This window comes from Ascaphus truei, chromosome 6 (genome assembly GCF_040206685.1).
Source record: "Ascaphus truei isolate aAscTru1 chromosome 6, aAscTru1.hap1, whole genome shotgun sequence".
NCBI lineage: Eukaryota > Metazoa > Chordata > Amphibia > Anura > Ascaphidae > Ascaphus > Ascaphus truei.
In genome coordinates, this window is record NC_134488.1 from 123,958,346 (window position 1) to 124,030,434 (window position 72,089).

Sequence of the window (72,089 nt, forward strand, 5' to 3'; positions counted from 1 at the left end):
AAGGCGCTGAAAGTACTGGCTGCCACAATGCAAGTGGATGGAAGAATGGTCTCCTGCTGTTCCACCCTGCTATCCTCTACCAGGAACTGTCGAGACAACGCGTCGGCTTTAATGTTCTTAGAGCCTGGGATATATGAAATGAGGAAGTTGAAGCGTGTAAAGAATAAGGACCATCTTGCCTGGCGAGACCCGAGTCGCCGTGCTCCCTCAATGTACAGTAGGTTCTTATGGTCTGTTAATATAGTGACAGGTGTCTCCGTACCCTCCAGTAGATGTCTCCACTCCTCCAAGGCCAGTTTGATCGCGAGGAGCTCCCGGTTACCCACGTCATAATTCCTTTGAGCGGAGGAATTTTTTTTAGAAAAATACGCACAGGGGTGAAGTGGAGCTTGAGGATTCTTTCTCTGGGAGAGTATAGCACCTGCTCCTATATCGGAGGCGTCTACCTCTAAGGAAAATGGTAATGAAGGATCTGGGTGTACCAAGATGGGTGCTGAGGCGAATGCCGTCTTTATCCTCTCGAAGGCCTGGAGAGCTTCGTTAGACCAATTAGTAGGGTCAGCTCCTTTCTGAGTGAGCGCCGTGATGGGTGCTACTACCGATGAGAATCCTTGAATGAACCTCCGGTAATAGTTGGCGAAGCCGAGGAACCTTTAGATAGCGTTGAGGGAGAGAGGACAGGGCCATTCGAGTACAGCTTTGACCTTGCTGGGGTCCATAGCGAGTCCAGTGTCCGATATAATATAGCCGAGAAATGAGGTAGATCTTTGGTGGAAATGGCATTTCTCAAGCTTAGCAAATAAGTGGTTCTCTCTTAAGCGCTGCAAGACTTGTTTGACGTGAGTAGTATGTTCCGGCATGGATCTGGAAAAAATTAATATATCATCCAGGTATACAATCACATGACGGTCCAGAAGGTCTCTAAAGATGTCATTAACAAAGTCTTGGAAGACCGCAGGGGCATTGCATAACCCAAACGGCATAACTCGGTACTCGTAATGCCCGTCGCGAGTATTGGATGCTGTCTTCCATTCGTCTCCTTGTCTGATTCTGACCAGATTATAGGCGCCTCTGAGATCCAGCTTGGTGAAGATCTTAGCTCCTTGGAGTTTGTCAAACAATTCTGTTATTAACGGAAGGGGGTAGCGGTTCTTTATGGTAAGTTTGTTGAGACTGCGATAGTCTATGCAGGGTCTGAGGGTTCCGTCCTTTTACTTGACGAAGAAAAAACCCGCCCCCGCAGGTGATGAGGATTTACGAATTAACCCCCTCTGAAGATTCTCCTGGATATATAGTCTCATAGCCTGAGTCTCAGGTATGGACAATGGGTATGATCCTCCTCTCGGGGGCATGGTACCGGGTAGAAGATCGATTGGGCAATCGTACGCACGATGTGGCGGAAGTTCCTCTGCCTGGCGTTTGTCAAAGACGTCGTGAAACTCTTCATATATCTCCGGTAGCTGTATCCTGTCAGGATCCGTGAGTTCCAGACCTGCCACCGATTTAGGAGTAGCTATGCAATGTTCCAAGCAATAGGAACTCCAACGTAGAGGCGTGGACTCTGTCCAGTCGACGACTGGATTGTGGATCCGGAGCCATGGGAGTCCTAGAATAACGTCCGTGGAGGGAGTGTGGATAATATCCAGTGTTAAGGTCTCGGAGTGAGCGTCACCGGTCGAGATCTTAAGGGGCACAGTTTGCAAGGAAATGAATGCAGGCTGCATGGGTCATCCGTCGATGGCTTCAAGGGCTACCGGTCGATCTTTGGGTACCAACGGTATCTTATTCTTGATTGCGAAATCTTGGTCAACGAAGTTTCCCCCTGACCCCGAATCCAGAAAGGCCCGTGTCTGTACTGTGAAGGTCTCACCGGATATGGAGATGGGTAGGTAAATCCTAGTAGAGGGTTGAGGAGGGAGAAAGGTTGCAGTGCCCAGCGTGATCCTCCTTATACTCACTGGGCTTTGGCGTTTCCCGGTTTAATGGGACAGTTGAACACCAGGTGTCCGTTATTGCCACAGTAGAGGCACAAGCCCGCTCGTCTTCTCCGTTGCCTCTCAACAGGTGAAAGAGTAGTCCCTCCTAGCTGCATGGGTTCGTCTAGGATGGGAGTTGTGGAGAGGAGAGGGCCTATGGTGGAAAAAGAGGAAGATTGTATACCTCGAGGTTGTTTTTTTTTTTCCATCTTTCTCTCTTGTAGACGCTGATCCATGCGGATGCATAGGTCTATCAGACTCTCCAATCCAGCAGGGCGATCAAGAGATGCCAGTTCGTCCTTCAGACGTTCGGACAGACCCTGCCAGAAGGCTGCAGATAGGGCCTCATCGTTCCAGCCGGTCTCCGTCGCCACCGTCCGAAAAATCCAGGGCATAGCGAGCCACAGTCCGGTCTCCCTGGGAAATATTAAGCAGAGTAGATGCGGCGGTAACCTTACGCCCTGGGGTGTCAAACACCCTTCTGAACTCGACGATGAAGAGGGCGAGATTAGAAGTCAGATCGGGGCGTTGCTCCCAGATAGGGGATGCCCAGGCTAGAGCGGCATCCGTCAGCAAGGAGAGTATGTATGCGACTTTTGATCGTGAGGAAGGGAAGTGCGAGGGAAGTAACTCAAACTGTATGGAGCACTGGTTCAGGAACCCTCGGCAACCGTTGGGGTTCCCAGCATACCGGTTGGGCGTAGGTAATCTTGGCTCAGTGGTATGTGTCGTGAGTGCGGGAATGGTTGCAAGTGGCGCGGCGTTGATGTAGATATGGTCAGGCGTCTAACTTGCTCGGTAAGGGTATCTACGTCTTGTTTGAGTTGGGTGACTAGTTGTTCCTTAAGCGTGAATGATCCGGTAAGTTGCCGGAAGCATTCCTCATGTGTGTCTAGGAGTCGGGCCACCTCAGCGGCGTCCATGTTTGTTGGGCTGAGCATATTGTCACGCTGCGCTCACCACAAACAGGACGGAAGACCGCGGGGCTGAGGTGGGGATAGAAAGGCACCGACCCACAACCACGCAGTCCTGTCCGGAATGCGTAGTCCAAGTAGTACCGCGTCGTAGGGTTGGAGAGGTCAGGGTAGTCAGGGTACTTGCCGCGATCCGGGATTGGAGAGTAGAGGATAGTAGATTTCCGTAGCCAAGGTCTAGGGTAATAGAAGGTAGAATGGTCGAGAGCGAAGCCGGGTTCAAAGTGCTGGAGAAGGTAGGAGTCCAAAGAACAGCCAGGTTCAAGTATCAGGAAACAGACAGGTCAGGCCAATCAAAGTTCAAGCAACACAAAACAGCAGCGGTGAGCACAATGCATAAACAGGAGTTTATGCTCAGCAAGGAATGCCAGACAGGAGCAGGTATATATGCAGGGAGGATCCAATTACATTGCAAGGGTGTGATCCGGTCCTCCAATGGTGTCCGAGCAGCAGTAATTAGAAACAGCCTGCAGGTCATGCTTTCCTGGTGATTGCCTTGGTTGCCGAGAAACCCGCGCGCGTGCGCGATGCGCGTCGCGGAGCGCTGACGTCACGCGGGTGTACGGCCGAGTTCCCTCCCAGGGGAGGTGCTGGCAGCTTCTCACTGAGCGTGCGTGTACTGCCCTAGCCGTGCGTGTGCGCATAGGAACGCCGTGTGACGCGTCAGCGGGGCGGTCCGTGACCGGAGTAGCTGCGGATGTGACAAGTACAGGGTAAGAAATGATGTTGTTTTAAAAGCTGGATTAGATGTGTTTTAAATTATTTTGTGTATGCTGCTATGCTTTATTGTGAGTTTAAAGTATTTTAAAATTAGATAGATGTACAGTAGAGGCAACGTTTATTCTAACATTTGCCGTAAACTAGCCGGGTTACATTCTGGGTATGTGCTGGGTATGTTCTGGGCTAGTTTGAGGCACGTTTAAGGCATTTCTGCATTGACTAACGACCCATAGGATTTACACAGCAGGGATCCCTGGCAGTCCAATTCAGTTTGAATGGGACTGCCAGGGACCCCCACTGTTAATCTGATAGGCCATTAATCAATGCAGAAATGCTGGGGCTAGTTTAAGGAAAGTTTAAGGCATGTATTCAGAATGTACCTGGGTGTTTCCTGGGTTTTTTGGGGAATTGCCACTGGTTTTTGTTCGAATAAGAGTTGCCTCTACTGTATTCCTTGGTATTGTATTGTGTGTTTGAGGAAGGTCAGGGATAGGCTTGGTTTGTAAAGGTTGTATTTTTGTCGGTACTTATATTTTTTCAAAGGCTTAATTGTTCTGCTCTAGGTGTGAATTTGTTAATGGTTTTATTGTTCGGGATCTAGTGTGAATTGTTTAGGGATGTAAATAATGATTGCTAATTGATTTTTGTTTACTTGGTTGATTAATTTGCAGAATGTATATGGTGCATAGATATTTAGGCATCATTTATATTGGAATGTAAGTTGTTTAAATGGCTTTTCAGAGGTTTAGTGATGATTTAGATTGAGAGATCAGTTATGAATATTAAAGGAAATTGATTTTAATTTAGTGTGTATGTATGGAGAAGTGTTTGGTTGTAGGACAGTGCTTTTGATAACCCTTCTACATTTATTTGTATATTGGTTCATCGTGTGTATATATATACTGTGTATATATATATATATATATATATATATATATATATATATATATATATATATATATACTGTGTATATATATATATATATATATATATATATATATATATATATATATTTCTCTGTGTATATATATACAGTATATATATATATATATATATATATATATATATATATATATATATATATATATATATATATATATATATATATATATATATATATATATATTAGTTGCATGATGAAGCCACTGTACAAATTCATGGGTGAGGGTGGGTATCGGGCCTGTGTGGCTTAACCCCTTAATCACCTTTGCGGTTATTATCTGATAAGGTGTTTAAGGGGTTAATTGATATCTGAATGTAATTGCAATGTATTGGCTTTTGATTTTTGTTTACTTGGTTGATTCATTTGCAGAATGTATATGGTGCAAAGATTTTATGCATCATATATATTGGAATGTGAGGTTTTTCATTGGTTTGTGATGATATACTGTAGATTGTGAGATCAGTTAGGATTTTTAAAGGAAATTGATTTTAATGTAGTGTCTGTATGGAGAAGTGTTTGGTTGTAGGGCAGTATGCTTTTGATAACCCTTCTACATTTATTTGTACTGTATATTGGTTTATCATGGGTGTGTATATAACGTGTGTATATATATATATATATATACTGTATATCTCTCTCTCTCTCTCTCTCTCTCTCTCTCTCTCTTTCTTTCTGTCTCTCTGTATATATATATATATACAGTATATATATATATATATATATATATAGTTGCATGATGAAGCCACAGTACAAATTCATGGGTGAAGGGTGGGTATCGGTCCTGTGTGGCTTAACCCCTTAATTACCTTTGCGGTTATTATCTGATAAGGTGTTTAAGGGGTTAATTGATATCTGAATGTAATTGCAATGTATTGGCTTTGTATTTGCTATGTATGTTGTGGACAAGACAAGGATTTTGCTGGCAACGGACACTTCGTATTGATGAGGTCAGTAGTACTTTATTTATTTGTATATGCTAGTTAATGTTTTTAATAATGGGCAATTAATCTATTATCCATATCTGGATAATAGTTATTTTGCACATTATTGTACTGTAGGTGTTGGGGGGGAGGGTGTATGTATTGAATGTATAGGCCAGGTTTATTTTTTTTACATTCAGGGTTTGATTCCGTGGTTTTGCGTGGGGCCTATGGAGACCACCTCCGGGTATTCTCGGGTATCCCAAGGGTATCAGGCTGGTGGTTCCACGGGTGACACATGCGGGGATGATGATGTGTGGTCCCACTTCTGTGGGGGCACCGCGGACCCGTAGTCTGCGGGGATGACGATGTGTGGTCCCACTTCTGTGGGGGCACCGCCGACCCGTAGGTGCGGGGATGATGATGTGTGGTCCCACTTCTGTGGGGGCACCGCGGACCCGTAGTGAGCACCCGTGAGTTCCCCAGACCCCCGAGGGAACCACCCGAGGCCCCGCAGACACCTGTGGGTTTGACCCGGGGCTCCCAGACATCCTTGGGCCTACCGTGGGGACCCAATTGTGGCCCACGGTGCCCAAGGAGACCACCTGGGTGCCATGATGCTGGCAGGATCCACCAGCAGGCCTCCAGAACCTGTGTAAAATGGGCTGCTGGTAAACTGTAGGTCTGTCCAGGTGCCCTGCCAGCCCACCGGGGACTAGCGTGGGGCTGCATTATGAACCCTGTATGTAAAAGGATAAATCTTGTATTTATGGGGGGGCACAGGGGGTGGGTAATGTATTTAATAAATATAATGCTGTTTATTGTGGGTCATTGTACTGTTTTTATTGTGGGTACTGGGGGTGGGGTGTTTCCCCAACGGTATGTGGGTAGGCCTCCCTTGTGGGTACTGACTGGGTGGTTAGGCCTCACGGGGGGGGGGGTTAGTGTGGGAGGGTATGTAGGCATCCCGATTGGTGGGTGAGGGTGGGTTAACCCCTTCATGACTGTAGCGGTTAATAACCGCTATGGTGATTAAGGGGTTAGGGGACATTACTTTGGATGTTTTAATTTTTGTCTCTGTTTTGCAGAAGCAGAGGGGCCATGGCCAGGATGGGGGGGGGGGGTAACGGTATGTGGGTAGGGGGTGAGGGTGGTTAGACCTCACAGTATGCACATTGGGTCCCCCCCCCTCCCCACATTTACATACACTGCACTGACAGCAATGCAGGGAGGGAGATTTACTGTAACAGAAACATCTCTCTGCCTTCAGTGTAATCTGTTTAAAGACCCCTCCCCCCTAATGTATGTTTCTGTTAAATATCTCTGCCTTCAGTGTAATCTGTTTAACAGAAACATTAGGGGGGAGGGGGCTTTAAACAGATTACACTGAAGGCAGGGAGATACAGGGGATGTACTGTATTGTTCATCATGTATGTTGTTTATTGCAATGCTGTGTATAATGTATAAGGTTTTTTACAATTAGATAGATGTAATCCTTGGTATTGTAAGGGTTAGCTTTGGTTTTAAATTGTGTTTTCAGGTTGGTACTTACAGTATATATTGATTTTTGTTTACTTGATTGGTTAAAATTGTTGACTTGTTTGGAAGTGTTTGTATTTACTGGTACAGTAGCTTGCAATTATATTGTTAACATTCATTTGCAGAATGTATATGGTGCATAGATTTTATGCATCATTTATACAGTGTAAATGCAATGTACTGTGTGGATTGGAATGTTATGTTTTATATTGTAAGATCAGTTAGGATTATTAAATGGACTATTATTATTGTCTGTATGGAGAAGCGTTATTTGTAGGACAGTATGATTTTGATAACCATTCTACATGTATTTGTATATTGGTTCATCATGTGTGTGTATATACTGTGTGTATATATATACTGTATATATCTATATCTATATATATATATGCAAATATAACTGTATGCTCATCTGCATGTCTTAGGCAGGTCTGCAACCCCGTTTATATATATATATATATATATATATATATATATATATATATATATATGTATACAGTATATATATACACAGTATATACTGTATATGTATAGGGATTGTTATTATATATATACTGTATATATATATACAGTATATATATATATACAGTATATATTTGTTTCTCTTCATGTATTTATTTATTTATTTAGATTTATTTATTAATTGTGGGGCTGCTGTGCGTGAATTTATTTATTGGGGGTAGCGGGGGTGAGGGGGGTGTTTGGCCCTTGGTATGAGTTTAGGACTTGCAGCAGCAGCACAATTAATAAATAAATCTAAATAAATAAATAAATAAATGAATTTAAATAAATACATTTAAAATACATTTTTATTGATAGTGTAGATGTGCAGAGGGTCTCCGGAGCTGAACCGCGTTGGTTTCAGGTCTGGGGACCCCCTGCTCCCCGAGATACAGGCCCCTTTAGGGGGTGCCGGTATCCCTCTGCTCTGCTTGGTTTACAGGCCGCGATCACGTGATCGGGCCCTTTAAACCAAGCAGAGGGATACCAGCACCTCATAAAGGGGGCTGTATCTCGGGGAGCAGGGGGTCCCCAGACCTGAAACCAACGCGGTTCAGCTCCGGAGACCCCCTGCACATCTACACTATCAATAAAAATGTATTTCAAATGTATTTATTGTCATTTATTTATTTATTTATTTATTTAGATTTATTTATTTATTTTTTGGCGGCTGCTGTGTGTGAGTTTTTTTTTATTGTGGGTAGCGGGGGTGGGTGAATGGGGTATTAGCCCCAACGGTGCTTGTTTAGGGCTTGCGGGGGGGTAGCGGGAGGGCTTAACCCCTTCATGACCGTAGCGGTATTAACTGCTACGGTCGTGAAGGGGTTAAGCGCACCCGCAACCCCCCCGCAAGTCCTAAACTCACACCAAGGGCCAAATACCCCCCTCACCCATCCCCGCTACCCACAATAAAGCGGGCACGGTGGGTTAACCCCTTCATTGCCTTAGCGGCTATCCGCTATAGTAATGAAGCAGCATTTCTGTATTTTTAATAATATTGAGCAGAGCAGGGGGGGTCCCTGAGCATTAATTTCTGGCTCAGGGAACCCCCTGCTCACTGCTCAATATTATTAAAATACAGAAATGCTGCTTCTTTACCATAGCGCATAGCCGCTAAGGTAAAGAACGAGTGTTTATTTATATATGTGTTTTATTTATACTGTACATGTGCAGAGGGTCTCTGGAGCAGAACCGCACTGGTTTCAGGTCTGGGGACACCCTGCTCCCCGAGATACAGGCCCCTTTAGGGGGTGCCGGTATCCCTCTGCTCTGCTTGGTTTACAGGCCGCGATCACGTGATCGGGACCTTTAAACCAAGCAGAGGGATACCGGCACCTCATAAAGGGGGCTGTATCTCGGGGAGCAGGGGGTCCCCCGACCTGAAACCAGTGCGGTTCAGCTCCAGAGACCCCCTGCACATCTACACTATCAATAAAAATGTATTTAAAATAATTTTTAATGTGCCGATGTTTGCGCAGAGAGAGAGCAGCGGATCTCTCTCTGCTGCAAACACATCTCGCCCCCGCCGCCCATACAGTAGTATCATTTATGTATGTGCATATACAGTACTGTATGTGTACAGTACTGTATGTTAGGGGTTATAGGGGTTGATGTTATACAGTATATATATATAATATATATATATATATATATATATATATATATATATATATATATATATATATACTGTGTATATACAGTACTGTATATATATACTGCATTACAATTCATGAATTTATGCCATCTGGTGGACACGCGAAGCATTGCAGCCTATTAAATCCTGATCATTATCATTTAACAGATCAGGCCCCCGTCAGCCAGGCATGAACCGTGGCTGGGAAGGCAAACGCAACGGGGCTTGTCAGAGGTGAGGAGCGGCGCATTTCAGGTATCTGCCAGGTACAAACTGGGCATTTGCTCGAATAAAGTGTGTCGCAGCTGTATGTATTTAATGTATTTATTGTTCTTCATGTATTTAAAATGGGCACATTCACTATTATCCATTTGTGGATAATAGTAATTGTGCCCATTACTATACTGTATGTGCATTTATGTGTATGTTAGGGGGTATAGGGGTTGTTGGGGTAATATATATATATATATATTTATTTAGTGTGAGGCTGTTGTGCGTGTTTTCTGTGTATTGTGGGTAGCGGGGGTGGGTGAAGGGGGCATTTGGCCCCAACGGTGGTTTGCTTAGGGCTTACGGGTGGGTAGCGGGAGGGCTTAACCCCTTCATGACCGTTGCTGTATTAACCGCTACGGTCATGAAGGGGTTAAGTGCGCCCGCAACCCCCCGCAAGCCCTAAACAAACAACAAGGGCCAAATACTCCCTTCACCCACCCCTGCTACCCACAATAAACCTAACACGGTGGCTTAACCCCTTCATTGCCTTAACGGTTAGCCGCTAAGTTAATGAAGTGAGCTTTAAATGCATTTTTCCTGCCTCGGATGCATGCCGGGGGGCTCTTGTGCTGGTATTAATGGTATCAGCTCCGGAGACCCCCCGGCATCAATCCCAGCCAGGAAAAAAGCCTGAATTTTTTCTAAGTGCCGATCCGCCACTCATCCGCAGCCTCACACCATCAACTTGTGGCGTGCTTGATTCGGCAAAAAAACGCCATTCTAGAGTGGAGAATAGCGGCGCAAAGCTACTCGCCACTACTAGAATTGAGCGTGGCGGAAAAAATGCCTAGTTGAGGCGAAAAGTATCTTTTCGCCTCGCCGATAGTGGAAAAAAAAACCGACAAACACATTGGCGGTTTTTTTTGCTTCTCGCCATTTTTTTGCCCTTTACTGATTTGGGGCAGACATTTTTGGCGTGAAACGGGCGAGAAGTGCCTTTCCGCCGCTTACTGCATGACCCCCTGAATCGCTCAAAAAAAATTGGGCATAAAAAAAGTCACTGAGGCAGCGGTGATAAGCCACTTATCACCGCTTTTCGCCATGTTCATAAACTCGCGCTCTAGAATTGTGATTTTATCACAAAATCCTCACGCCAGAGAAGTTGGTGTAAATGTGTTGGAAACCTGCAGAGAAGCGGCGAGATGGGACTTAGAATTTTTTTTTTTTCCCCCTGCATAGGATTGATGCCGGGAATCTCTGGAGCTGATATCCATTAATATTAGCACTAGAGACACCTGGCAGGAACCCTATGCAATAAAAATGCATTTACAGTAAACTTCATTACCATAGCGGATAGCCTCAGGGACACCCTACTTCCCGAGATACAGGCCCCGTTATGGTGTGCCAGTATCTCCTATGCATTTAAATGTCACATGACCATGAGAATAAAATGCATAGGAGATACCGGCACCCCATAACGGGGACTGTATCTCATCTAAACTATTATCAAAATTAAAATTTATACCCATGCATTTCGGGCGAGATTTGCACAGGGAGAGACGTCTCTCTCAGAGCAGTTCTCTCTGCAGCAGATACAACTCGCCGGGTAAGGCCATTTCAGAGGGTCATTCACCAGATCACTGGCTAATCGCCCGGTTTGTGAATTTTGCTATGACAGGTAATGAAGGCTTTCTGAATACCGTGATACCAACGCTCATAAAAACGGTGATTTAAATGGTCCGGTGATTTTTTTTATGAACCTTTAGAGCATGAGGCCCTTAGATCCGGTGACGGTGACATCAGGCTACGGTCGCTGTAAAAATCAAATTGAAATGACTTCCAGCGATTGCGACGAAGCCGTCGCTCCATCACACCGTCGCATCGTGCTTACTATAAGCGCACCTGATGGTGGCAAAGCATTTGTTTTGCCGCGAAGTAGCGACGCTGTTGCCGTCGCCGGCACTATAAGCGCAGCCTTAAGCTATGGCCCCAGTGGTCACGGCTGCACGCACGCAGGAGCGTTTGATGGCGTATGCACCGATATGATGGGGGGAAGGCGTGGCCATGATGTCAAAGCACGGCACAAAGCAGCATTGCCATTTGTCTACACTACTTGCACTCCCATTGGTCTACACTATCTGCCCTTCCATTGGGTGCCCGTCGACTATGTGATCGCGTCGCGGCAAGGAAAGGCTTAATTTTTGTCTTCCTTGCCAGCAGATGCATTATCGCGCTTTGTGCACACACACACACAGTCACTGGGACCTGCCCCATAGAGGGCTCTGGTGTGTTGCATGCGCGCGCAGCAGCGGCCAATGGGGACCTGGTCTTACTAGGTGCAGCTCTAGCGGTGTGAGCTAAACCAGCTGCTTGTTAGCGGTGCTCACTGTCTACTAACAGCATACCTCCAAGGGATCAATAAGTAAGTATAAATATAGGATAAAGTATCTGTTGTCTAAATTTAGCATAGTTTGAACTTGATGGACGTATGTCTTTTTTCAACCTCATCTACTATGTAACTATGTAACTATATCTCTTTTGTTGATTGCAAACTTGAAATGACATCAAGCACAAAGTAATAATATATACTGAGGGCTGTGAGTTACTGAGGCGAGGTGACATTAAATAAAACAGGTTTTCTGATACACAAAAATGAAAAACAAGGTGAAGCACAGCACATTCAGCAGATCCAGAGATAAAGTAACATAACAAAGTGAGCTGGTGACTTGAGTTAGTACATCTAATCTTATAAAGGATAAAGACAGTGGGCCATATTTACTAAGCAGTGTTGTGCCATAAGGCACCGTCATTTCTAGAATACATTGCAGCCTATTAAAATAAATGATTGACTGTAAGGTGTCTTCCTGTGCCAGATGGTGTCTCATGGCAGAAGGATCTGTCGTTGTTTGCAAATGCACACAGATAAGTGCAAACACGGGTACTTGGATAATGAGTAGTTTATTGCCTTACAGCATAGACTATGATCATAAGTGAAAGTCAAATCACAGACTCTGCTACGGGAGCTCCCAAGCAGGCTTTATATAAACTTTTCATATTCATAGTCTAACATTGGTTAATAGGCAGATTATGATGACGTGACGCATACATTCGGTGATTACGTAGGCTATTCCCTATTCTAAGCCTATCATTTTAAAGGTTGTTAAACATTAGTAACAACTGCTTAAAAACAACTTAGTACAACAACAAAGTACGTCAGGGTACATCAAAATGACAACAACAAAGTACGTCAGGGTACATCTTATTGCTGTACTTCTGTGCAACAATAGAATGTCTTATTCTTATTTGTATCAGTATAGTTCTTGGCATTGAGCCATAAGCACAGAGTGAAATCTACTGTCAGCGAAACTCATCCTTTTAAACAAACAAACAAACAAACAAACACATTCTTTCACACAGAACTGGTCATGACAGACAAAATGGTTTTTGAACACTGCCAACAACCTCATCTCCAGAGACCCCCCAGTCCATTTCATCAATATGTCATCCATTTCAGAAATATGTTAATTTCAACAATATTAGATCAACAGTCTCCTCTTTTATACTTTTCTAATTCTTCAGTGAGAATTGTATAACTCTGTTCTTGGAAAGCATGGTATCCATCCCTGGTAGAGGGTATTTCCTTGGAGTCTCACCCACTCCTTATCCATTCACAATTGCTTTTCTCTCTCCTGACAAGTATTTATTTGTCGTTGGATCACATCAGGATGATATTGTTGCACAAGAGGGGTTTCTGTCTGTTCTTCATATATCTTGGAGGGGCATGGAGGGAAAGGCTTGAGCAGCCAACTTGGTGATCAATCCTTTAAAGCAAGAGATAACAATGAATATGGCAAAACACATACATATACAATCAGTCCTTGCACCAGTTTCGCTCCCAGTGACAAAAACCATGTGCCTAGTCCCAAGTCCTAGCTAGATGTTATTTGCAAAGAGTCTTCCAATTTTGAAACACTTTGTTTGTTTTCTAGTATATCATGGGTAATATTAGCCGAATTGTCAGGAACATAGGGGCAACACTCTTCTCTCACCACAGCACAAACACCTCCTTGGGCTGCCAATTAATAATCTAGAGCCATTCTATTTTGTAAGGCCATAGATCAAATAGTCAACATTTCAGTATTGATTCCTACCAAGACATCCTCTGTATCATTAGCCAATTCCTCCACTAATCAAGTAAGTGCTCGTATCCTTCACCAATTATCATACACCCCAATGGCAAGTATTTATATAAAAAATTGACAACTGCATCAAAATTCCCGATTATCTCCTTAAAAGATAATCCATCTTTGTAATTTAGCAACTGCCGGGAATGATGAAAATAATTTAAAGGATTTTCTTTGGATATTCTGAAAGAAGTTACTAAAAAGGCTAGATAACAAGAACCCCACCAATCTTTAGGTAAACTTCAACTGCTTTAGAAATGCAAATATATGTCTTTTCCCATGCCATAGTTGAAGAATTTGTCACACCTACATCACCTAGCTTGATACAATTCTTCTCCTAAAGTTATATTAGTTTTTACAGTACTAGAACCTGCCTTCCCTGGATTAGGACTAAAATCTCCTGATCTAGTGTAAAACCCTTGTAATTGTCCAGTAGTATTGAAAGCATTGTATCACAATACATGTACATGGTGTAGTTGCAGTTAGATGTGCCTACATATGTCATAGGCAAGTCTGAGTACCTTGACTTGGGTAATCTGGACAAACAGAGTGAACCCTTCACATGTTTCACGGCCAAATATTTCTTTGCCTCTTTATTGGTGAATGTACGGAAATCGTCAACAGAATTAGTGTAATCATCACACATTCTATCTCTATGATCTTTCGGTTGATTTGAATGTGTATGCATCTTCTGAATAGGTGTACGGCACTATATTGAGAGGTGTCTGTACTTTATTTTGTGTTACTGCAATTATATTGCTTAACATTTCTGCCTGCTCAATCTTTTAATTTATATATATATTGCTGAGCGCATTAGGGCCTGACATAGCCTTTAATATTTATAGATATGGGTATATATCTCACCCCTCCTGCAGCCCCTAAAAATATATGTACACAGATGTAACAAGATGTAATATTAATGCTGTGTGCCACCCTATGTGCTATATCTAGCAACACATTTATCTCTTCTGCTATCCCCAGCTGTCCTAACACTCATAGGTATATAAGAATCTGGAACCCTTTCATTTTCGTGATTCTTTCTTTTAGTTACCAGATACAAATAATAATAATAAGAATAATACAAATAACCACTAATAATAATCCAACCAGGATCCACTGATCTGTTTAGTAGTTTCCAATCAGAGTCCTGAGCCAGGTGTGAGTATCTGAAATGTTAAACATAGAAAAAATTTGAAAAATTTATGGTTAATACAGTATACAACAATTCAGCAATAGTATGAAGATTTAAAGTGCTTATTCTTTTGATTCTTAAAAAAATACTTGTCTCTTAGTTCTTTATAAAAAAACTTGTGGAAATGGGTCCTTTACAATGAGTCACATGGACCCACGAGGTGAGCTCCACAATCTTGACACCTGTATTTGTTGTAAGCAATACTTGGTTCGGGCCCTTCCACCTGCATACCGTCTAGTACGTCAGTACATTTTCAGCCCGTTGTATTTGCCACCTATCCCAGAGCTCTTATGCGGTATTTGTAAACTCTGCATTATCATTATTAACTCTATTTAGCCCAATCCCATGTACATTATCCCCGTTCATGATGGACTTCTACCTTCCGATTCGCCTATATATATATATGTTTTAATCCCCTCGTGTGTACTTCCTTTGAACTGCTGTTTCCTACATGCAGTAACTCTGTGATCGGAATAGCGTGCTGGTTAGTCTGCATTAAACATTATGTGACGTTCTGATTGGCCACGGGTTGCCACGGTAACCCGTGACGTTATAAATACACGCTCCCAACATCAGCTGTTCATCACTCGCCCCTGAAGAATCTCTGTGTAGGAGGGAAACGCGTAGGGCGTTTGGCGTGGTGACGTCATCAGGGAGGGATCAGTGAGAGTTTGGTATCGTTGGTACATTGTATCTCTGTCTCTGCTACAGACTCGGTTTTATTTGCGTTCGTGTCTTGGTATAGCAGTTGTCTTTCACTCTGTGGTTAATGCGTGTGCCTGTCTCAGTGCTACTCTGTATTTATATCAGCAGGTTTAATATTATGTACGCTATGCATTAAGCCATACCAATACCGATTCGTATCATTACTGCTGACATATTGGGGGCATCTCTGCACTAACACACCATTATTGGGTGCCAAAAGCTCTCGAGTACAGTTCTGCACAGTAGAATATATTACTGCTGGATGCTGATTGCCCCGTATTGTACATAGTTCTATGAGCACTGATTATATTTGGACGGCATGTCCGCACACCACAGCTTCATTTGTATGCTGCTTATATCTCTTTAGCAGAGTGTTCAGTCATAGCTATTTCCAGGCTTTTACATTTTCTATCAGCTATACGTGTGATTTACTTGTGTGCTGTGTATGTCAACGTCATTAGGCGTAGAGTCAATCCACGTACCACCAAATTGTTATTGTGTTGCACCTACAGTGTCAATATTATAACTTAACAGTTTAAGTAATAGCCATCAACACACTGTTAGGTGCTATATTCCACAATACAGGTTGGTTTGATCGGTATGCTACGCCTCACGCCGCACAACACATGTATATTGTTATAGTGATTTGAGTCTTGATTAGCAGCTGTTATTCAGAGATCCTGTGTTCTAAATTCATAGGCTGTATTTGGTGTTAATTAGCTTTTCTGAATTATTTCAGACACATGCAAAAGCGGTATACACCTCTAGCCCAACACCACCTCCCTATCCCCCTCCCTGTATTAGTAAATTGTGTGTTTATTATTAATATTCTGTATGTAGAATTTATTTTAATAGGACAATTATTAAACGTTAAGTTTTAAACGCCCAGGAGTGCGTTTGATAAATGAGCTTCTAGGTGGTGGACGGAGGCACTAATATGCTTTTGCCTTCCAACTTTTTTGAGTATTAATTAATAAAATAGTTTCAGAACCTGTCACACTTCTGGGCGTATAGCCAGCTATTTGTCTGGGCTTTCTGCCAAATGTCCTTGGACAACACAGATAAAGACTTTTCAGTATTCCAAATATTAATTGCTGGTTTCTAACATATACTTTTACATATTTAGCAGCTCAGATTAAAAAAAATGGAGCTTCTCCCACAGCCCAATGCAGGCTAAAATTTCCATGGCATCCCAAAAATAAAAACAATGGGACATTGTCAAGAGGCACCCTTAACATATAATTTAAACAATATGATTGTGAGCTTTTACCAGCATCTTAAAAAATTCCCAAACATATCCTAATCAGATCAAATAAAATTGAAATGTATTTACTGGTTACAACAAACAAAAAACACAACACAGACACAAAACAAACAAGGAAACACATATTTCTCACCTATTCTAAAAAATAAGAAAACAAAACAGTTTGCTCCTCCAAACTAAGGTTGTGTATCTTATATTTTAGATTGGCAAAATTTACATAATGCCTTTTTCCCAGCTAGTGCTTGTAACAAAATTAAAAATCCTATTTCAATGGTCTCTCTCTGGTCTCTCTCTGTCACCATTGTTCTGATAACGGTCATTCTGGTTATTTCTCTGGTTATCTCTCCAAGGAGCTTTGCAATTCCTGGCAAAATATTCTGATTTTCTACAATTATAACATTTACGTCCTTTTGTCTTGGTCCCTATTATTGAATCTATTCTGAGAATAGAACACATGTTTTTTAGCATCTGTAACTTGTGAATAAAACACTGTATGAGCTTGTACTAATTTAACACTTTAATTTGTTAACTTGTCTTCCTGATTTTTTTCCTTTGATTCCTTACAGCGCTTCATGTGTTCTGCAACAGTCACAACTTCAGCAAGGGTCTTATGTTCCCATCCAATACATATAGTCTTGTACTTGTGTCCTTATGTCTGTATGTAAACCTTTCATAAAAGCAGCCACTACACGTGGTTTTGTGCTTGTTTCTTCTCCTTTCATTCTTCCAAACGTCTTGATCATTTTCAATAATCTATCAGCAAATTCACTACCTGTTTCTTCCTTATTTTGTTTGTTGGAATTATTTCTTGAACATTTTATGTAACTATCCCAGTCAATTCTGGAATCCTAGTTTTGGTTATTCTTTACCGGACTTTTTGGTCTGCATGATCATTATGCAATATAATTCATTCAGTACTTTTTCTTCATTATATGGGGGGATAAAATATCCTTTATGGAGTCAATATGGTATTATATCTGGAACATGTTATGTAATTATTCCTGAGAATCTTGGGTATTACTACACTTTGACGGACTTTAGACTCTACATGAATTATATCTAATACAACTGTATCTAGTTGTAAAGACATCATGAGATATACACTACAAGTTGACGATAAAATATATCTGGAATAAGTAACACACTAATGATTGATATTATGTCCGTGTTTTGGTTTGGATCAGTATCCATTTATACCCTGATGGGAATAGTACGTTAATTTACAGATCGAATATCTATCTGTTGTGGACATCCGCATATTATAATGGGACAATATTGGATAATTTTCCTTTTTTGATCTAGACACAGTTAACATGTCATGAATCTTTTCTATTATTATCGTCATACGTGTGATTATTTCACATGAATTTAATGTAGAGGGACTATAACAGCTCTTTAGCAAACTCTTTAGTACTGGATGCTTTTCTGCTCTTGTGTACTATATCTAAATGTTTTGTAATGTATCAAAATATTATCTTACCATTATGCTCTCTCTCACCCCTTTCCTCCCCCCTCCCTCCCCTCCTTCTTTCTCACATTAGAAGCTTTGTTTAGCTGTATTATATACTTCACATATATTTATTGGAGCCTTTGAGTGTCTAGGTTTGCGCAGGGGATGAATAGATACTGTGCCTTTAAATTTGGAGACTCAGAGCTGCGCTATGCACAAATGCAGGAGATATCATGGCTGTGCTTCTTAATTTGGAACGCACACTAGAGGATATATTAGCACTGCGCATGCGCAGCTCTTTGTGTGGGGAGGACTTGTAATGGAATCCTCCCCGTCAGTTTGGGTCTTTCGATCTATCACTTGCGCATGCGCATAGATCTCTATGTCATGCATTTCAGCATGGAACGCGTAGAGCCAATGACGTCATGTTGCGCATGCACAGTGAGGTTCGCGAGTTCTCTGCATTCATGGAAGCCTCTGAGGTATGGTTCTGGCTCTAATTTTCACCTGGTACTTCCGTTTTTTGCGGTTTTGGCGCGAATTATATCCTTTTAAATAGTGCATGTTATCCTGCTTACCCCACCACTCCCAGTTGAAGGCATCCAGCCGAAACGCGTAGGAGTGGGTGCTGTAGGCAGGATCCCCTGGTTTCCCCCCCTCTTGGGACACGTAATTATACCTTTTTGAGCTGCTGCTTTTTACATGTTCTGTGATTTTCTATCATGCATGTAGGACTGTGCTGAATACTACATTTATATCAGGACTATGTACTTTATGTACTTGGAACCATATCACTTGCTACTTGTCTCTTCAACAGGACTGACTCTTTGCATTGCTATTCATAGCTTGTTTTGGTATCAACACATTCATTCAATCAGTCCTATTATATTCAATGCAGAGAATAGACTGTGATAGATTTTAGTCCTAACTTGTTCACAATACCTGTCTATATTCAGGATTTTCAGCCATTTCCTTTTTGCCACATAGTGGCACTGTTTGTTGTTTTTCCAGGAGATTTTTCATTTTTCTCTGGGAACTGTATTTATAGCCTGGGATATTATATATTCATCAGCCGGGCTTCCTACAGTGTCTCTATTAGATAGACAGACATGTTAGTCAGCTTATCGCTCAGGTTTGAGCACAGGGGATCCATGCCATGTTTTAAAATTCTGTGCTATCTTTTATTTTGTTTTGTGATATCCAACTAATAAAATGTATTTTTGAAATTGCTTTTGGTATACCTGAGTGCTATCCTTTTGGGCTTCTTTTTTTGTTCACATATTAATTGGCCCTATTTAGCACCATTGACATACTTACTCAGTATTGTATATATATGTCGCTGTAAGTCTATTGGTTACCTATATCGTGCAGTCTTGTGGATGCGGGGTCCGTTCTTTCTCTTTCAAAAACACTGTATGAGCTTGTACTAATTTAACACTTTCCTTTGTTAACTTGTCTTCCTGATTTTTTCCCCTTTGATTCCTTACAGCGCTTCATGTGTTCTGCAACAGTCACAACTTCAGCAAGGGTCTTATGTTCCCATCCAATACATATAGTCTTGTACTTGTGTCCTTATGTCTGTATGTAAATCTTTCATAAAAGCAGCCACTACACGTGGTTTTGTGCTTGTTTCTTCTCCTTTCATTCTTCCAAACGTCTTGATCATTTTCAATAATCTATCAGCAAATTCACTACCTGTTTCTTCCTTATTTTGTTTGTTGGAATTATTTCTTGAACATTTTATGTAACTATCCCAGTCAATTCTGGAATCCTAGTTTTGGTTATTCTTTACCGGACTTTTTGGTCTGCATGATCATTATGCAATATAATTCATTCAGTACTTTTTCTTCATTATATGGGGGGATAAAATATCCTTTATGGAGTCAATATGGTATTATATCTGGAACATGTTATGTAATTATTCCTGAGAATCTTGGGTATTACTACACTTTGACGGACTTTAGACTCTACATGAATTATATCTAATACAACTGTATCTAGTTGTAAAGACATCATGAGATATACACTACAAGTTGACGATAAAATATATCTGGAATAAGTAACACACTAATGATTGATATTATGTCCGTGTTTTGGTTTGGATCAGTATCCATTTATACCCTGATGGGAATAGTACGTTAATTTACAGATCGAATATCTATCTGTTGTGGACATCCGCATATTATAATGGGACAATATTGGATAATTTTCCTTTTTTGATCTAGACACAGTTAACATGTCATGAATCTTTTCTATTATTATCGTCATACGTGTGATTATTTCACATGAATTTAATGTAGAGGGACTATAACAGCTCTTTAGCAAACTCTTTAGTACTGGATGCTTTTCTGCTCTTGTGTACTATATCTAAATGTTTTGTAATGTATCAAAATATTATCTTACCATTATGCTCTCTCTCACCCCTTTCCTCCCCCCTCCCTCCCCTCCTTCTTTCTCACATTAGAAGCTTTGTTTAGCTGTATTATATACTTCACATATATTTATTGGAGCCTTTGAGTGTCTAGGTTTGCGCAGGGGATGAATAGATACTGTGCCTTTAAATTTGGAGACTCAGAGCTGCGCTATGCACAAATGCAGGAGATATCATGGCTGTGCTTCTTAATTTGGAACGCACACTAGAGGATATATTAGCACTGCGCATGCGCAGCTCTTTGTGTGGGGAGGACTTGTAATGGAATCCTCCCCGTCAGTTTGGGTCTTTCGATCTATCACTTGCGCATGCGCATAGATCTCTATGGTCATGCATTTCAGCATGGAACGCGTAGAGCCAATGACGTCATGTTGCGCATGCACAGTGAGGTTCGCGAGTTCTCTGCATTCATGGAAGCCTCTGAGGTATGGTTCTGGCTCTAATTTTCACCTGGTACTTCCGTTTTTTGCGGTTTTGGCGCGAATTATATCCTTTTAAATAGTGCATGTTATCCTGCTTACCCCACCACTCCCAGTTGAAGGCATCCAGCCGAAACGCGTAGGAGTGGGTGCTGTAGGCAGGATCCCCTGGTTTCCCCCCCTCTTGGGACACGTAATTATACCTTTTTGAGCTGCTGCTTTTTACATGTTCTGTGATTTTCTATCATGCATGTAGGACTGTGCTGAATACTACATTTATATCAGGACTATGTACTTTATGTACTTGGAACCATATCACTTGCTACTTGTCTCTTCAACAGGACTGACTCTTTGCATTGCTATTCATAGCTTGTTTTGGTATCAACACATTCATTCAATCAGTCCTATTATATTCAATGCAGAGAATAGACTGTGATAGATTTTAGTCCTAACTTGTTCACAATACCTGTCTATATTCAGGATTTTCAGCCATTTCCTTTTTGCCACATAGTGGCACTGTTTGTTGTTTTTCCAGGAGATTTTTCATTTTTCTCTGGGAACTGTATTTATAGCCTGGGATATTATATATTCATCAGCCGGGCTTCCTACAGTGTCTCTATTAGATAGACAGACATGTTAGTCAGCTTATCGCTCAGGTTTGAGCACAGGGGATCCATGCCATGTTTTAAAATTCTGTGCTATCTTTTATTTTGTTTTGTGATATCCAACTAATAAAATGTATTTTTGAAATTGCTTTTGGTATACCTGAGTGCTATCCTTTTGGGCTTCTTTTTTTGTTCACATATTAATTGGCCCTATTTAGCACCATTGACATACTTACTCAGTATTGTATATATATGTCGCTGTAAGTCTATTGGTTACCTATATCGTGCAGTCTTGTGGATGCGGGGTCCGTTCTTTCTCTTTCAAAAACACTGTATGAGCTTGTACTAATTTAACACTTTCCTTTGTTAACTTGTCTTCCTGATTTTTTCCCCTTTGATTCCTTACAGCGCTTCATGTGTTCTGCAACAGTCACAACTTCAGCAAGGGTCTTATGTTCCCATCCAATACATATAGTCTTGTACTTGTGTCCTTATGTCTGTATGTAAATCTTTCATAAAAGCAGCCACTACACGTGGTTTTGTGCTTGTTTCTTCTCCTTTCATTCTTCCAAACGTCTTGATCATTTTCAATAATCTATCAGCAAATTCACTACCTGTTTCTTCCTTATTTTGTTTGTTGGAATTATTTCTTGAACATTTTATGTAACTATCCCAGTCAATTCTGGAATCCTAGTTTTGGTTATTCTTTACCGGACTTTTTGGTCTGCATGATCATTATGCAATATAATTCATTCAGTACTTTTTCTTCATTATATGGGGGGATAAAATATCCTTTATGGAGTCAATATGGTATTATATCTGGAACATGTTATGTAATTATTCCTGAGAATCTTGGGTATTACTACACTTTGACGGACTTTAGACTCTACATGAATTATATCTAATACAACTGTATCTAGTTGTAAAGACATCATGAGATATACACTACAAGTTGACGATAAAATATATCTGGAATAAGTAACACACTAATGATTGATATTATTTCCGTGTTTTGGTTTGGATCAGTATCCATTTATACCCTGATGGGAATAGTACGTTAATTTACAGATCGAATATCTATCTGTTGTGGACATCCGCATATTATAATGGGACAATATTGGATAATTTTCCTTTTTTGATCTAGACACAGTTAACATGTCATGAATCTTTTCTATTATTATCGTCATACGTGTGATTATTTCACATGAATTTAATGTAGAGGGACTATAACAGCTCTTTAGCAAACTCTTTAGTACTGGATGCTTTTCTGCTCTTGTGTACTATATCTAAATGTTTTGTAATGTATCAAAATATTATCTTACCATTATGCTCTCTCTCACCCCTTTCCTCCCCCCTCCCTCCCCTCCTTCTTTCTCACATTAGAAGCTTTGTTTAGCTGTATTATATACTTCACATATATTTATTGGAGCCTTTGAGTGTCTAGGTTTGCGCAGGGGATGAATAGATACTGTGCCTTTAAATTTGGAGACTCAGAGCTGCGCTATGCACAAATGCAGGAGATATCATGGCTGTGCTTCTTAATTTGGAACGCACACTAGAGGATATATTAGCACTGCGCATGCGCAGCTCTTTGTGTGGGGAGGACTTGTAATGGAATCCTCCCCGTCAGTTTGGGTCTTTCGATCTATCACTTGCGCATGCGTATAGATCTCTATGGTCATGCATTTCAGCATGGAACGCGTAGAGCCAATGACGTCATGTTGCGCATGCACAGTGAGGTTCGCGAGTTCTCTGCATTCATGGAAGCCTCTGAGGTATGGTTCTGGCTCTAATTTTCACCTGGTACTTCCGTTTTTTGCGGTTTTGGCACAAATTATATCCTTTTAAATAGTGCATGTTATCCTGCTTACCCCACCACTCCCAGTTGAAGGCATCCAGCCGAAACGCGTAGGAGTGGGTGCTGTAGGCAGGATCCCCTGGTTTCCCCCCCTCTTGGGACACGTAATTATACCTTTTTGAGCTGCTGCTTTTTACATGTTCTGTGATTTTCTATCATGCATGTAGGACTGTGCTGAATACTACATTTATATCAGGACTGTGTACTTTATGTACTTGGAACCATATCACTTGCTACTTGTCTCTTCAACAGGACTGACTCTTTGCATTGCTATTCATAGCTTGTTTTGGTATCAACACATTCATTCAATCAGTCCTATTATATTCAATGCAGAGAATAGACTGTGATAGATTTTAGTCCTAACTTGTTCACAATACCTGTCTATATTCAGGATTTTCAGCCATTTCCTTTTTGCCACATAGTGGCACTGTTTGTTGTTTTTTCAGGAGATTTTTCATTTTTCTCTGGGAACTGTATTTATAGCCTGGGATATTATATATTCATCAGCCGGGCTTCCTACAGTGTCTCTATTAGATAGACAGACATGTTAGTCAGCTTATCGCTCAGGTTTGAGCACAGGGGATCCATGCCATGTTTTAAAATTCTGTGCTATCTTTTATTTTGTTTTGTGACATCCAACTAATAAAATGTATTTTTGAAATTGCTTTTGGTATACCTGAGTGCTATCCTTTTGGGCTTCTTTTTTTGTTCACATATTAATTGGCCCTATTTAGCACCATTGACATACTTACTCAGTACTGTATATATATGTCGCTGTAAGTCTATTGGTTACCTATATCGTGCAGTCTTGTGGATGCGGGGTCCGTTCTTTCTCTTTCAAAAACACTGTATGAGCTTGTACTAATTTAACACTTTCCTTTGTTAACTTGTCTTCCTGATTTTTTCCCCTTTGATTCCTTACAGCGCTTCATGTGTTCTGCAACAGTCACAACTTCAGCAAGGGTCTTATGTTCCCACCCAATACATATAGTCTTGTACTTGTGTCCTTATGTCTGTATGTAAACCTTTAATAAAAACAGCTTGTTTCTTCTCCTTTCATTCTTCCAAACGTCTTGATCATTTTCAATAATCTATCAGCAAATTCACTACCTGTTTCTTCCTTATTTTGTTTTGTTGTGTTCATTTTTGTTCTGTCAATTGTCAATGTAAATGCCCCAATAATTACATTTTTAACATTAGCATACCATGTTGCCAAATCCCCTAAAACTCTTGTTTTTTTTACTACAGTCTCCCATGGATGCGTGCCACCTGCTTGTGCCCTTATTTCTATCTGTCTTGCATTATAGGCAATGATAAATTTCGTTTGGTCAGTAGATGCCATGAGTACTTTAAACAAATGGCTTACATCTCCTACAGTCGGATTGTATGCCATCATGATACCATCCAAAATCTCATTAAAACTCACGGGATCCTCAGAAACGTTTGGGAACTGCTGCCTTAACAACATCAACTCATATGGCGTCCAAGAGCATGAATAATTCTGGATACTCCAGCCTCAGTAACCGCACCTATCTCTCTCAATTCTCATTCTTAGTTTTAGGATCAAATTCCATTAGATCAAAATGAAACCTGACAACTTCTGTTATTTTATTTTAAATCTCTTTCCACACAGGACTTTTACTTTTCCACACATGACTTTTACTAACTAATACAGATTTAAGATAATCCCTACACAAAGTTTAAATACCACACAGATGATAACAACTATAGATTGACGTTATTCTCACGAAGAATCTGTTTACCACGCAGTTTTGATAACATCTATAGATTATGGATGTCCCTTATTTGACGAATTTTGACTGCCACAGGGATTATGTTTATTATCCTTGCAACACTGTCAGATGTTCTGCGTTACACTTGTCAACATGAGTCTAACCCATGCTTTTAGGTATTTAGCCGCTATATATTCCTGTTTTGTACCAGCCCTATTTGTAACATTAAGTCTTTCAATTTACCTCTGAAATCCAATAGAGGACAAGAACCATGTCTGTAATCCAGTATGAATCAGGTCAGCAATAATAGTCTGTGGCATCAAGTGGGTGCTCTGACAGAGAGAGGTTAACATATGCTTCCAGCCACCTCTAGCTACTTGTTTGTTATGCCAGCTCTTTGTATGGTCATCCATGATCTGCAACAATATGTTTCCCCATGCACCTTGCATATCTTTTGAACAACAAACACTATTATTTTTGCTACTTTTTATTTGGTGTGAATCAGACAACAAGCTGTGGTTTCAAGTACCTGCCTATACACAAGAAGCCTTTATTTTATGAAAGTTTCAATTTAACTGTGTGCGTCCGGTAATCATAGTTTTTTTTGCTAATACCTTAAATACAAGTAAAACGTCCACCAAGGAGTTAAAGACATTCAGACCATTACTCTAATATAGGTTTACAATATTGCATCCTGCTACATTAAATGCGCAACACTGTACCACTATAATAACAGGAAATATAGACTGTTCGATAATGTAACCAACCAATCAATAATTAACCCAATCAAACCACAAGTACTTAAAGATCGCAAGCTCCACAGATCCACGAGAAGTTGAAGAAGCATTACATATGCGAAACACGTTGTTCCCGTGGAGAAACTTGACTGCCGTCGGCCACCATCATTCCAGTAAGCCGACTGGTTACAGTCCCGAGATCCAGACGCGGAAGCGAGAATCCCCTGCAGCAAGAGGCAGAAATAAACACCGGCGAGCCTTAACGAGCACTTTTTAACTGTGTGTTATACTTACTTGTTTTTAAATATTAAAGTGTGTATTCATCAATGCATACCATCTTCTTTCATCTGTCGACACCACACCGAGGGGACGCAGGGAAACAGAGGATCCCCTTAGGTTGCCACGGTTGGCCCAGCTTGATGAGCCATCACTCACTTACGGCCATGTGAGTGTTACTTACTTATATATTTATTATTTTATTCATATCCCCCAACTATCTTCTGGCAACAACTCCAGTTGTCTCTCTGTGTCTGGGATACACACGGAAGCCACAAAGAGATCTGGTGCCTTATTGAGAGAGTGGAAGCCCATTCAGCCACAGAGTTGCCAAACTCTGCTACAGATACACCAGCCACTCACACATGGCCGTGTGAGTGTTATGATTTAAGAGATTTTGATTATATATTGTTATCTAATATATATTTTTTTGTTTTGCTTTAGCGCTGTTGTCCTGAATAACAGAGGTTGTGAGGGTACAACTTTTAATCAGGTCGGGTTTGACACCATACCCCATTCTTCATAAGGTGACTCATAAGGCATTGCCAACCCAATAACACTTAGGGTCCTGGGAGAAGCCAGTTGAATCGATTCCTGCAGTTTGTAGAGTTTTATGTAATTTAAATTAAAGTATTTAAAATCAGTACAGAGGTAGCCAGACTTACTGACATCAGGGCTGCAATTTGCAATGCTCTGGTGTGGCTGTATTGTGGCTACAGCTCTGCAAGCACCGAGGACAGTAAGATTCCCAGGAGGATTAACTCTGCAGGGTTCCAGGCTTCTGAATTGGGTCCTAACATAAAGAGAAGAGGTAGGCTATCCAAAAGATGGCGTAGAGCAGAAAGAACCCCAGTTGCTTGCAATCTTAGCTCACATCTTACACCTTGTTGTAAGTTGTATGTGTAGAAATAGAAAGGTAGTGAAGAATACAAAGGAGATCCCTCCTAGGGGGTACAGATCTGTGAGGGAAGGTAAGATACAAATGATATTTTTAATCAGGACTATTTTGCACTCTATTAAAATAAATTGGGGTCACACACAACTAACAATGTCAAAAGAAGATATCTATTTTGCACGGCCCACACATTTGTGCTTTTCCTGATTCAACTTAATAGGCTTATTTCTTTATTCTCAAGTACAGCAGGAACTGCCCTATCTTAATGGGTCAGTTTGTCCATAATAGGTTGGTTTAGTTAGTTGTCTTAGGGCCTAACTAACTGCGCAATCCGCACACTGATTTAGGAACTCACTATGCTGCCTGGGATCAGGAGAAACCTCACAAAGCCCTTGGGGTTCCTGAACCCCTGTTCGGAATCACTGATACATTGTATAACTAATAGACCATGTGCAAAATTGAGCTTGGATGAGTTGTGAAATTATCTTGTTTTTTATTTAAAGATACACAATGTGAAAAAGGAAACAGATCAAAGGCAGAAGAAATTAACACACACAATGTTTACTGTGACCACTGCACCAGGGTAAGAGAATACAGGTGTTCTCCATATCAGGGTGCTTGATTCCAGTCACTGAGCCCCCCCCCCTCCCCTATAGGTCAGGTTTTCAGTATGTCCCAGCTTCAGCACATGCAGTTCAATCAATCTTAGCTCAGCACATATGGTTCAATCAGTTCCTGCTTCAGCACAGTTTGCTCAATCAGTCTCTGCTTCGTCCCACGTGGCTCAATCAGTTGCTCTGATTGAGCCATCCTTGCTGGAGCTGGGATATCCCGAAAACCTGACCTGTTAGGAGGGCTTGAGGACTTGAGTTGAGCATTCCTGGTCCATATGAGATAATTACTGGCTGGTGAGTTAGCAGCAATTCATTCTTTATTATTGACCCATTGTTGGCAATATGTTTTTTTGTCCTACTCCCTTAGAAGTGAAGTGATCATCGAATTATTAAAAGTGACTTGACTAAATGTTCCTACTATAGATAAATGAGCTGGAGAGTAATCGACTTCTGTTGGATGTACAGCATCAGTGCTGCCATCTGCTGTCCGTACGATGTTAAAGCAGTGCAGGGCGACAGGATGTGTGTGCCGTCCTGTTTTGCTAGTTGAACATCGTACAGACAGAAGATGGTAACACTGCTGCTGCACATTCAATGTGCGGTCTATGAAGGTCATTTATCAATTTCTCCCATCTGCAAAACAGGAGTAAAAAATTCCCATTCTGCTTCATTCTTCAAACTCAGTATCACTGTTCACAGAGACATTGTCTATACTCACGGAGCTGCTCCAGCTGAAGAGCCCCCAGGATCACTGTTTTCCTGCTACAGTTGAAAGTAACACTTACTGCTAAGAAGAACAACAAATATATATTTTTTTAATGGAAATGTTTTTGTTCAATTTCTCAATTTCAATTTCCCCGCCCCTCCCTGCCCTTTGCCCCCCCGCCCCTCCCTGTCCATTGCCCCCCGCCCCTCCCTGCCCTTTCCCCCCTGCCCTCTTGCCCCCCTGCCCTCCCTGCCCTCTTGCCCCCATGCCCTCCCTGCCATCTTGCCCCTCCCTGCCCTTAGCCCCCCTGCACCTCCCTGCCCTTAGACCCCCTGCCCCTCCCTGCCCTTTGGCCCCCCCCATCCCTCCCTGCCCTTTGGCCCCCCCCACCCCTCCCTGCCCTTTGGCCCCCCCACCCCTCCCTTCCCTTTGGCCCCCCCCACCCCTTCCTGCTTTTTGCCCCCCCCGCCCCTCCCTGCCCTCTGGCTCCCCCGCCCCTCCCTGCCCTCTGGCCCCCCGCCCCTCCCTGCCCTTTGCCCCCCCCGCCCCTCCATGCCCTTTGCCCCCCCCGCCCCTCCCTGCCCTTTGCCCCCCCCGCCCCTCCCTGCCCTTTGCCCCCCCGCCCCTCCCTGCCCTTTGCCCCCCCACCCCTCCCTGCCCTTTGCCCCCCCACCCCTCCCTGCCCTTTGCCCCCCGCCCCTCCCTGCCCTTTGCCCTCCCCGCCCTTCCACGCCCCTTGGCCCCACCCCTGCCCTTCCACGCCCGGGCAACGCTGGGTATATCAGCTAGTAAATAATACAAATAACACATAAGGAGTGAGAGAGGGAGAAGGAACGGCTCAGTGAGTAAAGACACTGAGTTTGAAGCATGAGAACCTGGTTCAATTCCTGATGTCAGCTCCTTGTGACCCTAGGCAAGTCACTTTATCTCCCTGTGCCTAAGGCACCAACCCCCTCCCCCCCCCAAAAAAACATAGATTGTAAGCACCACGGGGCAGGGACGGTGTCTGCAAAATGTCTCTGTAAAGCGCTACGTAAAACTAGCAGCGCTATACAAGAACAAATTATGATTATTACATAATGGGAAGAAGTGCTTAAGACATAAAAGTAAAATTTAGGAAAAGGAGTCCCTGCCCCGAAGAGCTTACAATCTAATTGGTAAGTAGGAGGAATGTACACAGACTGGAAGATGTTCTGGTAAGTGAGTCTGCAAGGGGCCAAGGTTTATGTCTGTGGTGTATAATATTAATTTTTAAACACTGACAAGATGGAAATGTTTTTGTTCAATTTCTCAATTTCAATTTCCCCGCCCCTCCCTGCCCTTTGCCCCCCCCGCCCCTCCCTGCCCTTTGCCCCCCCGCCCCTCCCTGCCCTTTCCCCCCTGCCCTCTTGCCCCCCTGCCCTCCCTGCCCTCTTGCCCTCTTGCCCCTCCCTGCCCTTAGCCCCCCCGCACCTCCCTGCCCTTTGGCCCCCCCATCCCTCCCTGCCCTTTGGCCCCCCCACCCTCCCTTTCCTTTGCCCCCCCCCCCCACCCCTTCCTGCTTTTTGCCCCCCCCGCCCCTCCCTGCCCTCTGGCTCCCCCGCCCCTCCCTGCCCTCTGGCCCCCCGCCCCTTCCTGCCCTTTGCCCCCCCCGCCCCTCCATGCCCTTTGCCCCCCCACCCCTCCCTGCCCTTTGCCCCCCCGCCCCTCCCTGCCCTTTGCCCCCCCGCCCCTCCCTGCCCTTTGCCCCCCCCCCCACCTCTCCCTGCCCTTTGCACCCCCACCCCTCCCTGCCCTTTGCCCCCCGCCCCTCCCTGCCCTTTGCCCTCCCCGCCCTTCCACGCCCCTTGGCCCCACCCCTGCCCTTCCACGCCCGGGCAACGCTGGGTATATCAGCTAGTAAATAATACAAATAACACATAAGGAGTGAGAGAGGGAGAAGGAGCGGCTCAGTGAGTAAAGACACTGAGTTTGAAGCATGAGAACCTGGTTCAATTCCTGATGTCAGCTCCTTGTGACCCTAGGCAAGTCACTTTATCTCCCTGTGCCTAAGGCACCAACCCCCTCCCCCCCCCAAAAAAAACATAGATTGTAAGCACCACGGGGCAGGGACTGTGTCTGCAAAATGTCTCTGTAAAGCGCTACGTAAAACTAGCAGCGCTATACAAGAACAAATTATGATTATTACATAATGGGAAGAAGTGCTTAAGACATAAAAGTAAAATTTAGGAAAAGGAGTCCCTGCCTCGAAGAGCTTACAATCTAATTGGTAAGTAGGAGGAATGTACACAGACTGGAAGATGTTCTGGTAAGTGAGTCTGCAAGGGGCCAAGGTTTATGTCTGTGGTGTATAATATTAATTTTTAAACACTGACAAGACTGTAACAATGGTATTTGGGACCAAGACTAAATTTGTAAAGCTTCCAGTGACTGAGCTCCTGATTAGAACCAACGCTAACACCACCCTAAAACCTGTCACTAGTTTTAAATACCTGGGCTTATGGTTCGACTCCCACTTAACATTCGGGATGCACATTGATACCCTGACAACCAAGACCTATGCCAAACTAGGGGTACTTTACAGGAACAAATCCTCCCTAAGTCTCCTGGTCAGAAAGCGTATCGCACAGCAGATGCTAATGCCAATTATTGACTATGGAGACATAGTATATGGCACGGCACCTCAAACCCACCTTAGCAAACTTGACACCCTCTACAATTCAATTTGTCGTTTTGTTCTCCAATGCAACTACAACACACATCACTGCGAAATGCTCAAAGAACTAGATTCGTCAACACTAGAGTCTAGGCACAAAGTTCACCTTTCCTGTCTTGCCTTTAAATCCTTCATGGGCAAGCTACCCAGCTACCTGAACAAGCTCCTCACCCCTACCACTTGCAGCACTTATCACCTGAAAGACTCCAAAAGACTGTTCATGGTCCCAACGCTCAACAAAGTATCCGGACGTTCCTCCTTCTCCTACCGTGCACCCCAAAACTGGAACAACCTACCAGAGACTCTCACATCCACCACCAGTTTAAGTTCTTTAAAATCTAAGGCTGTCTCACATTTTAACCTGGTCTGTAACTGTTTCATACGCTCATAATATATATTTTCTTTAACTGTGCATGCAATGTCTTGTATATAATGTATACCCTGTTCATTTATGTAACTGTACTTGTAACCATGTATTATTTGTTTTACTCTGTGCCCAGGACATACTTGAAAACGAGAGGTAACTCTCAATGTATTACTTCCTGGTAAAATATTTTATAAATAAATAAAATAAATAAATTAGCAACGGAGCTACTCATAAGCTTTGTGAAGCAGTTGTATTTTAAGATGTACACAAATAATCAAATACCGTTCTGGAGAAAAATGTATTATGTTACATTCGGACACAAGTTGGGCTAGAGAACACAGTGTTCTCCATGACACAATCCCTGGCTGGTAGAGGAAGGGAGCAATTCATGCTTCCGCATTGGCTCACCTTTGGCAATTGCTCATTTGTTTCCGAACTTGGAATCTCTATAAAAGACGATAAAACCTGCAAGTGAAGCAAGTATCTGAAAGTCTCAGAGGAAGAGAATAAGGTAAGGTATATTTATTTCTTAGTGGTAATCAGGGCAGCGGACAGCGTTCCCGGGGCCAGGGATTAGAGTCTCCACTGGGGCCCTAGGTTGTTGAGTGGGGGAAAGGGAGGTAGTGACCGCTCCCCATCTGTCGACAGCCCTATGCATAGGGCTGCCAGGTGGCTTTTCAACCTGACAACCCTACCTACGAGCCCCCCCTTCTCTCGCACACTCCCTCTCTCTATCACACTGTTCCCCTCTCTCCCTTTCTCTTACTCACTCTCCCTACTCTCTCCCATCTTCCTCTCTTCTCTCTCCCTCTCTCTGTCACCCCCTTTCCCTTATTCCCTCCTCTCCCCGCTCACTCACTCTCCCCATACCCTTCACTCACTACTCCCTCTTCCCCCTCTCTCCCCTCTTCCAGTATCCTCCCCTTTCTAGCCCCCTCTCTCTCACTCATCCCCATCCTCCTCCCCCTCTCTCAGCCCTCCATTCCCCCCGCCCCTCTATCAATCCACTGGACCTGAGAAATATGTCTCTTTTCCTGCCCCCCCCCCCCTTTCTGTTTTTGGTTCTGCAATCGGCACAGTATTGGTACCGTGTGTGATCGCGGTACCAAATACAGTACTGTACTGTAACTCTGTGCCCAGGACATACTTGAAAACGAGATGTAACTCTCATTGTATTATTTGCTGCTAAAATATTTTATCAATAATAATAAATAAAATGCACATATAAATAATATTGTTTGAATATATATATATATATATATATATATATATATATAAATATATATATATTGTGACAAACGGCTTACTCCGGGACTCCGTCGTTTGTCCGGGACTGTTTAGAACACGGTCTTTTAGGGTAGGTTAAATGATGAGGCGTCACGTACTGTTCCTTTAAACAGGCTATGCCTGGTTTATTCAGTCCCAGGCACTGAGACTGCCACAGTGCATACAACAGAAAACAGATCAAAACAAAAGCTGCTCACCTGAGCGATAACTTAACTTAGATATCCCTGACTCAGGGTTGGACGTGGCTTTTCCACTTCCAACATCAAAACACGGTACTTTTGCAGTCTTACACAAATGAACAGAAAGATTGAACCTGTTTGGGGAAGAGGCTTCTCCCCTCTGTAGTTCAGCAGCCTTCCAGCCTCCTGGCTCTTGTGGGGCGACCAGAGCAAACAGGAAATCAGTCTTTCATACCTGATTCCTAATTAGCATGACAGGTGACAGAAATCAGGCAGCAGACAAACTCTGGTCTGGATCTCTCATCCCTCAGTTCCAGCGCTTGCCAAACTGTGGGATGGAGTGTATGTATTATAAGGCTGCACTCCCAGGCCAAACAGGATAGAAACTGTCTAGTATCCTGGGAGCCCTATATACGGAATTTATTACCATCCCCTGGTTTCTGTCACATATCCTCCCCCCCAGCTCAGACCTCGAGGGATGAGCGACCATGGATATTAGGGAGTGCATCCTTGACAACCCGTCAGCATTGCCATGTTTGTGCCCTGACCTGTGTTCCACAGAAAATTTAAAGGGTTGTAGGCTTAGGAACCACCTGGTCACTCTAGCATTCTTTTCCCTGTTTTGACACATCCAGGTAAGGGGTGCATGATCTGTGACCAACCGGAATTTTCTCCCCAACAGGTAGTATTTGAGCGTCTCTACAGCCCACTTTATTGCGAGACACTCTTTCTCTACTATGGAGTAATTTTTCTCCTGGGGATTTAGTTTCCTACTTAAATAAAGGATGGGGTGCTCCTCACCTTGAGACTCCTGGGAGAGTACCGCCCCCAGCCCAACCTCAGATGCGTCGGTTTGGACTACGAACTCTTTGGAGAAGTCAGGTGTGACCAACACTGGTTGGGCACAGAGAGCTTCTTTCAGGCTTCTAAAGGCCTGTTTGGTTTCGGGGGACCACTTTACCATTAGCGGTCCTCTTGCTTTTGTGAGGTCAGTTAGTGGGGTTGCCTTAGTTGCAAAATTGGGAATAAACCTTCTATAGTACCCAATTAACCCCAAAAAAGTCCTTACTTGTTTTTTTGTAACTGGTCTTGGCCAATTTTGTATCGCCTCCACTTTGAGTGTTTGGGGTTTGAGTAAACCTCTGCCAATAGAATATCCCAGATACTTGGCCTCCTCCAGACCAATAGTGCATTTAGCGGGGTTAGCAGTTAGTCCAGCAGACCGGACTGCGTCAAGCACAGCTTGGACCTTTGGAAGGTGGGATTGCCAATCTTCACTATGGATTACCACATCATCCAGGTAGGCGGCAGCATACCGAGCATGTGGTTTTAAAATTTTATCCATCATTCTTTGGAATGTGGCGGGAGCTCCATGTAAGCCAAAAGGCAACACCTTATACTGAAAGAGGCCGTCTGGGGTTGAGAAGGCTGTCTTTTCTTTTGCCCTTTCTGTGAGGGGAACCTGCCAGTACCCTTTTGTTAGGTCTAGGGTTGTGAGATATCGGGCTTTGCCCAGTCTCTCTACAAGTTCATCTACCCTGGGCATAGGATAAGTATCAAATTTTGACACCGCGTTTAGTTTCCGGTAGTCATTACAAAACCTTGTTGTACCATCTGGCTTTGGGACTAAGACTATAGGGCTGTTCCACCCACTTTGGGATTCCTCAATTACACCTAGTTTTAGCATTTTTTTAACCTCTAAACTTATAGCCTTTCTTTTGGCCTCTGGGATTCGGTACGGTTTAAGGTTAACTCGGACCCCTGGTTCAGAGACTAGGTCATGTTCAATTACGCTAGTTCTACCTGGCCGTATAGAGAAGATTTCTTTGTTTCTTCTCACTAAATTCTGAACCTCTCGTTTCTGATGAACAGACAGGGTTTCAGCTATGCTAACCTCTGGGTCAGTTTCTTGATTCTCTGACGGACCTGGGGGTACTAGGGTTAACAAGACTTCTCTATCTTTCCAGGGCTTGAGTAGGTTTATATGGTAAATTTGCTCAGGTTTCCTCCTACCTGGCTGTCTTACCTTATAATTTACTTCTCCCACTCTTTCCAAGACCTCATATGGCCCATGCCATTTAGCAAGGAATTTACTCTCCACGGTGGGAACCAGAACTAGTACCCTATCACCTGGAAAAAAAATTCTGACCCTAGCACCCTTATTATACGTATTCCTCTGTGCTTCTTGAGCTTTCTCCATGTGTTCCCTCACTATGGGTAGGACTGCAGCAATGCGGTCCTGCATCTGGGCAACATGCTCTATTACACTTCTGTAAGGGGTAACCTCGTGTTCCCAAGTCTCTTTGGCTATATCCAGTAAGCCCCTTGGGTGTCGGCCATACAATAGTTCAAACGGGGAGAAGCCTGTGGATGATTGGGGAACTTCCCTAATGGCAAATAACAGGTACGGTAACAAACAATCCCAGTTTTTCCCATCTTTATCAACCGCCCGCCGTAACATGCTCTTTAAGGTTTTATTGAACCTTTCCACTAAACCATCTGTTTGTGGATGATAGACTGAGGTTCTGAGATGCTTGATTTTTAGGAGTTTACATAGCTCTTTTGTTACTTGGGACATAAATGGTGTTCCCTGGTCAGATAGAATCTCTTTAGGAATCCCGACCCGGGAAAACAGAACTACTAACTCTTTTGCTATGTTTTTAGCTGAGGTGCTACGTAGGGGAACTGCCTCCGGATATCGGGTGGCATAATCTAATATTACCAATATATGCTGATGTCCCCTAGCAGACTTTATTAGGGGTCCTACTAGATCCATAGCAATCCGGTCAAATGGTACCTCTATTATGGGAAGGGGTACCAATGGGCTGCGGTACGCCTTGAACGGGGCGGTGATCTGACATTCTGGGCATGAGGAACAATAATTCGTAATTTCTGCCAGAACCCCAGGCCAATAGAAGCTTCGGAGAACCTTTTCTTTTGTCTTTTCCACCCCTAGGTGTCCCCCCAATGGATGACTATGTGCGAGGTGTAATACTACGTTACGGAATGTCCGTGGTACCAACAATTGTTTAGTTGTAACTGATTTCCTTTTATCAACCCGATATACTAGGTCGTTCTCTACCTCGAAGTAGGGGTAAGCAAGTGACCTATCTGGTTGGCCAGGAGTACTATTCTGGTCCCGTATATTTCCCCTTGCTACCGCTAATGTGGGGTCTTCCCACTGGGCCTTCTTAAAACTCCCAGGACTGACCTCTAGGTCAGCGAGGGTCTTATCCGGTTCTGGGTGGTAAGTGTCTGCTCAACATCTTGATTTGGGGTATTCCCTACCAAAGTAGTGATGGGGAAGGGAATTTTACAGCACTCCTCCTTTTCCCCCTTCTTATTTGGGCCCTCGTCAACCTCCATTTCTGAAAAAGGGAAAGGATTTGTTTCTTCTAATACTTCGTTATGGTCCGCTATTGAACTCTGGGCGCTATTCTGAGCGGGGGACCACATTTTTAGAAAATGGGGAAAGTCGGTCCCTATTAACACATCATGTGCCAGTTTGGGTACAATACCCACCTTGAAATCTAAAGAACCAAACTCTGTTTCAAAAAAAACATCAACAGTGGAATATTCATGATTATCCCCATGTATACAACAAATTGCCACTCTTTGTGAACTGTTTCCCTGTTTCTTCTTAATGGGCAAGAGGTATTCGGACACTAGTGTGACCATGCTCCCAGAGTCAAGAAGTGCCCGAACCCTCTTACCATTAACCTTTACAAATGCCCACAGATGGTTATTCAAGGGGTCCTCTGGGCTAGGGCCCATACATTAGGACAACAGCGAATAAGGTTCCACGCTGTTGCATTGCATGGGCTCATCATTTAGTGGGCAGATTTTTGCTGTGTGGCCCCTCTCATGACAATTTACACATTTAGGTACATAGTCTGTGTCCCACTTAGAGCCTTTTCCCGGCTCCCCATGTTGGCTATTGCCCTTAGTGTGCGAACCACTGTTGCTGGTGCTGCGTGAAGGTGGTCGCCGCTCTTCAGCGCCCCTTAACCCCGGTACCCTTTTACCGTCTCTGGAAGAGTCCTGGAACCTCGGGTAGTGGGGTTGCTCCACGACTGTGGGTTGCGGGTGCTCTTCTGCTGCATTGTACCTTTCTACGAGGGCCACAAGCTCATCCGCATTGTGGGGGTCACTCCGACTGACCCAACGGCGTAAGGCAGAGGGAAGTTTCCTCAAGAACTGGTCCATGACCAACGATGTGGCTGGCTGAGTTGATCTCGGGTTGTAGCCACTTCCGGGCGAGGTGGATGAGGTCATACATCTGGCTTCGGGTGGCTTTATCCATCGTGAAGGACCATGCGTGAAACCTTTGGGCGCGAACAGCCGTGGTTACGCCGAGGCGGGCGAGGATCTCGAACTTCAATTTTGCATAGACGTTAGCTTCGGCTGGCTCTAGATCAAAGTAAGCCTTCTGGGGTTCGCCGCTTAGGAAGGGTGCGATTAGACCAGCCCACTCAGCTTCTGGCCATCCCTCTCTCTGTGCCGTGCGTTCAAACGTGAGAAGATAGGCTTCCACATCATCCGAGGGTCCCATCTTCTGAAGGTAGTGGCTTGCCCTGGTCATTTTCGGAACTGGGGCTGCCGCTGCCAGTGGAAGGTTACTGATAGTCCCCCTCAGGATCTCGAGTTCCTGCTGTAAGCCCTGAGCGAACCGCTGTTGCTCCTCTCTCAGCAAGCGGTTTGTCTCTTGCTGGTTTGCAATCGCGTTTTGCAGGGCTTCATTCGTCTGTTGCTGGTTTGCATTCGCCTGTTGCTGGTTTGCATTCGCCTGTTGCTGGTTTGCATTAATCTCTTGCTGGGCTATTAGCAGCTGTTGCTGGGCTGCATTCGTCTGCTGCTGGTTTGCATTAGTTTCTTGCTGGGCTATTAACAGCTGTTGCTGGGTTTCATTCGCGTCTTTCTGGGCAGCGACATTGCGTACCAGCGCACCCACCACGTCTTCCATCTTGTTTGCAGAGGATGAAAAAAACTTTTTTTTTTTTTTTTTTTTCTTTCAAAGTTCTTCAACCCGCAGACCCCCTAGTGCTCTGCCCGCATTCTCCACCATATGTGACAAACGGCTTACTCCGGGACTCCGTCGTTTGTCCGGGACTGTTTAGAACACGGTCTTTTAGGGTAGGTTAAATGATGAGGCGTCACGTACTGTTCCTTTAAACAGGCTATGCCTGGTTTATTCAGTCCCAGGCACTGAGACTGCCACAGTGCATACAACAGAAAACAGATCAAAACAAAAGCTGCTCACCTGAGCGATAACTTAACTTAGATATCCCTGACTCAGGGTTGGACGTGGCTTTTCCACTTCCAACATCAAAACACGGTACTTTTGCAGTCTTACACAAATGAACAGAAAGATTGAACCTGTTTGGGGAAGAGGCTTCTCCCCTCTGTAGTTCAGCAGCCTTCCAGCCTCCTGGCTCTTGTGGGGCGACCAGAGCAAACAGGAAATCAGTCTTTCATACCTGATTCCTAATTAGCTTGACAGGTGACAGAAATCAGGCAGCAGACAAACTCTGGTCTGGATCTCTCATCCCTCAGTTCCAGCGCTTGCCAAACTGTGGGATGGAGTGTATGTATTATAAGGCTGCACTCCCAGGCCAAACAGGATAGAAACTGTCTAGTATCCTGGGAGCCCTATATACGGAATTTATTACCATCCCCTGGTTTCTGTCACAATATATATATATATATAGTTTGTAAATCGAAAAAAAGTCTGTTAAATATATACTTTATACTTAATCAACTGGTTTATATGAAAATGTTAGATAAAAGTGTAGACATTGCTTATAATGACTATATTTACCAAGATTGGTGTTAAGCGAATCATTTGCTGAATATTGACACACTATCGCAATCTCCGAGGTGGCAGTAAAAAAAACCAGGTAAAACAGTAGTGTAAACATGACCAAGTTAGTGAAAAATTTACGTATTAATCTTTTTTCCGGATCAGCCAGGGCCGCTTTTCCTGTTACATACAAAGGATTTGTAGCTTGGAGCATTAGCTGCCGCAGGGCGCACTAACGCAGAAGTGAGTGTATAAGGAGCATGTTGACAAATGGCGATCTGCACACACAGAAGTTCATGGATTTTAAGACCGCGCTGTAGGATTTTGCCACATTTTGTACATAGTCCCATGGTCCCTTATTGTGATAGAGCTTACAGCTGGAGATAGGAATAGGACGGTTTTTTTTTACATTTCAGAAGTTAATAACACTTTAGGCCCATGTACTAGATGTTGCAAATGGCTTTTTTTGATCCCAAACTGGTAGACAGAAAACTCAATTTGAATTGCGCCTGTGTACTGACCTGAAAGGTCTCCGTCTGCGTGAGCAGCGTCAACAATTAAGTTGCCTCTTTTTTTGGCGCACAGAATTGCACTGCGCTGGGCATTCAGCTGTTAATAGTTTGTACTAAAAAAGGAGAAAATGCATCAAAATCGCCTGCCAAGTTCAACTAGGCGTAAACCGTGAAAAAACTGCTAATAGTGTAAACCCAGAATAAGGTTGCTATGTATCAACCCAAAAAATGTATTTGACGCAGCATTGAAGTTTAATAAAAAATGTAAACAAAATGCATTATTTTTGCAGTATGGCTATTATAAATAATATTAGACAATTCAAAAATACAGCAAATTCAGTTGTAATGTAAATTGTACCATTCAGGTATCTAACATTACAAAACGCCTCAAAAATAATTTCAAACCACAAATGAAGTGTTACATGTACAGTATGAAGTTTTCAGATGTACAGTACAATGCACAAAGGTTTCATTAGCACAGTCCTTGTTAGCACAGTCCTTATTAGCACAGTCCTTATTAGCACAGTACTGATTAGCACAGTACTGATTAGCACAGTACTGATTAGCACAGTACTGATTAGCACAGTACTGATTAGCACAGTACTGATTAGCACAGTACTTATTAGCACAGTACTGGTTAGCACAGTACTTATTAGCATAGTACTTATTAGCACAGTATTTATTAGCACAGAACTGATTAGCACAGTACTTATTAGCACAGTATTTATTAGCAGAGTATTTATTAACACACTACTTATTAGCACAGTATTTATTAGCACAGTACTTATTAGCACAGAAAGGTTGATGCACAACATTTTTAGAAATATTATCTTAGTACATACTGTAGTCCCCAAAATGTGGTGTGCACCCCAAAAGAATGGTTAGCAAAACATAGATAACATAATTTAAAAAGGGAGAATGATATCCCGTGGGGTGAAGCGGTGCACAGAGGTTTCCTATCCACACCCCACTCAAAGACGCTTACAATAATAAAGGCAAATCCATGGACTCTTCACCTTGGTTCTTATGCCATTGAATACAAATAACCAGTCCTCGGCCAATGCGGTTGCCCGATCGCCACGGGTGATCGCATTTGGGCCGCTGGCAATTTGCTTACTGGCGACGGATGCAGCGTTCTCCAGGTATTCTTCAGCAGGTTTTGCCTTTCCCTCCAGCTCCCTGTCAAAATGGCTGTGTGGCAAGAAATTATGCCGTGTTGCCACGATGACGGTACGTGGCATCTGATGTCACGCTGCAAGTCACCCTGCAACCTGACCTGGTAGGAGGAGAGGGGAGAGAGGATAGGAGAGAGGAGGGGAGTGCGCACGTGCGCGCCGGCTGGCTGGCTTGCCTGGAAGTGGGAGCAGGCACAGACCCTTCGCACACCCCATGAGGGGAAGTATGGCAGAGTGACCGACCAGGACATGATGGGCCTGGGCCAAGGTTAGCAGGCCGAGTGTTGGAGGAACAAGGTAGGTGGGCGAGGGTGGCTCATGCCAAGGCCAGATCCGGGGTCTGCTAGCTTTCCTACGGCCCCAACCGGGGGGGGGGGGAGGTGGAAGCGGAGGTGACAGAAGGCCCAGGGGAGGAGAAGAGGGGTAAGAGGGTGCCAGGCCTGGGGGAGGAAAAGGAGAGGGGCAATATGGTGCCAAGCCTGGGGAGGGGGGAAGAGGTAAGGGGGTGATTATCACGGGAGCGTGTGCAGGTTTATAATATAACACCAAATAACTGGGTTGAATCTAATGCGACTCAGATATAATAAAGAAAGTTTATTCCTTGAAGAAGGTGAACACACAGGATATACAAATAACACACAAGATATATACACTTACTTACTGTAGGGTTTGGGCAATGAAGCAATCAGGATCTGGATTGGCAATTCATTCAAGCAATACAGGATACAAATAATGACACAGAGACAAAAACGAAGACACTGGGCATAGAGCTTACAATCAGTAATATAGGATTTAAGCTCTTTCCCTTAACATTGGGTGTCAGGTATTGTTACCAATTACCTACACCCAATTACCCCTTGCCAGCTCCCGTGGGAAATGAGGTAGTACCTGCCCACAGGTGTGGGCATTATTCTAATCAGGGGGCCATTTTCCTAGGCCCACTCCCAAAAGATTGGCGTCTCCTAGTCTGCGTTTTGGGTCCCTGAACAGGAAAACCTTTCTAAGTGTGATTTATCACACCTACAGAACCACTCAAGTCATGCTCTTCTCCACCCTAGGATATGCAATCAGGCTGGGGCAGCTTTTGATCAAGGGGTCTGTTGTAGACATATAGTCGCCCCCTGAACATTAACATACTGCAGAGCCAGTATCTTTCCCGGGATTTTATGCCAGACACCAAATACAGTACATTTCTCTAATTATATATATTAAAATAATTAGTTCGGCTGGGCCGAGTGAGCTACAAATTGCTAGATCCTCATGCTGGAGAGGATTCTATACGGTGCCCAATTTTCAGCTCGCTGGGACCCACCGAACCGGAGTTATAGAAATACACTTTAAATGCACATTTACAGACATTGCATTTCTCTGCAATTGAAGTCAATGGCAGAAACCCAAACGAAACAATTAATCTATCTCCATTCTGTTGCTCAGAGAGGGTCGATATTTGCTATGCAGTCATGCCGGAACGATGACTACATGCTGGCCAAATCTCAGCTCTCTAGTCCACACAGAACCGGAGTTATGGACTTCAGGTTTTTATAGTTTTACACTTAGCCGTTTACCTTGCGGCTTTTACCTCCATTGGAATCAATAGGGCCGGCGCTGCCATAGGAAATGCATGGGCTGGCGCCGCCATAGGATTCAATGGGACCTCCACTACCATTGGTCAATGGGCAACTCACACTTTTTCACAGTTAACCCTACTCAGTTCGGTTGAGGGGAGAGGGCTGGAAATTGCCATGCAGTCATGACGGAGCAGTGACAACATCCTGGCCAAATCCCAGCTCTCTGGTCCCCACGGAACCGGAGTTATGGGTTTTCAGTTTACACTGTTTTGGCCTTAGTGTTTGAAAGCCACGCGTCTTTCTCCGCCATTGCAGACAATGGTGCGACCCTCGTGGCGAGTGTGACCCTTTCTCACCGCCATTCATTGTCTGACCCGGTTGGGGTCGAAGGAGGGGGTTCATAGGGTCTAGGGGCAAAAATAATTTTATTCCGGGGTGCCTTAGAACCAAAGTTTCGCATGCCAATTGGTCGGAAACTTGACCGAGGCCTAGTTCCCACGCGAATTGCGTGATCAAAGCTATTTTCAGACATTGTTTCCGCTCTTGCGGTTTTGCGGTCTGGCTGGCTGCCAGCTCGTTCCTGGAGATCGGATTCAAGGAATCCCCATTGAAATGCATGACTCCATTCACTTCCAATGGGGATGCTCCGCTCCTCATCTTGGGTACCACCTGCAGGTTTTCTGTGATATTGGGCCCAAATTGCCGGAATCTCCTTGGGGTTACATGGGGCTCCAATGGCGACCAATGGAGATGCTGCAAAATGGATACTGCAAAGGCGGGAAAGGGGACAAAGGGCAATAAACATGTAAATGCAATTAACCCTTTCCCTCCCGACCTGATCCCAGTGTATGTGGTTGGTACATACACTGTAAAGGTACAAACACCAATAATTATACCAACATATACATCTAGCAAATAAAACACAGTTTGCCATGAGACAGGGGAATAAAAATACATGAAATCCCTCTAAATGTGGGAAACATGATAACCACGGGACATACCTTTTGATTGTGAGGCATGGGAACATATGTATTATGGGTACATTTCTGGTTAACCCCTCACCTCCCAGACGGTGGAAGGGGGTGCCTATTGGGGGTGACCCCTTTAATACTTGCTTGGCACTCCTCCCCCGTCACAGTGATAGGCAGCAGGAAGGAGCAGAGGGGTATGAAGGAGCCAGGTCTGAAGTATGAGGGGTTCTGAAGTATGGGGGTTGGCTGAAGTATGGGGGGGGCAACAATGGGCACCAGGACAGGTGGAGGAGTTAATTGGCAATAGTCAGTCAACCACCCACTGAGGCAGCAGTCACCCACCCAACCAGACAGTCAGTCACCCACCCAGGCATTCAATCACCCACCCATCCAGGCGGTCAATCACCCACCCATCCACCCAGTCACCCACCCAGTCACACACTAAGTCAGTCAGTCAAAGGCAGTCAGAGGCAGTCACCCACCCACCCAGGCAGTCAATCACCCATCTACCCACCCAGGCAGTCAGTTACCCACCTACCCACCCAGGTAGTCAGTCACCCACCATCCACCCAGTCAGTCAACCACTCACCTACCCACCCAGGCAGTCAGTAACTCAGCTACCCACCAAGTCAGTCAGTTACACCCCCAGGCAGTCATACACCAAGGCAGTCACCCACCCAGCCAGGCAGACAACCTCCCACACAAGCAGTCAGTCAGTCACCCATCCCACCAGTCAGTCAGTCAGTCAGATACCTACCCAGGCAACCAATCATTCATCCAGGCAGTCAGTCAGTCAGTCACCCACCCAGGAAGTCACCCACTCACCCAGGCAGTGTAAGGAATCCGCTCCGCGGTTTACTGGTTGCCTTACCTTGCAGACCGGTGCAGTTCTGGAACTCTTCACCTGATATTACTGCAGCCTGGATTCACTCACCAAAGCAATACTGCCACACACTCCCTCTGGTATCTACTGCAGCTGTGCAATCTATCACTGCAATCCAGCCTTGTATTCACTTATTGGAGCAGTACCTTCACACCCCCCTCCGGGGATTGGCCCGCTGGCCTTTAAGTACTGCTTTCCCACAATGCTCCCTGCCGAGCATAGTCCTTTCCGGATGTCACTTATTGTTCTGCCACAAGCCCTCGCTTGTTCTCCTATGCTGATATGGAGGTCTCCCCTGCGTCCTTCAGCTTCCTTCTCCTATGCTGATACGGAGGTTTCCCCTGCATCCTTCAGCTTCCGTTCTCCTATGCTGAAGCAAAGGTATCCCCTACGTCTTCAGCTTCCTGGTTTCCTGCACTGAAGCAAAGGTATCCCCTACGTCTTCAGCTTCCTGGTTTCCTGCACTGAAGCAAAGGTATCCCCTACGTCTTCAGTTTCCTGCTTTCCTGCACTAGCGGAGGTTTCCCTGTGTTTCTTCAGCTTCCTGGGGCCTACTCTTTCCCTAATCTAGAGAGGCCGTGTCCTGGTTCCTGCGCTGAAATGGAGGATTCCCTAGCCCGCTCAGGACTCTTGCGCTATAGCACTGGTTTACCCGTGCAGCTAGGCGGTGTGTAAATCTGGTCTGTCTTCCAACTCCTGAGACCAGTACCATGGGCCATGGTCGCCGCACGCGCAGAGGCCACCCCCGCGCTCCTAAGCTGAAGCGGGGCTTTCCTGACTACCTGTTGCCGAACTCCTGTTTGGACAATGTTTATCCTGACGTCTCCTGTCCTGACCCTGGCTTGTACAACGACGATGCTGTCTTCTCCTATCCTGATCCTGCTACGTATGACTACGAACTGCGCAATCCGGATCAGCCTGCGCGGTCTAAGGTCGGTGCTTTTACAACCCCACCTCAGCCACGCGGTCCGACCCTGGTTTGTGGCGAGCACAACTGTGACAGGCAGTCAGTCAGTCAATCAGTCACCCACCCAGGCACTCAGTCACCCACCCAGGCAGTTAGGGTCTTAGAGTGTCAACTCTGGGACCCAGGTGTCGAAAATATATTACTGCAACTGTATACTAATTTTGCGACAATAAAGATTTATGTGACTTTTGCCTTTACTAGGGAACTCGGATTGGGAGATTTCTAGGTTGTAAGTTTCAGGGTGGGTTTGTCAGAGAAAGTCTTTACAGAATGTGTCTATGTATCGGGTTATGGAATACCCCAAAGTTGAATCCGGGGATTGAGTGAGATTCTCGGATACAGCCAAGCACATTACTCCGCCAAACTATGACTCTTTAAGTGTTATTACGGCTCACCGCCAGGATCCCTGCTGTAGCATCATCCAGACAAGGTAAGTGGGTATTAATGGGTTAAACTATATCTTCAACAATTCATGGAATCCCTAGTGTAGCAGGCAGGGCCGCCAACAGAAATCGTGGGGCCCAGGACAAACATTTTAAGCAGGCCCCCTCACCCCCATGTCGGTGGTATTGCCCGCCACGCCCCCCCCCCCCATTTCATACCTCACGAGCCCCCTCTCTTCCCCCCCCTTCCCATGTATTTCTCTCCCTTCCGTCTCACCATCCCACCTCGCATGTATTTCTCTCCCCTGCTTCTCACTCTTAGGCCGTGCCTATAGTGCCGTCGTTGGCGACGCCGTCACGGCGGGTGACGTCACCCGTCGCCACCAGCGAAAGTTATTTTTCGCCGGGTGGCGGGGTTGCGGGATTCTGGCAAATTGATTTTTTCAAGGGTCATCACGTGACACGATGGCCCTTGAAAAATCAAATTTTGCCGGCTTCAGATTTTCGCGATTGCGACGTCGCTTGTCGCCATCACGTGCACCATAAGCGCATGCGGCGGAGGCAATGTATTTGTTTTCGGGCAATGTCACCGTCGCCGGCACTATAAGCGCAGCCTTACGTCCTCTTTTCCTCACTCACCCCCTCTCTACTCTCCCTCCGTCATTTACCCCATGCTCACTTATTACGTCTCCCCCCACACAATTCCCCCCACAAGAAATATACCAAAAAACTCCCCCCCCATACATATAAAAAAATACCTCAACCCCCCAATACATATAAAAAGATACCCTAACCCCCCAATACATATAAAAAAATACCCCAACCCCCCAATATATATATATAAAATCAGACTTACCTTTGTGGCTGCAGAGGGAGGGCGTGCCGGTGGCCGCAGGCGGGTGGCGGTGCTGGGGGGGCAATGCTGCTGGGGGGCCAAGGCTGGAGCGGGGGGGTTGAGGCTGGGGGGGCTGTGGTTGAGGGGGGGACCGAGGCTGGGGGGGGCGAGGCTGGTGGGGGGGGGGGGGGCGAGGCTGGAGGGGGGGGGGAGCGAGGCTGGGGGCAACGACTGCGGGGGGTGGCGGCGACTGTTGGGGGTGACGGCGACTGCGGTGGGCCCCGATGCTGTGAAGGGTGGCGGTGCTGAGGGGGGAGGGAGTGGTGGCGGTACTGCAGGGGCTGGAGGGCCCAGTGCTACTTTGGGTGGCGTGACTGCAGGGGCTGGACGGCCCGTAGCAGTGGTGGCGGGACGAAGTGCTGTGGGGGCGGGACAGCCCGGTGCAGCGGGGGGGGGGGGAGGAAGGGGGTGTCGATACGGCCCGGAGAACCGGTAGGTGGTGGTGATATTGACCGGGGGAAGGGGGGTGGCCCCGCTGCAGGCACCTGTGCGGTGCCACGATGCTGCTCCCACCCGCGCCGGAAGCTCACTTAGTTCCGGCGCTGCCAATAGAAAGACCGGTGCCGGGTGCCGCATTTTAAAAAAAAATTAAATTAACAGCCACGGCCATGCGGGGGGCCCGAGCGGCCGGGCACCCCTGACTCACGGTGCCCGAAACGCCAGTGCCCTTTGTCCTCTGCTGTTGGCGGCCCTGGTAGCAGGGGTTCCCCAATGAAGCGGAGATACCCGGATACATACCCAGGTACACTGAACCTAGTGTAAAGGTTCAAGGGCTTCTCCAGCTAGGTTATATATCTGAGCGGGTTTTACAGTTTTAAAAGTATTTTCTCATGTGTGCCAAGAATGAGGCTAGTGAATGTAGGGAATATATACACTCGCTCCATCCCTGACACCAGAAAAGGAACTCATAACTTGTAGCACACAGAAAACAGGACACTATATATTTTATTAAATGGTTACAGTTTAATGTGTATATGTATTGAGAACCTGTATATGAACTGAGGTATTTCTAAGTCATGGATTCCGGACAGTCACCCACCCAGTCAGCCAGTCAGTCACCCACTCAGTCACCCACCCAGTCAGTCAGTCAGTCACCCACCCAGTCACCCACCCACCCAGACTAGTCACACACACACATCAATCTTATTAGGAATTTATTCCATTTTTTAAAAGTGGGGGCGGGGATAGGTGGCTAGTAGATTTTTTTGTTCGGCGAATAGATTTTTGGGTGATTTGTCAAGCACTGCATATAACATATAACTTCCAAAATGTATGTTCCAAACAGGTATTCATTTAAAGGTAAGATTAAGTTTACAATGCAATACAGCAAATAAAAAGTCACTTATCCTCATAATGCAGAGTTCGCAGCTCATTATCAAGGTTTAATTCAGATAAATGTAAGGTTATGCATTTGGGATGCAAGAATAAAAAGGTGACTTACAAATTAAATGGGGATAAATTGGGGGAATGCTTGATGGAGAAGGATTTAGGAGTGCTTGTAGACAGTAGGCTTAGCAATAGTGCCCAAAGTCATGCAGTAGCTGCAAAAGCAAACAAGATCTTATCTTGCATTAAACGGGCAATGGATGGAAGGGAAGTAAACATAATTATGACCCTTTACAAAGCATTAGTAAGACCACACCTTGAATATGGAGTACAATTTTGGGCACCAATCCTAAGAAAAGACATTATGGAACTAGAGAGAGTGCAGAGAAGAGACACCAAATTAATATAGGGTGTGGACAATCTAACTTATGATGAGGGGCTAGCTAAATTAGATTTATTTACACTAGAAAGAGTCGTCTAAGAGGGGATATGATAACTATATACAAATATATTCAGGGACAATACAAGGAGCTTTCAAAAGAACTATTCATCCCACGGGCAGTACAAAGGACTCGGGCCATCCCTTAAGGTTGGAGGAAAGGAGATTTCACCAGCAACAAAGGAAAGGGTTTTTTACAGTAAGGGCAGTTAAAATGTGGAATTCATTACCCATGGAGACTGTGATGGCAGATACAATAGATTTGTTCAAAAAAAGTTTGGACATCTTTTAGAAAGGAAAGGTATACAGGGATATACCAAATAAGTATACATGGGAAGGATGTTGATCCAAGGATTAATCCGATTGCCAATTCTTGGGGTCAGGAAGGAATTTATTTTCCCCCTTATGAGATATCATTAGATGATATGACTCTGGGTTTTTGTTTTTGCCTTCCTCTGGATCAATAAGTAAGTATAGATATAGGATAAATTTAGCATAGGTTGAACTTGATGGACGTACGTCTTTTTTCAACCTCATCTTCTATGTAACTATGTAACTATGTAAGGTGAATGTCCCCTATTGCACGATCTATTAAGTATTTAATCTATTTATTGATTTCTTTAGGTGTCTTGGAACGTCGCAGTGATGAATTCTGGTAAAGCTATGACTCGAGTACTGGGTAAGTTTGGGATTTATATTTTGTAAATAAAAAAATCACTTGTGAGCATATTCACATGTCTCAGACAGGTCTGCAAGCCTGCCTTTCCCCATTATCTCTTAGCATACAGTGCTTTCACTGCAGCCAGGGATTCTGGGTAATGAGCACACAGTGTCACCTTTCACTTCATGTCCATTTTAACATGGACCCCTATAAGCTTATGCCTGATGGGTTACACAGCTTTCAGCACAGCCATTAACCCTACTCACAGACAGCTGGTTTGATCCTCTCCCTGTGGCCTCTTTGGTGTGAGACTAGTTATACTGGCTTTGCAATGTAAAGTTGAAATAGGTTTCAACCACAAATTATGTAAGTTATGGTGAGTAAAAAAAAGTAACACAACTCCTCCACCGTACAGTTTACAGCAAATACAAATGTCACTTGTGAGCACATTCACATGACTCCGACAGGTCGGAACACTGCTTTTCACAATTATCTCTTAGCATACAGCGCTTCCACTACAGCCAGGGATTCTGGGAAATAACATGCAAATGAGCACACAGTGTCATATTTTAGCATCCAGGGATGAATCACCGCAGCCAGCAATACAGCCGATTGATCCATAAAACAATGAGCATATTTATGATTTATCATACCAGGGACAGATTTGTGATAACAAGAAATACTTCTGCAGCTATTTACATTTAGGGACAAGTCCTTTAATATCCAGCATCAGTGCTCATTGCTCACTCACAGGACTTTACCTATTTATTTTCTAAGATCTTGGGATAAGTCTGGTAATAAGCAGCATTAATTTTACTGACACATATTTATATTTTAATAGGATGGACAAAATGCTGCGATAACAATAATTATTGTTCACTTGTAACACAGAGCACTGCACCTGTTTAAGGTCAGATATCAGGAAACAGCCATGGAAAAGAATTGGGGAGGGGGAATGTGGAATGTATTAGTTGAGATAACAAAGCTGAAAAATGTATATATATATATATATATATATATATATATATATATAATGGCTGACATATGGCAGTGACACACGTATGGTTCAGAGATTCTTCTAGTAAATAAATCACTATAACTCCATGCCCCACAAGATTTTATTTTGCTTGAACCTTCAAAATATTTTGAGCAAATTTTTTGGTGCCAAAAGTTTTAGCAAAACGGCCCAAATTGTTCAACTGGTTGAAGGATAGACAACAGAAAGTTGTAATAAATTGAACTTTTTCAGGTTGGGATAAAGTTGTGAGTGGAGTGCCTCAACAATCGGTACTGTAACCCCTGCTTTTTAACTTGTTTATTAATGACCTTGAGGTTGGCATTAAGAGCAGTCTCCATCTTTGCTTTTGACATTAAATTGTGTAGGGTAGTAGAATCAGAGCAGGATGTCATTTCTCTCCAGAAGGTGTAGGGTAGACTTGAAACTTGGGCAGGTAAATGGCAGATGAGGTTTAATACAGATAAATGTTATGCATTTTGGAAATAAGAATAAACAGGCAATTTACAAATTAAATGGGGATAAATTAGGGGAATCCTTGATGGAGAAGGATTTAGGAGTGCTTGTAGACAGCAGGCTTAGCAATAGTGCCCAAAGTCATGTAGTAGCTGTAAAGGCAAACAAGATATTATCTAACATTAAACGGGCAATGGATGGAAGGGAAGAAAACATAATTATGCTCCTTCATAAAGCATTAGTAAGACCACACCTTGAATATGAAGTCAAATTTTGGGCGCTACTCCTTAGAAAATACATTATGGAACTAGAGAGAGTGCAGAGAAGAGCCACCAAATTAATATAAGGGTTGGATAATCTGATTTATGAGGAGAGGCTAGCTAAATTAGATTTATTTACATTAGAAAGGTCTAAGAGGGGATATGAAAACTATATACAGAAAAAACTTATTGCTGAAAAATGATAATAAAAAATGAATGAATCCCAATTAGGGTAAATAACCTTTTGTAAATCACTTGACATTCAGCTAGCGCTCAATTCCCATACACAAATGTTGATACAAATTTAAAGTTCTAATAACAATAATAGTGAGTCCAAAAATAAAAATATATATGTCCAATAAAAAATATATATACGCAGTCCAATGAAAAACAAAAATAAAAAACAGATGGAGTAAATGGGTAATGCAACTCTTTTCACCGGATCCAACCCTTGGGTCCGAGGAAAGCTAAGAGAAAAAAAGAAAAAGAAAGCGCAAAACCCCTAGTGAAGCCTGCAAGTTTAATGGGACAACACAAAACGGTTAAAAATCACTTACAGACGTCCGTCGTCAGTGAGCACAAATAGATCAAGGTGAATTCACTGTATTTTTCGTGCTTCCACGATCCCTTGCCTGGTGTATGCTGTCAGTCCTTGCTGCCTTTCCTCCGCGATCGGTGGGACACGGCTTCCGCGTCACGTGTGTAGTGACGTCAGTCCGCTACGTGCCGCTTGCGTCATGTGGGGGTTGGGTTTGAGCTGATGCCCCTCCTATGCTCGGCGAACAGAGTGTACAGCGAGTGTTCCAGCAGGAGTCACAGCGCCCCTGATGAAGAGGATAGTATTCCTTGAACCGCATAGGGCTGTGTCTCTAATGGCTGACAGACTGTGACTCCTGCTGGAACACTCGCTATACACTCTGTTCGCCGAGCGTAGGAGTGCCATCAGCCCAAACCCAACCCCCAAGTGACGCAAGCGTCACGTAGCGGACTGACGTAACTACAAACGTGATGCGGAAGCCATGTCTCACCGATCGCGGAGGCAAGGCAACAAGGACTGACAGCATTCACAGACAGGGAATCGTGGATGAAAGGAAAATACAGTGCATTCACCTTGATCTATTTGTGCTCACTGACGACGGACGTCTGTAATTGATTTTTAACCATTTTGTGTTGTCCCATTAAACTTACAGGCTTCGCTACGGGTTTTGCGCTTTCTTTTTCTTTTATCTCATGATAACTATATACAAATATTTTCCGGGACAATAAGAGGGGCTTCCAAAAGAACTATTCATCCCAAGGGCAGTAGAAACGAAACAGGGTCATCCCTTAAGGTTGAAACAAAATGAAAAGAGCAACGTGGAGCACAGCGGTAAGTAAAGAGAACTGGAGGCAGGAACAAAAGTAAAAAAAATAATAAAAGTTTAATTAACACATAGTGCCCATACAAAAACTGAGGCTTGTCTCTACTGCGTTTCCCACCGTAACCAGTGCTTGATCCAGCCTCCAGTTCTCTTTACTTAACGCTGTGCTCCACGTTGCTCTTTTCATTCTGTTCTGGATTTCCTCTCACGGGATGCACGCATATATGAATCCATTCGTTGCTTCCAAAAACTAGGATACGTGAGTACTGCGTTCACCTTCAAGATCTGGGCTCACTGACTATGGAGGTTACGTTATTTGTTTCTTACCTGGATCTAGAGCTGCTGTGTTTTATATGACCCCACCTGCTGTCCCAGCCTGGCTGCGGGGCTCCATTTGGGTGTCTAGCTCAGCATAGTCATATCTTGATCCGGAGGTACATTTCAATAAACGGACATATATCCCGATTTCTACTAAATATGAATTCATTATCCTGTATCCCATGTGACTTGAGTCAGGATCTGTGTAGCATTACATTGGAGTTTCACTTCTCCGTATATTGATCCTTTAGGGTTGGAGGAAAGGGTTTTTTGTTACAGTAAGGGCAATAAAAATGTGGAATTCATTACCCATGAAGACTGTGATGGCAGATACAATAGCCATCTTCAAAAAAAGGCTTGACATCGTTTTAGAAAGGTATACAGGGATATACCAAATAAGTAAACATGGGAAGGATGTTGATCCAGGGAGAAATCTGATTGCTATTATGTGGAGTCAGGAAGAAATTTATTTTCCCCCTTATGAGATATCGTTGGATGATATGTCACTGGGGTTTTTTGTTTGCCTTCCTCTGGATCAATATACTGTAAGTATGGATATAGGATAAAGTATCTCATCTAAATTTAGCATAGGGTGAACTTGATGGATATATGTCTTTATTCAACCTCATCTACTATGTAACTATGTAACTATGGTATGGATGAAGCCCAGGATGGAGACATTGATGCTGGAATAGACTCATTTCTAACCTGTTGTGGATCCCCATAACAGGTTTGGAATCTGTGTCTGTAATATCAGCTGCACTACGTGACTCTGCTGCAGCTCTTCCTGCTTCAGCTCCGGCTGATGAAAATTCAGCAAGTGGTACTGGTGCGGTGAAATTACGGCAAGGTATTATTTTCTTGAGAGCATTATAGTACCTGGGACTAAATGTATGTTAACCTAAATTAGAACTTCTACAAATACGTTATTGTTATTCAGTAATTACTTTTCCGTGACACTAATGACATGTTTCTGTTTCTTTCCTGCAGTTATTAGTCTGCTTCTGGTGACTGAATTTGGTTTATCCCTCGGTAAGAACCTACAATATTTTACAGAGGTAGTATCTGTGTGGCGGGTGAGAGAAGGGGGGCGTGAGAATATCGTTTGTAGCACTTCTTCCTCCCCCCCCTGGAGATCTTGCTATTGCTACAGGGGTCATGGTGCTAAATACCTGTGAGGGTCCAGGAGGGATGAGCGTCCGCGATGGTAAGGGGAAACAGGACAGGCCTTTGGTGATCCTCAGGTTCTTTTCATGGTGTCAGCACCTCCAGTCATAGCAGGCTCCAGCGTGGCTAGAGACAGTCCCCACCATGACAGTTCTCAAGTATACCTCTACCCAATAGACTGTAACTTAAGCAGAGGTATATTAAACAGGATCTTTTATTTGTGGCAGCAACTGCAGTTGTTATTACAGTGAATGCATAATCTTTTAGGATGCGTCCCAGACCTCTGGATGGTACAGGCCTTCTTGTCGTCTTGATGCCTGGGGGCATGAATGGGGTAGGCTGAACCCCTATGCCGTATACACTTATCAGATGCCCCCGCTAAAGCTAGTGATTTGGGGAATGGTGCTTAAAGGGGCAAGATAGTAGTAACACTGAAGATGGACAGAACCCCTATATAGCACTCTATTCCTATGTGAGATGGTGGATAAATTAAAATATATTTATTCAAGAAGTTCTTGAATAAATATATTTTAATTTATCCACCATCTCATATAGGAATCGAGTGCTATATAGGGGTTCTGTCCATCTTCAGTGTTACTATTATCTTGCCCCTTTAAGTACCGTTCCCCACATCACTAGCTGTAGCGGGGGCATCTGATAAGTGTAAACACAAAATTAGCAATGCAGCATAAATAAAGTAAATAAAACCGTTCTACTTACCCCTGGCATTATAAACGGCATCCCCGTCAGCTTACTGCAGGTCCATGTCCTCCGTTGCCAGAAAAATACAATCTAATGTCCCCTTAACCCTTAAATCACCTTAGTGGTTAATAACTACAATAGTAATTAAAGGGTTAACCCACCCTGCCCCGCTACCCACCCGGGAGGCCTAACCACCCACCCCAGGACCACTATACCCACCCTATACCCATTGAATGGCATAGTGGTTCATCATACCCATATAATATAGGTAATAAATTGGGAAAGGGGGAGTGAGGGAATAAGCTCTAGCTACTGTCTCAGGAACGGTGCCAAGGGTAGGTGAACTAATAACATGGACTGTACTTGCCTAGGCAAGAGAAAGGACCCCTTTGGAAAAAGCACTCGTAAAGTGATGAAATGAAAATAAATAAAATAAACCTTTAATTAAATATGGGGTTACGGGAAAACACTTAAAACCAGAATTAAATAGCTGTCTCCAGTCCTGTGAACTAGACTAGTTGCCATATGAATCTAGGGAACCCTAAATAGCTGGCATATGCAGAATGGATGTTTAGCTTATGCCTCAGTGTGGTATCAAAGTAGAAATGGATGTAGTTGCTGTCAGAGATGTACCGGACAGACACCTATAGGTGTAACTACACTGAGTAGATAGTGACTCAAGGAGAGTACTCGCTGATAAGATGGTGAGTGATAAGTGGACAGTGTCTCAACACTCACATGCTAGATATATGTAGGAATTAATACATCCAGAAATGGTACTCAAATCGTCAAGAGTAAACAATATATAAAAAGGGTCCCTAGAGACAACGCAAAAAAATATTAGGTTAAATAAAAAGCTACTGTGTAGCTAGGGAAAAGGCTTCAAGCTGGAAGCCTAATATATATTATGTACAAAGGTCTTCCGCAAGGCACATACACAATGTCTATTAAATACAGTGCCTCAGACTATATAGAAGTGCTCATACAGATAGATAATACACAATGAGCTACTTCACACGATCCTCTGTGGAAACAGCACAAATTGGCTAAGTGAAAGTAAGTATACAAATTATATTTCCAAGTGTATCAATATTTGTTTAACGGGATACTTCTGAACCCACTATATATCTCCCGTGCTGCTGCATAAAGTGAGTCAGTGCTAAGGTCTGCAGTGTACCACACTAGGGGCCTCATGCAGAGAGCATCGTTATTTCAAAATTCGCCATTTTTTGTACAATTTCATGCAGAAAACTGCAGAAAATGGCGAGTTACGAAAAACGCGCCAATTTTTTTTTTCTATTTCTAAAACTCGCCTCGCGGCTGGCGAGAACCTCCATCTCGCCATTTTTAAAACTCTCCGAATGCAGAGAGGTACGAACGGCATGTAGCGGCTGTTCGCGCCAGGAAAATGGCGCGATTTTCTCATTTTTGCCGCGCCAGGAAAAGTTGGCAATAAGATGGCGCTCGCCGCCTATAGCAAAGGGGACAAAAAATGCGCGATTTTTTCTTTACACATTTCTGAAGCGCGCATCTTTCCCATTTAAACTCGCCACACGCATCCATGTTAAACATAGCAGAATTCGAACTTTTCTGCATATGGAGAATAAAACTCTCCAAAAAAGCTACTTTTTATGAAATTCGCCAATTTGAAAATTCGATGCTCTCTGCATGAGGCCCTAGGTTGTTCCTCAATAGATAAAGTCTGTATGAGCCTTTTCCCTAGCTACACAGTAGCTTTTTATTTAACCTAATGTTTTTTTATTCTAAATAGAGAGATGGGCACCGTTTCCATTTTGCTTATATACAAATAATATAAGAAGATGTGATAGGCGTGCTTAATTCTTGCTTGTACAGAACAGAAAGACTCCTGACATTAGTTTGTTCATAACCTTATGAATGGCAGGGATTTCTGAAAGGCATATCTGTGCATTGCCACAATACCTTGTGTTTGTATGAAGGGCGAATACGTGTGCTTCTATACCTGGGTGGCAAACAGGAGGCTTGATCCTCCGCCACTGGGGAGCCTGGGGTGTATGTATATCTACTAAACAGCCCCACCACCTGAGAAGGATCCTCACATAGTAGGATAGCCCCTCCCTAGACAATATGCCCAGTAATACACACACAGAGTATGGGGAGCAATATTTACTGGGCGGTAATAAACAATGACAACAATAGAAACAGCAATAGACATATATGTATACCAGTGAAAAAACAAGATTCTGCGCTCATATATAGTAGTAAGATAATTGGTGATGTGACTCTTAAAAAGTGAATGTGAATACAACCTTATAATGATGAGGTTTTGTGCAGCTGTTCAGGTGGAAGGCTCAGCACTCCAAGCTAGTACAGAAAAGAAGAAAGAGAACAGCGCAAAAAAAACCTCATAGTGTAGTATATTTAAAAAAGCAATTTATAAGTAATGGGTGAGTATTGCACGTACATCAAAATAATATTTACACAGCATGACATGTTTGGGACATGTTACCCATCTGTAGACAGCAAGTCACGATCGCGATGCAGGACTTGGAGATCTTTCCTCTAATGGCAGGGGCACAGGGTCGTGGAGGCCAGCTCATTGTTGGAATTCCCTCTCAGTCCCTAGCGGTATCACTGCAGTCGCCGTCCGTTCAGAGGAGTTCCTCTACTTCCGGATTAGTCCACGTTAACGTCTGACGTCATCAGATGGCGTCTCCTGGTATTGAAGTCGCGTTGCGCTGGGTAACACCAAACCGGCAGCAAGTCCCAAACTCAGCGGTGTAAAGGGGAAATACCACAGTGGGTATAGAGAATAATGGAACGCGCCCTCTCCTACGCGTTTCGTTTCGATTCCCTGAAGAAGTTTTTCGAAACGAAACGCGTAGGAGAGGGCGCGTTCCATTATTCTCTATACCCACTGTGGTATTTCCCCTTTACACCGCTGAGTTTGGGACTTGCTGCCGGTTTGGTGTTACCCAGCGTGACGCGACTTCGATACCAGGAGTCGCCATCTGATGACGTCAGACGCTAACGTGGACTAATCCGGAAGTAGAGGAACTCCTCTGAACGGACGGCGACGGCAGTGATACCACTAGGGACTGAGAGGGAATTCCAACAACGAGCTGGCTTCCACGACCCTGTGCCCCTGCCATTAGAGGAAAGATCTCCAAGTCCTGTATCGCGATCGTGACTTGCTGTCTACAGATGGGTAACATGTCCCAAACATGTCATGCTGTGTAAATATTATTTTGATGTACGTGCAATACTCACCCATTACTTATAAATTGCTTTTTTAAATATACTACACTATGAGATATATGTATACCAACCCGCGGAATATCCCAACAGTACTTGGGTGCAGGGACACCAGTGTCCCAGTGTCCAGACCCCAGTGACCTTTCCACCCCCCAAGTGTGAGACAGCGCTGCCCACGTGAATGTCGGTGCACTTATGCGGATACCTCCCGGGCGCTCCAGCCCCCGGGTGTAGCTGAGTAACAGTCAACGGTCATAGATAGTCTCTGAACATAGGTGGTCTGATCACAGACCACAAGTTACGCGTCACTGCATGGCGTAGACACTCTGACCCCGATACTGCACAACACAGGGAAAAGGGTCCCTAACTATGGGCTTTCCTATACAACTGCAGGTGCCTACTGTGAGTCGGGAACTAACTGGGGCCTGCAGGGGAAAGCTGGCCTAGTTTCAGGTCTACTGGCACCTGGGACCCTACCTCTCTCTCCTGTACCCTGCTCCCAACTGCCTAACTGCCCTAACAGTCCCACCAGTCCAAACTGTACTAACTGTCAGCTCAACTAACATTCCAATCTCCCCTCAGGATACTCTAGTAGCCCTATTGGCTGCTGTGGATCATGTGGTCTCTAACCTCTATGCCTCCTTGGGGCTGTAGTTCCCCTACAGAGCAATTTGTGTAATCCCAGCCTCGCGCGACTGCGCATGCACAATGCTGCATCCTCTATGCCTGTTCCAGTCCCAAGATGCCCACTGGACCTAACTGAGCACTGTGCATGCGCAACTGAACCTCGCGCATGCACGCGCGTACACAAGATGGCGGCGGCCTCCTTAGTTGGGCGCCGCTGAGCTCTGGCGATGCGCCCATCCGCAGCCCCTGCCACAACCTTCTGCTCCCGTGCCGCTTGTTCCCCCGCTATCGCGGAGGTAAGCAGGGAACCAAAGGGGGCCGTGGGGATTAACAGAGGGGGCTACATACTGTAAATATAGAGGATTTAAAAGTGCCGGTGTAGGGAAGGGTGCGTTGCCTATACAGATGTAGCCAGACTTACTGCTCTGGGGCAGTTGGAGTGCGTCCGCATTGTGGCTACAGCTCTCGCAGCCACAGGGACAGCAACTTTCCCAAGGAGGATTAACTCTGCCAGGTTTCAATGCTTATGAATGGGATCCCGCAGTGTTAATCTTCCTGGATCATCTGCCGGGACAGATAACGGATCCTCACATTTCCGATGGGCAGCGCAGCTCCCTGTCTGCTGTTGCAGCATCTCTCTGGTGGGTCTGTCACTGAAGGTAAGCAGGGCTGTAGTTCCTTCCCCGTTCTTGATGTAGTTGTCCTTATATGGGCATCTACAGCATGAGGCGGTCAGTATGGCCATATTTGGGCATCTACATCATGAAGGGGGCTGGACTGTGTTTCCTGTCCAGAACAGATGCCTTATAGCCTCTCTCTCGGGATTTAGAGCTCCATATAAGGGCACCTACATCATCAAGGGGGAGGGAACTACAGCCATACTTACCTTAAATGCGCGGGGAGACACAGATTCGAGCAGAGAGAGGCAGAGATGGCAGATAGGGACCCGCACAGCTCATCTGAAATGTAAGTACGGGTTTCTCTCTCTGCAGGGTGGGCCCATAAAGCGAAGGGTAAACGTTGCAGGTCACATTAAATAATATGGAACCCCACAGCGTCAATCCTTCTGTGCTGCAAGATTTGCTGGGGGCGCTGCGGAGGGGCCGCAGGTGGCAGCATGTGTCTCCACGGCCACAAGCACAGAAAGAAGGGGAGGGGGGAGAGGGTCCCTAACCTGCAAACAGCTGATACCAGCTGAAAATTAACGTTAATAACCACCCAAAATTCCAGCAAGTTCAAGAAACCCCGAATCCCACCACATAATATATACTATATATGTATATTAGTGTCAAAAGGAGTGCTACTGAGCATAGCCAAATGTACACAACAAAAGACAGAAAAGACAATGCTACATCCAATATGACAAAAGTACACAGTGAAATACTTATATGTTCTCTTTAAAAAGGGTCAAATAGGTAAACCAAAAACGTTATAATCATGTATGTTGTCTGCTATGGAATTATTTCTCATACAGCTATTAACTCCCTCACTTTGTTTCTCATTTTACTCACAGAGGCTGATTGCCGTGAAAACACCACGTATAATTGGTGTGCCTCAGCCTGCTATGCCCCTGCCACCTGTGGACAACCTGTAACACGCTTACCTATGACATCGATGTGCACGTCTGTTTGTGTTAGGGGCTGCCTCTGTAAAAAAGGCTACCGGCTTAACAGCACTAGAGCCTGCATTCTCAAGGCAGATTGCGATCCCTCCACCTATAATGCGACGCGAATTCTACCCAGGACAAACACATGGTGGATTCCAGGAGTGTAAATAATGTGACCATCCATTCCTCACTCTGCTTAGGAACAATCATTATTGGGCTTCTTTTATAATCCTTAAAAACTAATTAAAAGGCATGGTAACTGTTTCAGTGAAATAACTTTTCAAAATAAAGTTTGAAGGTAAATTTGATAACTTTTTATACATCTGACTGAGTATTTAGGCAGGTAAGGTTAATGACTTAGGGGGGTATGCACTAAGCTGTGATAAGCCGTTTAAGAACGCAAAGTGCTTTAAGAACGGGATATTGTGCTCAGCGCGATTCACAGAGCTGTGATAACAGACACTTTGCGCTCTAAAACTGACTTTTTTCAAGAAATTTTTCTAAGTCCAACAAAGCTTGTATGATCAGCTAAATGCGCTGATTTCTGCCGTGCTGCACGATTCTCTAAGCCCCGCTAACTTATCGTACTTGAAAGTTGCGCTGAAAAAAGCACACCAACAAAAGGCAGGTGATAAAAAAACTGGAATTTCTTTGATTACATTTTTGCAGGCGCACATCCATACAACAGGCCGGCAGGTGTCCCCGGCTGACCCCTCGGGGGTCCCCGAGGGAGCCCGTGGGTCCCGCAGGTGTCCGGGGGTCCCCGCTGGCCTGCAGTACCAATGGTCTTCCCCCAAAAAATAAACAACACTGTTAAAAAATACACCTCCCCCGCCCTCTAATACATACAAATACATTAATCACAATAAATAAAATAATTACATCTTGCACTCACCCTTCTTGCCCGGCTGCCACGATGAAGGCCACCCTCATCTTCATCACCGTCCACAGCCTCCGGAGCTGCAAAACATACATAAGAATAAAAAGAGCCAATGTAATGTCCCCTAACCCCTTAATCAACACAGCGGTCATTAATCGCTATAGTAATTAAGGGGTTAACCCACCCTCACCCACCTCTCGGGAGACCTAACCACCCTCACACCTACCCCACCCTGTGAGGCCTAATCATCCTCACTCCTACCCACCCGGGAGGCCTACCCAACCTTGGGGACCATAACCCCTTCCCCCACCCCCGCTACCCACAATAAACATCACTATATTTAATAAACAATACATAACCCACCCAACCCTGTGCCCCCCCATATATACATGATTTATTATTTTACATTCAGGGTTAATACCGCAGACCCACGGGAGTTCCCTGTGGTCCTGGCGGGTGTCCGTGGGCCCTGCGCCACGCACTCTGGCAGCCTGCAGACTGACATAGGCTTGACTGAGATGCCGGTGGAGCAGCACGAGCTGCACTAGTAAAGGCGCACAGCCGTCACGGATCGCGCTCCTGCAGGGAAAGCACAGATAAGTCATTGAGGGATTTCTCTCCTTCTGTTCTTTCCTCTCCTCCTCCCCTCTCTCCCACTTGTGATGTAGGGGTATGTTTTTGAGGGACAGCATCTGGGAGTTTGTGATCAGTGTATCCAGCACTACCACTGTTGCTATTCCCCGCAGGGACAGTATATATTGGTTTGCAGGGACCTCTATTTTCTCTCCCGTCCCTGTGAGTAGTTAGTATCACTCAGGGTTAGTCAATGGGGGACATAGCACCATTTACATCACAGTATCACTATTTGTAAGTGCTTTCATATTCCTGTTATACACCTCAGCAGTTGGGTTACCATACCGAATTGCAGGTCTTATCACCAATAGTTTATTTGTCTGTGTGTACTATGTGTGTGGAGCTCCAGGTGCTCATTGCAACTTTTCATAGTCCATCTTGCATTTAAAAACATCACTTGTAGACCCAGGCTTACGAGCTTGGGTCACCTTTCCTTCTGTGCATAACACATTGGGATATGTTGTGTTATTTCATTAACCCTATACTGCCTATGTTATTTCTACTGTAACAGGGCAATAGGTTTTTCTGGCTAACATACCAATATTTTGGTGACAGAGTACATGCTTATTGGTTTTATACGCATTGACGTCGTGACCACAACAGAATCACTTGTCAGCCAATGTATGATTGGGTATGTCTGACTCGTGATCCTGTCTCGTCCCAGTCCGTCGTGCTGTATGACTAGTTACCCACTGGTGACTATTGTTTTCCCGTCCATACCAGGACAGGTGTATACGCACAGCTTTTGGCTGTACTGCTCATTACGCTGTATACCCGAGTCACTAAGTGGACTCGCACGACGTACTACAATTATTGCACTAACTTCTACTGTAATTTACCATCTGGTTCCAAGTTTATTTTAATGTATACCAGTAAAAGGATTTAAAGTTAACAATATTCCACTACACATCGGACCAGTAATTTGCTTCCCACTGCGCATTGACTGCCGAGTTAGGTATTATCTCCCCACAGACACAGAGTGCATTTCTTAGGGACTTATCCAGACGGTAGTGTCTTTGCTCCATCTGGTGTTTCTCTTTCTATTGTTCAGTCATTTGCCCTTTTTGCACCTATCTGTATTCATTGAACTTTTGGTCATAATAGGTAGAGCAGGTACAATCCTCTTTTGCTTTTACCATATGTGGATAATATTAATTTTGCCCATTACTGTAGTGTATGTGTTAGGGGGGGGGGGGGGGGTGTTGTGTATTGCAATGTTTATTGGGTGAAATTGTCCCCAATATTCTTGCTATTGTGTCTTTACCCCTTCATTGCCTTAGCGTATAGCCTCTAAAGTAATGAAGCAGGTTTTATGTAATTTGAATAATAGTGTGCGGGAGCAGGGGGTCCCTTAAGCTGAACTGCATTGATTTCAGCCTCAGGGACCCCTGCTTCCCGAGTTACAGGCCCAGGTTTGGGGCATCGGTGCCAGTGTTGTCGCCATCTTTATTGCCCCCAATAAACATTGCAATACACAACACACACACACTATTAATAAAATGTACATTAATGCAGCTTTATTACCATAGCGGCTATCCGCTAAGGTAATGAATTATTCTTTATTAATAGGTGTGTTTTGACTATAGTGTAGATGTGCAGGGGGTATTCGTAGCTGAACTGCATTGGTTTGAAGTCAGGGGACCCCCTAATTTAGGACATACAGACCCCTTTATGGGGTGCCGGTATCCCCTGCAGAATTTAAATCCCCGGTCACGTGACGCAGAAGCTTTAAAAGAACAAGGGAAAACCGGCACCCCATAACGGGGCCTGTATCTCATGAAGTAGGGTAGGGGGTCCCCGAGGCTGAAACCAATGAAGTTCAGCTCCGGAGACCCTCTGCACATCTACACTATTATTAAAATGTATATTTTTACTGCACGGTCGCCTGTAACAGCCTTGCATGGAGATGCAGAATCTCAATGCAAATGTTACAGGCGGCTTTTTTTTCTATCAGCTATCACACTTGAAATTTAAGCGCGCTAGCAGGGGAAAAATAAAAGCACGCACGATAGGCCAGGTTACAAAATGGGCTAAAGTCCTATGTGAATCGTGCCTCCGGCTTCCCTTTTAACGGACGTGCAAAAATTTTACAGCCTGGCGCAAAAGCTCGCTGCTTAGTGTAAAGCCCCCATAATGACAACTCATACCTGGCAGTTTAAATAATGCTGAAAAGGTAGAAAGCATTATATCAATATATATATATATATATATATATATATATATATATATATATATATATATATATATATATATATATATATATATATATATATATATATATATATATATATATATATTCAAATTATTCCTCTTCATATTCTTCCATAAAACTCCATGTTATTGGCTGATGGAAATGAAATTAAAGTATTCCATAGCATTAAGACAAAAATACTCCACATAAAGATGGTTTATTCAATGTAGGTGGTGATATGTCTTAGTGGACCAACATTGACATTCTTCATAGATTACATTTAAGTATACAAATAGAGACCATCCCAAATACTATACACTACATATCTCCTGAAACCAACCTTTAAACAACATATGGAGAGACACAGATGATCAAAAAAAGAGCCCACCTGAGAGATATGCTAATATGAGTCATTACAATATACTTTGCATGTCCTATTAGCATATCTCCCATGTATCTTAAGTGGGCTCTTTTTTGAGCACAGGTGCTCTGCACATGTTGCTTGAATAGAGGTTTCAGGGGGCACCCACGCACCTCTCATAAACATTTGTAATTGAATATGTGCTGGCAGCTGGTGGTATTGCATACACATAAAGGTACTCACAGTAGGTGAATGTAACCTTTCTGATCCAAGCAGCAAACTCAAATGTCTCTATACAAAGATTTCAAAACCTCCTAGCTTAATTCTTCCAGTACTTGAAGATGAAACCTGTGCGGTTTTTGAAGCACTGTACACTATAATTTCATCTATGAAGAAAGCTGGTGTTGGTCCACTAAAGGGAGTCACAACATACATCAAATCTGCATTTCTTGAGGACCAATATAACTACTGGTACAGAACCTTGAACTATAGATTCACAGAGTAAAATAAATTACTTGGGCCTAATCTGATCCATACTCAGTAAAGGAAAAGATTCAGACGAGCATGTGAAAAAGAGCAAATACTGTACATTGAAGTGTAGTGGGTGAGGAGAGCACACAACACCCCTCTGATGGTGCAGATTATTTTTATACAAATAGTACAGAATAAAATCAGGAAAAAATCCCACTCACAATCTTGGGTGCTGCAGTCAGCACTTGGATCCAGCATTTTCAGCACAAAATTGGGTGTCAGACTCAAGTTATTGCTGCCTCTGTCCTCTGTAACCCTGCATCAGTCCCCCTTATGTGTTGGTTGTGCTCGTGAACCAGTCCACACACTTCTGGGTCTCGTCAAGGTTGTTCTGCGATATGGAGGAGAGACCCCAGAGGGCTGCAGCAGCAGCTGTAGAGTCCTAGGATCACGCTGGTCCGCTTCAATATCGGCCGACGCATTTCGAAAATACTTTATTTTCTTCCTCGGGGCATGGGTGTGATTACCCCCCTTAAAGAGATCCCTTATTAGTAGTCACCCAAATTAATTAATAATCACTTGTAATTGGCATCAAGAATGTAAAATGGAATACTGTACATGCATTTCCAATCCCGGAAGACAACATTCAATTCAATATTTACAATATAAGGATACAAGGATACAATAGGATGTAAGGATACAATAGGTTTAATGATTTTAATAAATAGCAATATCTAAAATGGATATACTTGTATTAGCTACAATAAAAGGGATGGAGTGAAGGATAGGGATAGATACATCACCTAATTGCAAATAATCATACTCTGCCTATTTTTAGATCTTTTTGAAGCATACTAGATTTACAATAAATTTATTTATATTTTCTCTAATTTGAGATTTTTTTCTAGCCTAGTATTTTTTTTTTAGATCTACTTTGACAAAATGAATTAAAAATACAATCGCAAGTGTAATATTTATATGAATTCCTATTTTAATGATCTTTTTACTATTATGTTAAAAACATTAGTTATATAAATTAATAAACGATTAAAAAAACATTATATTAAAAAAATTATTATATTTAAAAATCTTAGAGAAAAATTGAGGTGAAGGATCACCTCGATAATGTGTGCTACAGAGTATAAATATTCCCACAACTTAAGGAAAGTCTCAATATTGCCAATATATGACCGGGATATATAACATACTGATGATGGGACTCATGGAGTTTAAGGAAAGTCCAATGACTTACCCCCTAATGTGGGGGATAGGTTAGCGGTAATGGTAAAGGAGGGATGACTGGGGAGGGGGGGGGGGGTCTCTCGACCGGCACCAGACCCCTTCAGTGTAGTATCCGCATATAAAACCAATCCTGCTGGGGAAGCTACGTGAATGAAGGAAACAAAGTCCACTTACTGCATCACATGATCCGGATGTGCGTGCTCCTCGCTGGTCGTGGTAAGCGGAGGGAGAACTTCTCACTGGAAAGAGAGAATGGGCAGCGGGCACTGCGGGGCAAATATTGAAGGCTGGAATGCGCTGAAGTAAAAAAAGTATTTATTTAGCCATATGCAAACAGGGATAAAAAGGGAAGGTCCCCACGTCGTATCTCTAACGCGTTTCGCCCCAAGGGGCTTTGTCAAAGAGTAATTACTCTCGGTACACACCACATTTAAATAGCGAGCCTAACCGGAAGTGGCGTCATCACACGGCTGTGAGGAACTCCCAGAACAATCAATTGAGGAAATCCCACACACCGGTGCACAGACCAGCCACCCAAATCAGAACCAGGCAGGTCAAATGGAAACAACAAAAACAACATAGATAGTATAAATACATGCCCAAGCATGTAACTTAACATTAATACCAAAATGAAATAGAAAATGAAAAAATGTTCAAACTTGAAGATTTTCAAAGATATTAAGAGGGAACCATATGATAACACTGGTAGCTAATACATAATAAAGAATAAAGTTCGTGAGGGCACTAGTCCCAGTGTTCAGGGCTCAGAACAAGCAGAACTGGATGTATCAATAGGCTTGATTGAAGTTAGGGTAGTCAAGGTTATGAAGGCTGTGTGAGACTCAATGTATGGTGCCTATATGTAACATGGTATCATGTATGGAATCATTTATAAGTCTCCGTGAGCAGCTGACTGTCCATACATATATACCATGACCGGACTGTCAGCTAAACTCACAGGACAAATATCAACCTTGGCAATAAAGCAATAACAGCAACCAACAGAGTACTCACAAATGCAGCAGCTTAGTCCCCATGTAGAGCGTGCATCACGCTGGAAATAGCAAGATGAAGGTAGTCCGTGGAATCCGGAAGCGGATTCCACGGACTACTTTCATAATAAAGAATAAGATGTATATTTGTGGTATCAATAGAATAATGTTCATGATGCAAGTATATATATATATCTATATATATTTATGCATAGATGTAATGTATAGTGAGAATTAGAATACCCAATAGTAATATGAATGCTAGTCATATGCAATGCAAAAATACTCTTTACATCCCACTGATGGTGGCTAACATTAATAAAAGGTGTCAAAACGACTGTAGTTAGAATGCATACTAATCAATCTATATAGTATTATGGACATATAAAGGACATTGCAGCACAGTAGACAGACACATGTTTCCAAAATCAACACCTATAGTCATTAAATTAATAACCGATATTGTCTACATGAATGCAAGTTGTATCGCAGCCACTGGCTCCATCTGAGGGAAAAAAGGATGTAGATTCAAATGAACCTATTTGTAGATTCAATTCACTTTTTGTGGCATTGAGCATGTCCCCCCCCCCCAATTAGACGTGGTGATCGTCAGAACATTTTAAATAAGAAAGAAATGTTCTGGATTTTCAACATGAATACCCTAACCTAATGGTATTAACGTCGAGTGGGAGATTAAACATTTCCTTTGAGGCAAATTCTCCTTATGCGATTCCTATTACTACTTACATACTTTACCATCAGTATCTTTATTTTTGTAACACTGTTTTGCTTATAGGAATTGTAGAGATTGATGTTGTAATCCTGGTTTTCATCTTGATACATTTTTGTTTACATCTAATCGGTTCATTTGTATCTACATCCTTTTTTCCCTCAGATGGAGCCAGTGGCTGCGATACAACTTGCATTCATGTAGACAATATCGAAAATTTCTGAAGCCGGCTCGATGCTATTTCTCTCTGAGCATCTTTTGGTGATTTAGAATTTGCTGCTGCTTTCTTGGCGCTCAGAATCTGGGTGAATCTCTCGTCCTGATTGGCTGAGGCTTTCTTATAGTATTTCAGCGTTCATTCATGAAATACTACAGCCAATCCGAGCATGGGAAGATGTGAGGGTGAGGGGTACTCAGGCCAATAATAAATGTATTATGCCTGGCTGTGAGCCCCTGAGCCATTTTGGGGAATTTGAAGTGTCAGCTCTGCAACCCAGTTAAGGCATGTGCACTGTATTGTGATAAAGACATGTGTGTGATTTACTGTTCCAGGCGTGAGATTCGCAGGGCATGAGTTTCAGGGAGGATTTTAATGTAAAATGTTGTCAGGTTTTTTGTTTGGGTAGAAGGGGGCCAGACTTGCTGTTTACCCCGAAACATGTACCTGGGAATCCTACCCAGGGCCATCTTAACAACATTAGGGGCCCCCGGGCTAAGCAGTGCATGGGGCCCTACCTACACAATCACTCACATGAATAAAAATGTAAATTAATGATTTGTTAACGAATAGTTAATATCCCCTGAATATCTAGTTTACAATTTATTCTGACATCTTACTGTTACAGTGTTATTCATAAAACAATCTTTTATATACATTTTACAATACCTCACAAGAGAAACATCTATAACTGCAGTACAGTGAAAAAAGTCAACCTGTACCCCCTTATTTATCTGAAGAAATATCACAATAGACAGTCACTGGTATATACTTCTAACCTATGCAGACTGTCGCTCCCAGCCTCCCACGCGCTCACTAGCAGCAGCAGGCACCGGAAGTGCTGCACTGCTAGGCTGCGAGCGGATGTGACGTGAGCCAGGGTGCAAGGCGGGCGGAGAGCGAGCGGAGCCGGGGTGCTGTGCGGGCGGAGAGCGAGCCGGGGTGCCGGGCGCCGCGGCGGGGGGAGAGCGAGCCCTCCAAGCTAGACTTAGCACCGAGATTTTACATTTTAGCATTGGTGGGTAGGGTTGCCAGATGGCTTGTCCAAAAATACTGGACACAATGGTAAAAGTTGTGACGCCCCCAATACACATACATATATATATATATATATATATATATATATATATATATATATATATATATATATATATATATATATATATATATATATATATATATATATATATATATATATATATATATATATATAATGCAGAATAAATGAGTTCTTCAGTATTAGGTGATACCTTTTTTATTGGACTAACAATTTATGTCATTTAATAATTTATGACATAAATTGTTAGTCCAATAAAAAAGGTATCACCTAATACTGAAGAACTCAGTTATTCTGCACTATCGCAACTGGACAAACACGGCTATTTTCTGCTTTATTTATATATATATAAGTAGTATATTTTATATGTATTGGGGAGGTAGGGGTATATTTTATATGTATTGGGGAGGTGGGGGTATATTTTATATGTACTCGGGAGCATGTTTTTTTTTTAATATATATATATATATATAAAACATGCTCCCGAGTACATATAAAATATACCCCCACCTCCCCAATACATATAAAATATACCCCTACCACCCCCATATATTAAATATACTCCTACCACCCCCATATATATTAAATATACCCCTACAACCCCCATATATATTAAATATACCTCCACCTCCACAATACATATAAAATACCCCCCACCTCCCCAATACATATAAAATATACCCCCACCACCCCAATACATATAAAAAATACCCCCACCAACCCAATACATATAAAATATGCCCCCACCACCCCAATACATTATAAAATATGCCCCCACCTCCCCAATACATATAAAATATACCCCCACCATCTCAATACATATAAAATATACCCCCATCACCCAAATACATATAAAATATACCCACCACCCATATACATATAAAATATTCCCCCACCACCCCATATATATTAAATATACTCCTACCACCCCAATACATATCAAATATACCCTCACCACCCATATACATATAAAATATACCCCACCACCCCCATATATATGAAAGAGAGGCGGGATAAAGAGAGGGGAGGGGGGGAGAAAGAGGGGGGGGGGGGAGAAAGATGGGGGGAGAAAGAGAGGGGGGGGAGAAAGAGAGGGGAGGGGGGGAGAAAGAGAGGGGAGGGGGGGAGAAAGAGAGGGGAGGGGGGAGAAAGAGAGGGGAGGGGGGAGAAAGAGAGGGGAGGGGAGGGGGGGAGAAAGAGAGGGGAGGGGAGGGGGGGAGAAAGAGAGGGGAGGGGAGGGGGGGGGAGAAAGAGAGGGGAGGGGGGGGAGAAAGAGAGGGGAGGGGGGGAGAAAGAGAGGGGAGGGGGGGAGAAAGAGAGGGGAGGGGGGGAGAATGAGAGGGGAGGGGGGGAGAAAGAGAGGGGACGGGGGAGGTGAAAGAGAGGGGAGGGGAGAAAGAGAGGGGAGGGGGGGAGAAAGAGAGGGGAGAGGGAAGGGGGGGGGGGGGTGGGGGTGAGCGGGCTGTTTGTGAGGTCCCGCAGAGTGGTGGCAGGAGGGGTGGTGATAGTGTTCTGTTTCTGCTGTCTGGCCTTTGTCCTTTGGCTCATCACTCCGCCTCAGGCCAATGAGAGGTGTGCGGGGGCGGGCGGGCCAAGGGACCAATGAGATTTCCCCTAGGGACACAGGACATCCAGACAGGCATACAGTGCTTTCACTAATATAGTATAAGATACCCCCACCACCTCAATACATATAAAAGATACCCCCACCACCTCAATACATAAAATATACCCCCATCACCTCAATACATATAAAATATACCCACCACCTGAATACATATAAAATATACCCCCACCACCTCAATACATAAAATATACCCCCACCACCTCAATACATATAAAATATACCCCCACCACCTCAATACATATAAAAAATACCTCCACCACCCCAATACATATAAAATATGTCCCACCACCCCAATACATTATAAAATATGCCCCCACCTCTCCAATACTTATAAAATATACCCCCACCACCTCAATACATATAAAATATACCCCCACCACCTCAATACATATAAAATATACCCACCACCCGAATACATATAAAATATACCCGCACTACCCCCATATATATTAAATATACTCCTACCAACCCAATACACATAAAATATGCCCCCACACCCCCATATATATTAAATATACTCCTACCACCCCAATACATATAAAATATGCCCCCACCACCCCAATACATATAAAATATCCCCCACCTCTCCAATACATATACAATATCCCCCCACCACCCTAATACATATAATATATACCCCACCACCCATATACATATAAAATATACCCCCACCTTCCCAATACATATAATATATACCCCACCACCCATATACATATAAAATACACCCCCACAACCCATATACATATAAAATATACCCCCACCACCCCCATATATATTAAATATACTCCCCCCCCCCCCACATTGTCCTTACTTTATCTCCTGCAGGACACAGACAGCACAGGAATATGTCTCTGGCCTGCCGGGGTGTGGGCTCCGCCCCCGCTGTCCTCTGATTGGCTGTCCTCTACTCCAATCAGGGACAGCACACCGGTCCTCCTTGCTCTGCCCAGCCACCGTCCCGGCCCTCCCTCTCTCTGCCTCCTCCCGTCCCTCTCAGCACTTAACGCTCGCCTGCCCTCGTCACTGACCATGCCGCCCTCGCGCTGCCACTGCCGCAACAATTTTATACCGGAGGACAGGCAGCAGAATTACCGGGGGAAAACCGGACACCTGCACACACACTGACTGACATGCACACACACTGACTGACGCGCGCACACACTGACAGACATGCACACACACTGACTGACGCGCACACACACTGACTGACATGCACACACACTGACTGACGCGCACACACACTGACTGACGCGCGCAAACACACACTGACTGACGCGCACACACACTGACTGACGCGCGCACACACACACTGACTGACGTGCACACACACTGACTGACATGCACACACACTGACTGACACGCGGACACACTGACTGACATGCACACACACTGACTGACGCGCACACACACTGACTGACGCGCGCACACACACACTGACTGACGCATACACACACTGACTGACGCACGACGCATACACACACTGACTGACGCACACAAACACTGACTGACACACACACACTGACTGACGCACACAAACACTGACTGACACGCACACACACTGACTGACATGCACACACACTGACTGACGCACACACACACTGACTGACGCGCACACACACACACTGACTGACGCACACACACACTGACTGACGCGCACACACACTGACTGACATGCACACACACTGACTGACGCGCACACACACTGACTGACGCGTGCGCACACACACTGACTGACGCACGACGCATACACACACTGACTGACGCACACACACTGACTGACGCGCACACACACACACTGACTGACGCACACACACACTGACTGACATGCACACACACTGACTGACATGCACACACACTGACTGACGCACACACACACTGACTGACGCGCACACACACACACACTGACTGACGCACACACACACTGACTGACATGCACACACACTGACTGACATGCACACACACTGACTGACGCACACACACACTGACTGACGCGCACACACACACACTGACTGACGCACACACACACTGACTGACGCGCACACACACTGACTGACGCGCACACACACTGACTGACATGCACACACACTGACTGACGCGCACACACACTGACTGACGCGCACACACACACACTGACTGACATGCACACACACTGACTGACGCGCACACACACTGACTGACATGCACACACACTGACTGACGCACACACACACTGACTGACGCGCACACACACTGACTGACGCGCACACACACTGACTGACGCGCACACACACTGATTGACGCGCACACACACTGACTGACATGCACACACACTGACTGACGCGCACACACACTGACTGACGCGCACAC

The 72,089-nt window shown here is 44.0% G+C and overlaps 1 protein-coding gene across 1 annotated transcript; it reads left to right on the forward strand.

Annotated features, from left to right (window-relative positions):
* Positions 1–31,998: 31,998 nt before the first annotated feature.
* LOC142497831 (chymotrypsin inhibitor-like) lies at positions 31,999–59,653 on the forward strand. Its single transcript, XM_075606191.1, has 4 exons — positions 31,999–32,061; positions 48,560–48,614; positions 52,997–53,038; positions 59,250–59,653. Exons 2-4 carry the CDS (start codon positions 48,581–48,583, stop codon positions 59,507–59,509), a joined length of 336 nt encoding a protein of 111 aa, XP_075462306.1. The 5' UTR covers positions 31,999–32,061; positions 48,560–48,580; the 3' UTR covers positions 59,510–59,653.
* The last annotated feature ends 12,436 nt before the right edge of the window (positions 59,654–72,089 follow it).

Coding starts and splice junctions, on each gene's coding strand:
- LOC142497831 (XM_075606191.1), top strand. CDS start 48,581: ATGAATTCTGGTAAAGCTATGACTCGAGTACTGG. Junction 48,615..52,996: donor AGCTATGACTCGAGTACTGG/GTAAGTTTGGGA, acceptor TCTTTCCTGCAG/TTATTAGTCTGCTTCTGGTG. Junction 53,039..59,249: donor TGAATTTGGTTTATCCCTCG/GTAAGAACCTAC, acceptor TTTTACTCACAG/AGGCTGATTGCCGTGAAAAC.